The sequence below is a fragment of the Pundamilia nyererei genome, unplaced genomic scaffold (genome assembly GCF_000239375.1).
Source record: "Pundamilia nyererei isolate P.nyererei 1_Seehausen unplaced genomic scaffold, PunNye1.0 scaffold00023, whole genome shotgun sequence".
Lineage (NCBI taxonomy): Eukaryota > Metazoa > Chordata > Actinopteri > Cichliformes > Cichlidae > Pundamilia > Pundamilia nyererei.
The window spans coordinates 1825193-1895203 of record NW_005187424.1 but is presented as its reverse complement, the minus strand read 5'-3'; the positions used below and the strand labels follow the sequence as shown (position 1 = coordinate 1895203).

General features: G+C 40.9%; 5 protein-coding genes across 10 annotated transcripts in view; 2 read left to right on the top strand and 3 right to left on the bottom strand.

Annotated features, from left to right (window-relative positions):
- Positions 1-7379, bottom strand: part of LOC102200458 (basic immunoglobulin-like variable motif-containing protein) — a 10720-nt gene extending 3341 nt beyond the window's left edge. Inside the window, exons 1-6 of one of the 2 annotated variants that reach the window (XM_013909329.1) lie at positions 7309-7379; positions 2551-3093; positions 2340-2469; positions 428-523; positions 229-333; positions 50-144 (exon numbers count right to left, since the gene is read on the bottom strand). In XM_013909329.1, the coding sequence (XP_013764783.1) occupies positions 50-144; positions 229-333; positions 428-523; positions 2340-2469; positions 2551-3025 (901 nt within the window). In that variant the 5' untranslated portion in view covers positions 3026-3093; positions 7309-7379. Of the gene's footprint in view, positions 1-49; positions 145-228; positions 334-427; positions 524-2339; positions 2470-2550; positions 3094-5384; positions 5835-7308 lie in introns of those variants that run through there. The other variant, XM_005727151.1, reaches the window with a different exon arrangement.
- LOC102200731 (inosine-uridine preferring nucleoside hydrolase) lies at positions 5891-10903 on the top strand. Of its 4 annotated transcripts, none has more exons than XM_005727152.2 (7): positions 5891-6008; positions 6940-7132; positions 8967-9155; positions 9639-9821; positions 9966-10077; positions 10154-10290; positions 10368-10903. In XM_005727152.2, exons 2-7 carry the CDS (start codon positions 6995-6997, stop codon positions 10731-10733), a joined length of 1125 nt encoding a protein of 374 aa, XP_005727209.1. In that variant the 5' UTR covers positions 5891-6008; positions 6940-6994; the 3' UTR covers positions 10734-10903. The 4 variants fall into 4 exon arrangements, with proteins under 4 accessions (XP_005727209.1, XP_013764784.1, XP_013764785.1 ...); XM_013909330.1 differs by having other exon boundaries at positions 6918-7132; XM_013909331.1 differs by having other exon boundaries at positions 5908-5928; positions 6918-7132.
- A 1015-nt stretch (positions 10904-11918) lies between these two features.
- tmem131 (transmembrane protein 131) lies at positions 11919-45598 on the bottom strand. The gene is made up of 41 exons (XM_005727150.2): positions 45248-45598; positions 39899-39960; positions 39721-39761; positions 36927-36995; positions 34903-35023; positions 29463-29579; positions 29243-29365; positions 29074-29154; positions 28632-28782; positions 28494-28550; positions 28329-28390; positions 28133-28241; positions 27640-27748; positions 27387-27540; positions 26871-27041; positions 26507-26617; positions 26020-26154; positions 23964-24068; positions 23801-23887; positions 23497-23649; positions 23331-23406; positions 22319-22433; positions 22086-22224; positions 21888-21997; positions 21731-21803; positions 21435-21586; positions 21207-21349; positions 20559-20745; positions 18548-18733; positions 17843-17998; positions 16037-16455; positions 15772-15953; positions 15563-15693; positions 15195-15313; positions 14330-14464; positions 14087-14237; positions 13799-13917; positions 13626-13707; positions 13120-13223; positions 12880-13037; positions 11919-12796 (listed from the first exon to the last, which is right to left on the bottom strand). The coding sequence occupies exons 1-41, from the start codon at positions 45414-45416 to the stop codon at positions 12518-12520; spliced, it is 5403 nt and encodes a 1800-aa protein (XP_005727207.1). The 5' UTR covers positions 45417-45598; the 3' UTR covers positions 11919-12517.
- Positions 45599-56418: 10820 nt separating this feature from the next.
- cnga3a (cyclic nucleotide gated channel subunit alpha 3a) lies at positions 56419-63755 on the top strand. 2 transcript variants are annotated; one of them, XM_005727149.1, is made up of 9 exons: positions 56419-56625; positions 58049-58174; positions 58301-58390; positions 59767-59895; positions 60716-60775; positions 61223-61435; positions 61555-61656; positions 61730-61836; positions 61938-63755. In XM_005727149.1, exons 2-9 carry the CDS (start codon positions 58080-58082, stop codon positions 63332-63334), a joined length of 2193 nt encoding a protein of 730 aa, XP_005727206.1. In that variant the 5' UTR covers positions 56419-56625; positions 58049-58079; the 3' UTR covers positions 63335-63755. The 2 variants fall into 2 exon arrangements, with proteins under 2 accessions (XP_005727206.1, XP_013764778.1); XM_013909324.1 differs by having other exon boundaries at positions 59722-59895.
- Positions 63756-65615: 1860 nt separating this feature from the next.
- ube3a (ubiquitin protein ligase E3A) overlaps positions 65616-70011 on the bottom strand; it is a 10188-nt gene continuing 5792 nt past the window's right edge. The window contains exons 6-11 of the mRNA XM_005727148.1: positions 69973-70011; positions 69674-69838; positions 67619-67774; positions 67460-67533; positions 67220-67363; positions 65616-67106 (exon numbers count right to left, since the gene is read on the bottom strand). The exon at positions 69973-70011 is cut by the window's right edge and continues 167 nt beyond it. Of these exons, the coding sequence (XP_005727205.1) occupies positions 66986-67106; positions 67220-67363; positions 67460-67533; positions 67619-67774; positions 69674-69838; positions 69973-70011 (699 nt within the window). The 3' untranslated portion in view covers positions 65616-66985. The remainder of the gene's footprint in view (positions 67107-67219; positions 67364-67459; positions 67534-67618; positions 67775-69673; positions 69839-69972) is intronic.

Genomic DNA, 70011 nt, shown 5'->3' with positions numbered 1-70011 from the left:
AGCTGCACATCTGTAAGAATAACAGCGCTGAGTGGGTCAGCTGACTCGCCTGTTTCTCCTGCTGTCTTGTGCTTTCCGTGTGGTTTGTACAGAATATAGGAGCAACCTCGCACTCGGAAGTTGTCGTTGATTTGTCTGAACCACCTGTGAGGAAAACGCACTGACTGCAGACCTGCGCACTCTTTCGATTTTTTTTTTTTAAAAGTAAAAGACGGGAGGTTTGTGTACCGCATCAGTGTAGCGTTGCCGGTGAAGGGACCAAACTTGATTTCTTCAAACGGCGGCTGAAACCCCAGAATATGCAGAGCTTCCTCCTGAGAGATGGGTGGCAGACTGGCAATGCAAACAAACATTTACACCTTTTATTCATCGCCCACACTTCATAAGCTGATTTTTTTTTTTATGAGATAAGATGCAGGCTGCTCACTTTCCTGCGCCAAGCGTGCTGTACAGGAAGTTCCAGCAGGAAACCAGCGAGGAGATCCCACAAGACGTCTTATACTGTGGCCGGCTGATGCAGTACCTGCAGAAAAATGGATTATAACACAAAAGACAGACTTCTGTTAAGGTAACGGGTCCTCTCCGAAAGAAGACAAGAGCTTCTGGAGAATCACCGGGGTTGCAATGAAAATACTTTTTTATGTGGGGTTTAATTTCTTCAAGTATTCATATTGGTAACAAGATAACAAATATTCACTGCCTTAAATCAATGTGCAACCATTCAGCAGAATGGCAGAGTCTTACTCCAGAAAAAACCTGGAAGACAGAGGCAAACATTTGGCACTGCCCTCACAGCTTTCAGTCATCCGCCTGTGCAATTACAATTTCAGATAAATGAACACTTCTAGATGCAGCTTTCACAGCCACAGCGACAACAAAACGAGAGTTGTCTGTGCTGTGAAAGAAAAACTCATTCAAATAAACACAAATGCGCTGACCGTGTCCTCGCTCTTTGGTTTCTAAACTTTACTGCCCTTCTTTAGTAAATCCTGACCCCAGGGGACAAAAAAGGGCATTGAGCTGGCTCTAAAGCTCTGCAGTGAAAATGGAGAGTGCAGAGAGTCAAATCAATCTCTCCCCTTTTATCTCAGACAATCAAATGTTTCCATCCATCCTCTACATGACTGCCATCTTGTGGCCACAGTCAGCAGTTGTCGCTAAAGCTGCGCTTATTTCATGCACAATGGAGACCATAGCTCTCTCTGTTATATAGTCGTGTCCGTCTCCCAGTAACACTGACCGGAGCTGAGAGGCCAGCAGCTTTTTTCTGATGGTTTGCATATGCACATTTTGGACAAACCTCTTGTCTGGTCTGATGGGAAACAAGAATGCAAGGGAAGCAACCCCGGCTCTGCTTTCACTGCTCTGATATCAATTATGATTGACCCTTTGTGTGGAAACACAGCTTAATGGTGGAGTAGCAAGTAAAAGAGCTTCAGTGATTTACCGTCGGCGAATCACCTCAGCCGACATGTGTGATGTAGAGAAGATGAAGTTTGAAAAGGATGTTAATAACTCCTTTAGTACATTAGCAAGGTATAACCATAATGGACATAATGGACAGTGGCGCTGACCATGTCTGGTCTAATAAAACAGGCAAGCTGAGCAGGTGCAGGCTCAGCAGCACTTTCAGAATAGCATCTATAAAAATCTCTAAATGTAATAGGATTAACCAGCTGTTTTGCCAACACTCCACCAACATTTTCCATCCATATTTTAATCCCTTGATAGATATTGACCATTAACCACGTCACACAACACTCAACGCTTTTAATTCAGATTATTTTTTTGTGATTAATATTTTAATATACTTTTGTAGACCTGTATTTATCAGCTCATTAACTTTTTTAGAGATCGTCGCAAACATGTGATGTTGGACATTAAACATTAAACAGAATAACTATTTACAATGTGCTCAACCTTAAACATACACAGCAGTTATATGTTTAAGGTAATATAAATAATACACGATTTAACACAGAGAGAGAACATTATTCTGTAGAGTGATTATTTTTACTTTTGATATTTTAGGCACAACTTTCCAATAAAACAGTTTCATGTATACTGAGGTGTTTTCATAGTGTTTTATTGGTTCTTTTCCTAAACAGATAGTAGATACAAAAATGTGAAGATGTCCATGTAGAGTGAAAATAAACAGCATGAATGGTATGTTTTAATCTGATCCAGTTTATCTTGTTAAATAGTGAGTAAATAGTAAAGAGAGATGTTTTTTGTTTGTGTGTACAGGGAGATGGAGGGGGTGGTCTCTGCTTTCCTTTCTGTAAAAGTCACTGCACGAACATGGAGGAAATGAAAATGGAGGCTAAATATAACATTACCATCTTCTGAGGTCGAGCACTTTCCTCTGTTTGATCTCCTCCAGTGAGGCGTGAGGAGGGACATCTTGCAGGTTCCTGCTGGGTCTGTCGGATGACTTCATCTTCTTAGCGCCGCATTTCTTACCATTGCCTGAAAAAGTGTTTCAAAAAACATCAAAGTGTGACATCATGTAAACCAAACTGATTAAATTCACTTCCAGACCTTTCTTACTTGCTCTTATTTTCCTTGTATATGCAGTGTTGAAGTCTGCTGTGTCAATCTCCCAGGCCAAAATAGGCTTGGACACGTCCTCCATGTCACAGTCCTCGCCTGCCCCCCCATGGGAACCTCCAGTGTGTGCGGCACTGAGCTCTGTGGAGGGTTTGGGCTTTACACGTGGGGATCCGTCATCCTGCTTCTTCGAGAGCGCGTCCCTGCCTGCGTTTGGGGGGCAGTACACGGAGGCAGCCTGGTTTAAGAGGGCATAATCAGAGCAGACTGTGTAGAACTTCTCACGGGAGTGTGTGACCGGGCAGGTCCACGGCAGGTGGAGCTCAGCACTAGAAGCCCGCCTCACCCTCGCGGCATCCCGGGCCAGGGACCGAATCAGGCTGTGCTCCTCCTCCCTGTCTGCGGTCCGCTGCAGCCCTGATGGCTCCGCAGACCCAGACAGGTTTGTTCCCTGACCCTCTGAGGTGTTAGGCATCGAGCGGCCGCTGAGCTGACTGGCAACAGAACCGGACGAGACGGAACGCGATGATGGAGAAGTGACCTCTGCAGGGAAAAAAGGAGGTTATTCAAAATATATGAGAAGAAGATGAAAGTGCAGAGATAGAGACTTCACACTGTGCACTCAGATAGGAGAAATCAGTCAGCTAATAGTTTTATCTGACACAGAAACATCTGTATTACATCAGGATAGCTCAGCTCTGCTGCCACAGACACAGACACAGGGGAATCTTACATATGTTACATATCACAACAGATTTTTATTCACCAAGTTCTTTCTGTGTATTTGTTCTCCCCCTCCTTCTTCTTTGTAATTTTTACCACACTGAGCTTGTCTTCCATTACTGTATTTTATTTTACCAAACTATTCTACTTTATTTTTGCCTTTTTGTTGCACGTGATGTTTAATATTTTAATATTTTTGCTTCTGTGAAAGGAATTTGCATCCAATCACCTGCCTTCAAAAGTATTTGGATCATACATTGGAGAGAATGCAGAACCAAAAAGCTCCTGAAACACATGAACCAACTTTCTTAGTCTAACAGTTACCATAACTAGCAAAATCCATCATTATCAAAAATTGCCAGTGGACTTTTCAACAAGATTGCTTAATAATTAAATAATTAAGTCCTACAGAGTGAGGGGATGCCTGAGGAATGGAGAAGAAGTGCACTGGTACTGATTTTCAAGAACAAGGGTGATGTGCAGAGCTCCACACCATGAAGCTGTGGGAAAGAGTTGTTGAAGCTAGGTTAAGTAGCAGCAGTATGCCTTCATGCTGAGAAAGAGCTCTACAGATGTAATGTGTGCTTAGGGAGTGTTGATGGGGGAGTACAGAAAAGGTCAGAAGGAGATTGACGGTCTCTGCATGGATCAGAGAAAGGATATTATAAGGCGCCAAAAGAGGAACTGCATAAGGAAGTCAGGAGTGGCAGAAAAGTATGTTAAGGTCGTGCAGGACATGTATGAGGACAGCGAGACAGTGGGGAGATGTGTGTTAGGAGTGACAGATGGGTTCAAGTTGGGGGTGAGATTAAATTTTTTGCAGTGGTGATGGAGAGGCTGATGGATGAGGTCAGGCAGGAGTTTGCAGATGACACTGATCCGTAGTGATCAAGTGGAGTCTGCAGAGGTGGAAGTCTAACGAAAGACTTCTTTAAGTTGCTTGAAGACGTTTCATCTCTCATCCGAGAAGCTTCTTCAGTTCTAGGGTCAAATGGTGGAGAGTCCCAGATTTAAACCCTGTGGGAGTATCCCCCCAAGAGGGACAAAAGGACCCCCTAATGATCCTCTACCCAATCGCATGAGCCAAGGTGTGAAAATGGGTGTAGGTCATAATCAGCCAAGGTTTCGGGTGAGCTCATTGTGAAATCTAGCCCCACCCTATTATGTGATTTCCTGAGGTCATATGGCCCAGGATGTGAGTGGGCGTTAAGGCGTCTGGGAAGGGAACTCAAAACTGGATTATAGATGGCAGACAGTTGGTGTCGTAAGCCACCGCCTTTGTTCAAAGATGGTCGCTCACAGTGGACATAAATGGCTTCTTTTACTCCTCTTTCAAACCATCCATCTTCTCTGTCCAAAATGTGAACACTGGCATTTTCGAAAGAGTGACCTTTGTTCTTTAGATGCAGATGGACTGCTGAGTCTTGTCACGTGGAGGTGGCTCTTATATGTTGTGCCATGCGTTGGTGAAGTGGCAGCAGAGGTGGAAGTATATACTGGAGAGAGGATGAATGGAGATCCGTAAAAGCAAGCCTGAATACATGTTTGTGGATGAAAGAGAGACGGATGGAGCACAGGTAACGTAGATAGATCGGTTTAAATAACTGGGGTAACTAACTCTCTCGACCGCGGACGAGAGAGGTGAAGACAGGAGAGCAGCAAGAGTGAGAGGGAAGGTTTACAAGATGGTAATGAGACCTGCTTTCATGTATGGTTTGGAGACAGGAGGTAGAGCTGAAGATGCTCAGATCTTCATTGGAAGGGATGGTGGACAAACATGAAGCAGATATCAAAAAAGAAATTTTATAGACAAAGTAGAGTGTTAATAGGCAGAGGGTCTTATACAATTGTAAAGCAAGCTAGTTCCTTCATTTATATACAGTCTTTAAATCGTCCCCCTGGCAAACCCAGTGTTGGTCCACGTTAACGAAAACACCTGAAACTATGAACATAACAAATTCCAAAGACATAACCCCGAATGTCACTTGTCAGGCTCACGGAGAGACAAACAAGCACTGTTCCTCTTAGCCTTTAGCCTACAATGAGTCACCTATCATAGAAACAGACAGCATGGGTCTTGATATCCACCTAAACATTAACTAACGGTTCACCTGTAAAGCTGCTGCGATCACCCACAAACATCCAATTTGGTTAGCGGACGTAAACACGCCCAGCCGTCATTTTCAGCATCACAGATAGACTCATAAAATCTTCAGTAATGACCACCCTTGGCGGGGAGGCGGAAAAAGATAAAGCTGAGAGCAAACTACCAAATCGCCGCACACATTAGCACGAAAAATGTGGAAAATAGCCGAAAATAAGCAACAAACGTCGTCCTTCTGACCCGCAGCCTCTTCCTGAGCAGGTCCATCGGACTATACCATTCTGAGGAGCAACCGGGAGGAAGGGAAATATCAACGTTGTTAAATTCTTATAAGATTGTTAAAAAAACAAAAACAGAAAGTTTAAATGAGCAAAAACACTTTTCATCGCACACATGTGTATGTTATTGCACTCCATTAAATTTACTACATATTTGGACGTGTCCAGTTGGCGCCTCCTCTTCCCGTCTCAGTAAAATTATTTCTCAGTTTAAACCAATCACAGTAGAGCGCTTGAATGGACGAGTCTCGTCAGCGTCACGTGATACATTCAGTTAGTTCCTGAAAGTGCATACCGGGCAATTTAAATTTGTAGACTCAGAGACACGTCCGTCGATACGTTTATTATTTGTGGTAATTATTAATCTCTAAATGCATTAATTTAAAAAAAAGTTATCTTATATGTAGTTTCGTTAATATATATGTATGCGGTGAGTAAACGGTCACCGTTACCCACGGCGTTAACAGTTATTACTATGGCTTTAACGCCATTGTAACAAGTTAACATTGTTTTTCCATCCACCCATCCATTCTCCTCCGCTTATCCCTTTTCAGGGTGGGGGACTGGAGCCTATCCCAGTTGTCATAGGGCGAGAGGCAGGGTACACCCTGGACAGGTCGCCAGTTTGTCACAGGGCTAATTTAGAGTTATGTCTTTGGGCTGTGGGAGGAAGCCGGAGTACCCGGAGAGAACCCACGCAAACACGGAGAGAACATGCAAACTCCACACAGAAAGGCATATACTTAAAACATTTTCCAAAAACCCAGGAGTTGAGAATCTCAATACCTCCATTGGTTTTGCCGAGAGCAAGTTAAATGCAGACATGCAGTAGGCTTGAATGGGAAACTGCCTGCTGATATTTAGCAAAGAATCATCAGTTACTAATGTAACATAAACTTTTATAAACCTATAGACATGTAATGACATGTAGAGCTGCATATTCTGTAAATTAGTTTCTGTGTATATGGAAATAAATATAATGAAGTTAGTCTGTAGGCACATTTTGAGGCAGATCAGTTTGTACTAAAAAGGGAAAGTTGAGACTGAAGGCAGACGCTGTCCCAAGCATCTTTATACATCGCCCTGTGGTCCAGAGGACGACCCCTGTACCACAATGCACACAAACACAGAGTGCATAGCTGCTGATCATAGCTATACTGTTAAAAGTGTATGTCACTTTTAACAGTATAGCTACAAAAAATGTTAATAATGACAGCATGAATAATAACATAACGGTTAATATTTTTCTGCATTATTTCAAGGCATTATTTTAAACGTTTAAAGGTTACCAGTGCCACGCCCTGTACTCATACCAGTAAGAAAGACTGAGGAAAGAAAAATGGAAGAGATTGAGACAAGACAGTGTGACAGAGGGGAGACGGCTATAAGAGAGAGACCGGAAATGTGTCCCTCTGCGGCTCACGAATTGCTCGAGCGCCTGCGGAGGCTCTTTGAAGCTCACGCACGCAGACCTAAGGTGAGTCTGTTCATTGGAGATCCGACTTAAACCTTTAAAAGCGAAAATATAATTACATTACTTGCAGTTTAAACCGCACGATCACTCTATAAATACAGATTGGCCGTTTTTGTAGTGGACATACTGTGATTTCTTTCTTCTAACAGGTGACCTGACTCTAAAAACTATAAGCAAACCTGAACTTTGATCTTTGCGCGTCCTCTGGCGGTCGTGGCTTGCTATTGGATCACTTCCGGTTCCTGTTACTACTTACAGTGGTGTTTTTCAGCAGGTTAATCTGTGCATTACATGCTTACATGCTTTTGTTTAACGGCTCATTTCGCATTGTAACCTTCACGTTCTTTATCAGAAACACACTCTTTGCTGAATCATCTGCAAATTATACGCATAATATTCACTCATTGTTTGTTTAGGAAGCTAACCTAATTGCTAAGCTTAGTCGAATCACTAGCAGAATGACTTCTCCTGTCCCTGGTGGTGTGCTATATGATAGCAAGTAAAATACAGGGCCAATCTTACCGATACGGATACTTCAAAGTTATAAAAGCAGTTTATACAGAGCAGTGTGCTTGAACATGTTACAATTGCCACTAAATCACAGCGATAGTAACTTTCCATAATAATTAGTTAACACAACAAAACAACCCTTTCAGCTTGTCATGTATTTTGAAACGTTTTTTGGTTTTTAAAAGAATTTATTTCATTTAATTTTTTTTAGAAACCGAGTTTTAAAGAACTTTGGGTCAACTTCTGTTTTAAATATTTGTTCATGGTTAAGATATGTTTTTCAGTTCCAATACTAGAATTTATTTAACACATTTCAGATGATAATATTATTTGAATAACCAATAATACTTCTTTTTATTTACATAACGCCAAATCAGATCAACAGTTGCATCAAGATGCTTTTTATTGTAAGGCAAAGAGCTAACAATCAAGATGACCCCCTATGAGCAAACCTCACAAACTTACTTACTTAAATACTTTATTGAGTAATTGAGTTCATTATTATTAGGTTGTTTTAAAAACATTCTGAAAAGCCTTTAGTTTTCAGGGCTCTCTTTTGTGGAAACAGCTCCCAGTTTAGTCAGATTTGTGTGGGATATTTTGCTCTTCGTAACAAGTAACAAATATGATTGATGTGATATTGGTGTCAAAACTTTTTTTTTCCTGTAAAAAGATTTTAAATGCGCCTTTCGGTACCTTTCTGAACTAAAATGACACCACTGACTCTAGTATTATCTGTAGGATTTTCATTGCTAATAGAGCATTTCCCTGGCATTTCTTGTTTTAACAAACACAGAAAAGAAAAAGGGCTGAGGGGTAAATCAAACCTGATAACAGGATAACACTCCTCAGAGGTCATGGTGAGGAATATTACACTGCTGTTTAGTCTTTGATTGAAGACTTGAAGATTAAAATGTCAAAAAAAACAACAAAACAAAACCGTCTCTTGCCAGAAAGAGTAACCTCAGAGTCCAAAGGGTCACTGAGGAGAAGTTAATCTGTATGAGTGTCTCCACCTACCTGTACTGCCACAGCCAGGTGTGAGGCAACAAGAACCGAGGCAGGCTCCAAAGGTACAGAAGTCCACTAGAGGAGTTTCTCTCAGCAGATACAGGTAATGATGACAAAGGTCCTTCAGACAGCTCTGAATACTGAGCAGAATCTACTGTGTGAGCTGAGAATCAGGATCCTGGAGATATTTGATAGGCAGAGCAGTGAAAAACTCCTCTCTAATGAAAAACCAGGTGGTGCATATGTCCGCCTGTTAGGAGCTCATCATATTTTACTGTTTTACAGTTAATGTATTGTGTTGTTTGTAATCTTACAGGAGACCATGGAAAAGAAGCTAATGATCATCGACACCGATTGCGGCATAGACGATGCTCAGGCAATAATGATGGCGTTGGCGGCGCCTAACATCCACATCCTGGGCGTCACCTGCGTGTTTGGGAACACGACGGTCGACAACGTGTGTCAGAACGTTTTGAGGGTGCTCTCAGTCTGTGAGCGTAACGGGGTACGTTCACTGAAGCTGTCTGAACAATCACAATCTGAGGAAATGCAGATTTGTGTATTTTAATATAGATGTAATGTTCTTAAATGATTCATTTTCTATGAATTTTTTACTGAATGTTTCACCTGCTGTGCAGCACTTCGGTTCACGTGTGTTTAAATGTGCTGTAGAAACAGTCTAAGTTGTTACTTTTCAAAGTATTGATGTAGCACACAGACTCATTAGTCACAACAATTAGGGTATTGTCGAAATTAGAAGAGCACAGACCTCCAGCTATTCAAATATCAATTATTAAATAAAAACTGCATCACACACACACAGATGTTATGTTTAGAAACAATGATCTGTTTCTAAACTGCCCTCTCTGAGGTCCCTTTAAACAGATGGGATTTGTCTGCCTTTGAGAGTCAGTAACAGTGTTGTGTCGGCAGAACTCAGGTGTTAATCTGTAAGGAAAGCTGCACTAATCTAAACTTCCTCCTGTAGATTCCAGTGTTTCGAGGTTCTGCTGGCCCTCTGGTTGGAGCGGGAAACTCACCCACTGACCACTTTGGAAGTGATGGACTCGGAGATGTGATAAAGGAGAAAGATCCTTGTTGGGAGGAGAAAATCCAAAAGGAGCATGCAGTTAGCGCAATGATAAGACTGGTGTCCGAAAACCAGAACCAGGTTCAAAAACTCCTTCGTTTAGTCACAATTTGATCCTAAATTGTGATGCGTTTCCCAAAGAGCATGATTCTTTGCTCAGTTAGGCACAGATCTCAACAATTCCCTTTGAGAAAACACTAATGGAAGAAAACATGTCCTCCACAGGTCTCCTTGGTGGCTCTCGGCCCGCTCACTAATCTGGCGCTGGCGGTCAGACTTGACCCCCATTTTCCCCAAAAGCTCAGAGAGGTGTACATCATGGGCGGCAACATGGAAGGTAAAACGGCCTCATGGTGACCGGTGTTCGAGCGTGAGGCGTTCAGGAGTGAATAATGGTGCTTCTGCCTTTTTAGGAAAAGGAAACGTGACTCTGTGTGCAGAGTTTAACTTCGCCATGGATCCAGAGTCGGCCTATATTGTTCTTGAGGAGTTCCTCTGTCCTACCTACCTGGCATCGTGGGAATATGCGTGCAGAAACGCACTGACGTGGGTAAGATCTCCACGCTTAGAGAAGTGCATGGCCCTGCCGTGTGGGTCACTTTAAACTGAAATTCCTGATTTGTGCAGGAGTTCCTTGAGGAGCTCGTCAATCAGGACGCTCCAGCTGCACGCTTCATGAGGATGATAACGTCTAAATGCTGGGCTTATTCCAGAGAGGCCATGATGACTAAGAGAGACGTGCACTTTGGGCCGGGCTTTGTCTCCTATGATTCCTACGCGATGGCGGCCTGCATCGACCGCAGCGTGGTGACGGAGAGCATCGAGTGTCCCGTCCGCGTGGAGCTCCAGGGCTCCATTGCTCGAGGCATGTTGGCGCTGGATCGCACAAATCAGCTGAAGAAGAGCCACAGCGTGTTTGTGTTGACTAAATGTGACACAGCCAAGTTCAGCGAGCTTCTGAAGGAGTCCCTCAGACAGCCCTGCAAGAAGTAAAGTCTGGACTTCCTTCATTTAACTGCTGCATCACTAAGTGCCCTTTGACTGACATCATTTTATAGCCACAAATGATGTCAGGGAAGATGGTTACTAAATTTTCCCACCTGACCAATCACAATAAGCTGGATTTTTTGGAATGTTTTATTTAATAAAGCAATGCAACCTTTTACCGTTATAGGCGATCGTGATTGTTTAAAATTAAAATCCCTCAAGAGTACATCAGAGCTAAGGACATTTAAACTGCAACCAAATCAATTTTAGACCCACTCCAAGTGTCACAATCTAAAAAATAAAAGCTATATCAGAAAATTATTTGGACTCAGGAGGATTCACGGCGAAAAGATGAGTGAAATTTTACAAAGAATGCACTTTAAAGTTTTTCTACGATTAATAATCAGAAAACGGATCGAACATTGAGGGTAACAAAGCTTGAAACTTTGTCACATGAAAGTTGTTTGTACTCATCTCACAAACACACCAAATCATACTGAGTAAATTTTTATTCTTTTTCCAATAATAAACTTTTAGCATCAGTAACATGCAACGTTACTGATGCACTAACGTAAAATCTCTTACATTAAAAATTACAATCTGAGACATAAGATGAGGATGCTCCACTAAACACGTGCTACGTTAACTTTAAAAATAACCTTTGGAGGGTTTCATTGGCTGCATGTTACTGCGTGCCAGTAATATATATAATATTCTTAACTAAAAATGTTTCCTATCATAACTTTGTCAATCGACTTTTTACTTTGTTTTTTAGGATAATGGGATATCGTGTCATAAACACATATTTATGTATGAGGAACAGAACCAGCATTGTTACCGTGGATATTTGATCGGTTTTCTTCAAACAGTAGTTTTGGGTAAACTTTTAGGGCTCAGGCTTTCAGGTGAAGCGCACAACAACCTAAACCTCTCTGCTGTTCCATGTCCAGTCGTGGATGCTCTTTGTAATGAGGTCAGTGTACGTACCCGAAGCTTCAGACGGCTCTTCAATCATTCTGAGGTTTGTCTACGTCTTGGGTCATAAAGGCTGGCTTTAGACACAGAATGCACTGAAGGGCTGCAATGAGGCCCAGTGTCATATAAAGGAGGATCATTTTGAATCATGCAAAGCTGTTGTAAAATCCTAAAGCTTGAAATGTTTCAATGGAATAAAAAAACCTGAAACATCAGCGTTTCTGCTGAAATCCTTTATTTAATTTTGCTGACAAATCGAGGTGATGTACAATACAAACCTCAAACTTAAATATTTTTTTGATCACCTGACCAATTTATTCCCACAGAAGGCTTTGAAGAAGAAAAAAGTAGGGGGGACATGAATTTTCTTGAAGCTTTTTTGGGGGCTGTTTCATGAAGAACAACTCTGGATTTATTCAAGATCCCTGCAGCCAAATAAAAGCCTGGTGCAATGACAGACCTCAAAGCCACCAGTAGGAATCCAAGTGATGGTGAAAGTGGGACTTATGGCTTCAAATAGACATCTGTTCCAACATTAATACTGAACTTAAGAGATTTTGCTCCAAGTGTCACTTTTAAAGGACAAACGCAGCCTTCGCCGTGCTATCAGCCTCTTAACTTTGGGGAAACCTGTTAAAAGAAATTCAAATAAAAGTGAGCATCCCTCCCCACCCCCACCCCTCGGGAATAAAAAGCTGCAGAGACCTATACGCAGCGCCAGGCTGGCGATCGCTCCAGGCTGCTTCTTGTCGGGAATCTGATTACATGAGAATTTGCTTTATGAGTACAGAGAACTTAAGTGCTACGGCGTGGCCTTAGTTGGTGTTGTTGGAGGAGCTGGGCCACGGCTCAGAGCTGCGCCTGCTAACGGTGGGGCCCCACATGCTCCAGGGGTTGTAGGTCCGACTCATCTCGGTGGAAGCCACCACGGCTGGCGGTGGCGACGGAGCGGAGCTGCTGACGAGATCCGTCAGAGGTGTCGAGGTGGTGGTTGGAGGGAAAGGGTTTAAGGCTGGCTCTGCACTCGTTGACCAAATGGAGCTGCCGAAGGGTGTGGTTGTAGACCACGGGTTGCGGCCGTTTCCCAGGAGTGACTAAGGGGGAAAAAATTTAATAAAATCATGAACAGGAAGTCGGAGTATCTGCGAACTGCATCATATCACAGAAAATATCTCACTGTGGCTGAGGTGGGCGTAGAGCTGGGGGTGCTGGTCCAGGAGTGCAGGGGATCAGTGGGGCTCGGGATGTCCCAGATGGAGGAGGGGACGGTGGTAGTGAACTCTGGCCAGCTCTGCTGAGGCTCAGATGGTTTTTGGAGACTCATTCCACTGAACACTAAAAACAACAGACACCACACACGTTTTAGCTGGAAGGCTGTGAACAATCTGAACACGAGGCTCTGCGTCCGTCTGCTTACCTCCCGTCAGGTTGAAGTGGTTGTTGGAGCCAAAAGCGGAGAAAGAGTTGGCCGACTGGTAGTTTGGACTGCTGGTCGTGTCGATTGGACTCCACAGTCCAGAGCTTTAAGATAAAAAGGAACGCTCAGTTAATAGAGCTGGCCCTGGGTACTGCACATTACTGTCAGGCCACGATCGCAAGAGAGTGGAAATTTGTGCAGCAGTGTGCTGATCTACAAACAAGGACACAGCCACTTCCTTTCAATCCAATCCAAACATTTCTGGAGAGAACTGACGAGTTTCAGGACAGAACCGAAGCCTTGGCACCTGTTCGCAGCTTTGAGCCATTCGCCTGCGCCAATACCATCCTCATAATATCTGCTCTGTCATTCCAAATAAATGAACACTCCTTTGGCAGAGCAGAATATCACCTCGTGCTTATTTCAACACTAATTTCAGCTCAATTTGCAGTAAACTGCCTCTAAAATGAGATATTTGTGCTGGTGCACACTTTCCTTCCTGTTACCTGTCTGAGCTGTCGCTTTCAAAGGATCTCATGTGCTCCAGACTCTTGCCTTGGCTGTCAGTTTTACCTGCGCCAGAGCCACCTGAGGGAGGCAGAAAACATCCCGTAAACAAAGCACAGTGGGAAAAATGTTCCCACTAACATAAAGGACTGATTCAGCGCTCCATATTCACCTGGGCTTTTGTCATAACCTTTAGTTACAGCGTCAGCAAAGGTGAGGTTCCCGTTTTTGCCCGGCTGCGGGAGGGCTGCAGGCAGTTTATTTCCTGGGGCTTTCTTCTGGTTTATCTCACTGTGAATATACAGCACGTTACCAAAACAGCATGTGTTCAGTACTCTTGTTAGAATTGCAGCATGCTTTATTCTGACAAATCAAGATAAAACATGTCCTGTCTATGGCCTTGGCGTCTCTCACTGTTAACAAGAGTCCTAAACGACTGACTGTCCTGCATGTGAATCACCTGTTGCTGCTGACCACACTGCTGTAGGTTCCTCGAGACAGTAAGCTGGGGGAGGTGGGTGGAGGGGAGCAGGTCCCAGCTGTGGCCGATCGCTTCAGGAAAGGATCTGCATTTATCGTCTGCAGGGAGATCTGCTGAAGACTGTCAGCTGCTGCAAAAGGAGACGGGAGTAAAGCAGCTCGTTAGACTCGTCGAAGACCGGTCTGAACGCGAGCTGACGCCACCGATTGGGTCTGGACTTACGGATGCTGTTTTTGGAAAGAGGGACGTCCCACTCAGGTGAAGCGCACTCCTTCTCTCCTTCAGAGCTGCTGCTGTGTCCCAGCTCTGACGCTTTGGGGAAAAAGGAAGGCCGCCCGTCCTCCAGCTTTCCGTCTACTGTGAAAAACACGCCAAAACCACCAAGGTCATTCTGTGGAAAGTGCCTCTTAGTTGCCTGCTGGCCTTAGTGGATCTGACTCGAAGAATCGGCTGATTTTTATTCCGCATGTTACATGACGCCATGCAAAGTTTTACCTTTATAATATGACTGAACTTTGGCACTGCTTATTCGTGTTATTTTTACTTCCTCGTAATTTCGAAGACAGACACATGAAATCTATGTTTGTATAAAGGTATAAAGGAGACGTTTAATATCCTGTAAGTTGTTTTGAGCAGCCACCCAGCCCACATGAAAATATGACCCCGCAGTGAATTTTCAGAAACAGATGAGGGCACTAATGCTTTCTGATTCTGCTCCTCTACATCACAGACATTAAACTGCTGCTTTTTATTCAAAGTATGAGCCCATCATAGTGACGCTCAAAGGAAAAAAAACCCCATAAAGAACAAAAACATGATTATACCTTGGCTTTAGACCATCAGATAGATAGATAATCAGGTGCTACACCCACTAAAAGTTAAAGGACTGAGCGTCTTTAAATGTGTTTTTCAGCTCTGGAAATTTCATGTGAATATCTGCTGTATTTATGAAGCCTCAAAAATGGCAGTAAAAACAAGGAGAAACCCCTCATGTACTTCGAAGGCCTGTAATACTGAAAATATTCACAGTATGAAGTTCAAATTCTGGATGGCATAATTAAATAAAGTTATTGTATACAAAACTTACATCTAGGTTTCTGTAGAGGTCTCGTCTTTGTGATGCTGGTGAGAGGATGGAGAGATTTGGAGGGGAAGTTCTTCCGCTGCTTGGTCTCCAGCGGTGTTACGTAGGGCAGCTCGAGAGAACTGAGAACACGAACGATTTGTTCAGGAAGAGAACAAAGTGGAAGCAGTGGCTTGTAGTTTAACTTGTAGGTGACTGCGTGGAGTCGCACTGAGCATTTCTATGTGCCACTGATGTTTTTGGTCAGATATCAGACGCAAATAGAACATTAAGAAAAGCCTTCTGTGGAAAATGTGAGGTCATAAATGAGTCCACTGTGTTATTTTAGTCACTTTAGGATGAAAAGTAAAAAAAAAAAAAAAGACTCAAACCTGGATTTTTCTGCTTGGTTCTCCTTCTTTGTGATTACTTGTTTCTTCGTTTTAGGTTTTATAAGAAAATTTGATGTTTCTTCTTTTGCCATTTCCGGGGTTATTGTCCTTCCTTTCTTTTTTACTGGTTCCTGGAAAAAGTGATGCGTATTTTTAGCAAACAACAAACAGAGACCATTTGCTGGCACGTACTTTTTAACATTTTTTACCTCTTTAATGTTTGTCTCCACATCTGGATTGGAGGTCTCTGTAGTCGTGGAGGAGCTGTCGTCGTTGTCGGCGAGATCTTTGAGCTCGTCTCCCTGAGTCTTTACTGTTGACTTTTTCTCCTTCTCTTCCTTCTTTCTCTGGGCTTTTGCTTTAGCGCGCAGCTTCCCTTTGGATTCCAACCCTGCAAGTGATATCAGCACACACTGTAAAACGCTGTGAACGACCACAGAGAATTTCTCCTCTCATTAAAAGTTGTGTCTGTACCTTTGCTTGGTATGGACTGAGAACTCTGCTCCTGAAGAGTTTCGGGACTGAGCGGCTCTGGACGGTCGAGGTCGTTGTCCATGGCTCCAATGAGGTTGGCGAACTCGTCGTCGGGGCAGATGCCTCTGTGAGGCAGCGACGGGCCGCCTAAGCTTGGACTCTGGAGGTCAGGCTGTTTGGTGCTGCGACCTTTGCGGTTGGTTACCTGGCAGGGAGCTGGAGGGCCTTCGTTGCCAGAGGCTGAACTTCCTTTGGTGAGCTGGGAGGAAGGAGGTTGCATAGGTGGGCGGGTGAAGCTGATCCTGGACCTGTTACCCTGGCCGTCGGAGTCTGGCGAGGGACGGCTGCTGTTCTGTCGGCCTCCCCGAGCTGACCCGTTGGTGGATGCGTATAAACCTCTGGAGTTTTGTGGTGGGTCGCTATAGATGAGTGTTCACAAAGAAGTCTGTCAGTAACTCTGTATATGCACATTTATAGTTTTAACATTTAAACTGTCTCTGGGCGTTGATAAAGAGCGTCAAACACGGCGGTTCAAATCTGTGAAGCCCCTGCTCGCTGCAGGGAGAAGCACCTCATCCTCTGAGTGACACACTGAGCACTAAGTGAGCATCAACAGGAACGACGGTGACAGAAGCTTAACTTTCAGGGGAAAAAAGCTTTTCAAAATCTTATTTTGTGGCAAAATCATCAAACCTTCTCAGAGGTTTGACTGCTGAGTCTATAGATTATTTAAAATAATTTCATAATTTCTTGAAATAAATGCTCAAATAGGCTCCCAGAACACTTTAAAGATGGCTGCCGAGTGAGAAGATTTGCATGTAGAACTATTTGGTCTTGATTTGAATTCTCAGCTGTACTGAGAACAAGCATGAGATAAAAAAAAAAGTTTATCCGCAACCATAAAGTTTTGCTTTGTGCTCCATCTCAGGGCGCCTCCGATTAAAATTCAAATCGACTGAATGGCCGGCGATAACGGCCAATAAGCTGTTTCAGTGCCAGATATGGTAAAAACTGCAGGAAGCAGTTTATTTATTAATCACAGATTTATTAATCTGTGAATTCTATAAATTTCAATGATACCTATATGAGGAGAGCTCACATGGACGCATGAATGTGTAGAGCTAAGGATGTTAACAAATGGGAAATGCTGGGGTGCCCATCATGGTCGTGGTTCAAAAATGTATTTTAACTTCAGCTGCCAACTCTACAAGAAAGCAACACACACACACACACACACACACACACACACACACACACACACAAAAGCTTCACGCTCCCGGGGAAGAACAGCTAGAGGTGATGGACGGTCGGTTTCCAGGTTTGGTGAGATCTGAACTATGTGCGAACAGCATCCTAATAAATGACTTCAACATGCTGAAAAGGACTGAAAAGCTGGCTACGGACGCTTGGACGGGCTTAACGTGTCCAGGTGAGAGTCACGCAGGTAAGTGTGCACATGTTCTTTTTGTGGTTAGGAGGCTAGGAGCCAAAAAAAAAAAATTTAGTTTGGTGTGAAAACGACACTAATAATAATAATAATAATAATAATAATATTACGTTCACCCTCACATTCAGATGTTTAGAGGTTGGACACTGATCCTGTTTTATCTTTAAAAATTGTTCTAAGTTCTGCACACAAACATTTGAAAGGATAATTTTTAATGTGCGTTTGCTGCACCACTTTTACGTCCTCTTTCATCTCAAAAATCTGTTCTCTTTACCAATATGTGCTCGCACCTTTGAACACACCCGCTTGTGCCACGTGATCGGGCTTTGCCCCGGTTGTCACTGAGCATTTACACTTACTTTGAATCAGTGTGAATTTGCACAATGTCCCTGAGATTGAAGGGTCTCCCAGTCTCCAAGGTGGAGTTGGATTCCACGGACACGCGCCTCTTGAAGGGCTCCCATATGCTCTGAGCCTCCAGGTAGGCCGTGGTGATCACTATCAGAAACATGGAACTGTAACACAAACAAACAGCACACATGAACCGTTTGTCAGATTGAGATCAAGCTTTCTGCTAACTTAGTTTAATCTGTATTCCAAAGCCGTTGCTATACAAGCATAACTGAGGCTTATAAACAATCCCATGCAAACATGTGACCTATCTGCAGAACTAGATTAAGTATCCTACCATTAAACCTGAGTGCAGGGTTACAGCGTGAGCGTGGCAAGGCTGCTGCTATAACAACACTTTTTGTTTCAGTGTTTTAAACAAACATCGGGCTCATTAATAAAAGTGCAGCTCTGTCTTCAGGTAAGAGCACCTGTTAGCCTTGAACACCACCCTGTTCCCTTTGGGTGTGTGAAGGTGGAGCTGCATGAATAGCTGAGAGCAGAAATGCGTGCACACAGATCCTCTCTGCTGTTTCCTCATCCTCATCTGTCTTTAGTGAGCATATAGTCTTTGCTGAAGTCAACTCTACAGCTACTCAGTTTTTTGTAATGAATTGATTGTCACATAGAACCGTGTTCTGCATGTTTTGCTTGCGTTGTGCGGCGACACCCACCTCATAACGATAGACACAATGATGTAGAGCTGGAGCTCCCAGGTGGGCCTGGGCAGGGTCTCTGCACATGTGGCTAACATGTGATAGGGCAACGAGGCATTGAGGACAAACACAAATTCTGAGCCGCCGCACGACACCAGCTTCAGCTCCCGGATCACTCGAGAGGAAGTGAAATCGGGTGTAAACCTGACAATAAAGGAGAGAGAGAGAACACTGAGCAGCCTGTCCTGCGATCCACGTGAAACCTGCTCATGGGAGGAAACACCTGGGAGGTATCTTTATGATTTATGAGCTAATGAGTTATTTATATACACAAAGATATGTACAGTATAAAGATGAAGGGTATGTCTGGTTTCAATGTTTCTTTGCCTTTAATAAACATCTGAGAGGCTTTTGTCTGAACGTACAGGCCTCAGAGGATCCAGCCAAATTTCTCTCTGTGTCTAAATCTTTAAAAACATCCATTGTGTTTCACCTGACAGTCCCGATCAAAACAAATCATATTTACAGCCCAATATCACAGGTAAACTCTCACCGAGGCAGAAACAAACCAAGGACAGCAAGAAGGTTGCGTACATATAAAAACTACCAAAAATAAAGGCTTGTTATTCAAACTCATCAAATAGGTGGGCAAATCAGACAAATACACCAGTTAGAAAGATCTACAGTAATAAGTATTACTATTGGGACACGAGATGCATTATTAATGTTTGAATTGTATTCAGGTGTGTCAGCACCTGGGCGTTTCTGTGTCTGCAGAATAACAACAGCGCCCTGGAAAAGTACAGGAATTCAAACGAAACAAAGCCATGAAAACACATTTATGGAATTCACTCAGCTTATTCTTTTCATATCACACACACACACACACACACACACACACACACACACACACACACACTTTTTGTGTCCGAGTGCATTGTTCCTATTTGGAATATTCGAGTCATGACTTGCAGGAGTTTATTCTGGAACCCTTTTCATTTTGAATACATTTTCACTTCATTCAAATATATTCTTTTATATTCTGATATCCGTCCGTTTGTACATTTTCACGGGTGGTGCAACCATAAACAAAACTTATCACAAAGCAAAAAAGGAACAACAGTAAAAATGCTTCATCATTCAGAGGACCCCCTGAGGTTGAATATGGAAAGATTAATTGCACAATAAAATGCACACCGACGACCCTATAGAAGAGATTTCAAAGTGCTTCTGAAGCAAACTTTTAATGAAGCCTTAATCTTTGAAATTTACAAAAAACAAAAAACCCAACAGGGTTGACCAATCTAGCTTCAACTGTAAACATTATCAAAAACAAAAAGGTTGAAAGCTGATCTATAAAGCAGCTTTAAAGAGATGGCGACCACAAAGAGCTAGAAATGAGCAGAATAGATTAGCTTTAGCATAAAGCAAGCCTCAAATACGAGTGAAAAAGCTTTATAAACTGTCGTGCCCTAATAAGTTTGATAAGTCATTGTCATAGTGTCCTATATTCCCACTCTTCAGTCTCACTGCTATGTGGGTTTGAGCACTCTTTTCATACACCTGTCAGAGCAGAGTAAAGAAAGGCTACATTTCTGCCTCAGGGCTTTGCAGCTGTAAATCCTTCTCCAATCACAGCATGGCTCTCCTGGCCACACCGCTGGGCCAGATTCTGACACCTCTATGTTACGTTTTATTTTACAAATTTAGGGAAGCAACGTTTCAGTATCAGTGACTGTGTTTTTGTAGCATTACTGGAAAAAGTTGAATTAATGCAGGTGTTTCCATTATTGATTCCCCTGCCTGACAAAAGCACTTTTAACTACTCCCCATGAAGCTAACTTTCTTCAGACTGGCTAACACCAACAAAGAGAACATTTAAACAGCACTTAAATGAGCTTCTGCGCCTCAGATGGCCATATTAGGGATGGCTCGTGTGGCGAAGGGGGGAATGCACGCACACACGCACGCACACACACAAAGGAAAACCACTGATGATGGAGGTGTGTGTGTAGCAGTGAGTCCTTACAGTATGACGAGGTCTTTCGAAGCATTTGGCTTGAGTGCAAATTCTTGACAGTTGAGAACTTTGAATCCGAATCCTTCGCAGGCTTGTCCATTGATTTCTGCCGATTTGATGGTGATCGGGAGCAAACCCGTGTTCTCCACTCTGAACGTCCTTTTCAGAGTGAAGTTTGGCTCTTTCACTTTTGTTTCTGAAACAAAAAACAGGGACAATCAAAAGATTCAACTTAATGTTTCAAGAGAGGAAAAATTAGATAGAACATACTGAAACACACACACAGTAAATGTACTGGAATAAATCCTGTTAACAGCAGGGCTCACTGCGTGTTTGGATATTTTCATTTAGGAAGTTTAATTAATACATAATGTTGTCTTTTTCTCTGTGATATTTTACACGTCTAATCTGTTTTATTTCATTGCATTTATTGAGCTTTACTTTGCACATCTATGAGTTCTCGTGGATGGGGCTGCCTTTGAAATTGAACACTGGCAGATTTACTGATCTTTAGAAAAATAGACCAGCAGGCCAATTACTAACATAATGAGTACATGTTCCTGCCAACAGACAGTTGAACTTAAGATGAACTTCTACAACATGACTGGCTCACATTGATTGGGTGACACCGCTCTCTTGCATCGTTTATAAACTCACTCTCTGTGCAGTCTTTCAACAGAGCTTCAGTCATTTTAAACCTCAGCGAGCTGCCTTGTCCTGGAAGCTTCCCTCCGACCTTCAGGCTCTCTGTTGTGCCTCGTCCGTGAAGTATGATCGTGTCGATCACCGTCAGGTTGTTTCTAAACAGATGCCCCAGTAAAGTGATTCATTTCAACGGAGGAGTGCATTTTTGTTTTAGTTTCTAACATTAAAATGTGGTATTACCTGACTATGAGGAGGGAGGAGACGCTGTGGTTTCCAATGGGAGTAAATCTTATGTTGAAAGACTTGACTTCTCCAGGCAGCAGGAGGAGGTTGTACACAAAGGGCCTGGTTGAGCCTTCTACAAAGCCTGTACTGCTCCTCATTAGCGATGTCTGTCACACAAACAGAGAGACTGTTAGAGACAAACAGCTTCCACATGCTGTCAGATCCACGGACAACAGGACAGTGATTAGCAGCACAATAAGCAGCCGATTCTCCGATTTCCTGAAAAGCCACCAAATCAACAATGGACTTACTTGATTTCTATGAACCTGGAACTCGAAGGTGTTTGTGTTTATATTGATGTTGGATAAGTTTCCTAAAGGAAACCTGAAAAAGAAAAGTAGTAAAGAAGACTGTCAGCGTAAGCTGAGGGAAAAAAGAATAAGCGGGAGTTTAGTTGTGACTTCTTACCTGTCGGCCAGTTTTCCAGAAAACACAGAGGGGTTTGGTAAAAGCGCCAAGGGGAGTACTTGGACATAAACAGGGACATCTGCTGGGTTCTGCAAAATCACCTCCTCGTCCTGCGGAGAAACGATGTCATGCCTGAGTTTGAAACATGTTTAAAACACGCAAAACCTGTGTGCCGTGTCCTAATGGGCGAGTACTCACAGAGGAGCTGTTGGTGTTGGTCAGGGGGAACGTGATTCTCTGTGAAGAGTTGACCAGCGAAGGCCACGTCAGGTGTGCGGTTATTTTAGCCTGCACGTTTTTCTGGAGATCTGTGTTAACTTCAAAGACAGCTTCGATCCTTTGGTGAGGAAAAAAAAGTTACATTTTTACTTTATTTTATCCTGGAAAGAACTTTTATTTCATAGTGCGCTTTGAATGCACAACGTGCTTACTTGTGCACAGAGCGCTCCTTGAGCTCTTTCCATCGTCTGAGGAGCTTCTGGTGAAGATCGACATCGGCGTCCCAGATATCCTCCTGTAACGCCAGCCCATGAGGTTTAGCCTCAGCTGTGGAAGGAAAAAAATAAATAATAAATTAACCACTGAATTCTCAACCATGGGCTCAGACTAGATTTATATTTTAGGGATGGGACTCGACCATAAACCCACATCTCTCGAGGATTAGGGATGCCACGTACTGATGATACTGTGAGATTTAAAAATGACACATCGGTATTATCTGTCTGCTATGCATGTATAATAATATCAGAAATAACACTTCAGTTGTTCTTTTTATACATTTCTGAGTCACTTCAAAATGAGCAGATGTTGCTCCAGATGGAATTCACCCAAAAGGGCTGCAACGAGTTTGTAAAACTGTATTAAACAACAGTTCTATGGCTACTGGTACTGCTCCATCTCTCTTTAAGCAGATAGTTGTTCAAGCCCTGCTGAATACCTGGACCCCATCTTACCCAAAAAACTACCAGCCTGTCTTCGAGACTTCCATTTCTTTTAAAAGTCTGGGAAAAAGTCTTTCTTCATTAACAGAATCCACTGATAAAAGTTTGCAATGATCTGCTCGGGCTCTGGGGACTGTGCCATCCTCATCCTCCTTGGCTTCACTGCTGCATTTAACAGCACTGACCACAACGCGTGCACATCAGTGCTGGTATCTGCACTACGCTGGTTCATCTTATACCTGAATAATAGATCCTTCTCTATGTTTACTGTAAACTATTCTTCTTCACCAGCAGCACTGTGCTGGTGTAGGGTTCTATCTTAGGTCCCATCCTGTTCTCTCTATACATACTTCCTCTGGACCAAATCATCAGTAAACATCAAAATTTGAGACACTAAAAGGATCCCACCTCCTCACAGAGACATAAGTCCGGTCTAAAGGGTTTGTTGTTAAAAACACCGACGTGCACACAAACACAGAGTTTAATAACAACTAAAACTTACATTTAAGCACAAATGGCAGGCCCACATAACAGTGATCACCACACTGCAAGCCGGCGTCAAAATAAATGTTTGCCACCTGTAAAACAAGTAATAAAAATACGTTTGTGTCTCAAAAGAAAGCGTGACCCACTTTTTGTGTTGTTGAGGACTGGGAGGATTTTTGTACCTTAGACTTCCGTCTGGGCTCCAGCTCGTCTTTGCTGTTGCGGAGACGTTTGTAATAAAATCGGATGTCTTCTGTCAGGGAGCGGATCTGCTGCAGTCTCACTTTCTGTGTGAAGGAGCTCTGTATGCTAAAGCTTTGGTGAACTACCTTCCCCTAAAGAAGAAGACATGTAACTCAATCCAACACCTCAGACATTAAACAGGAAGCTGGCTTCTTCTTCTTTTCTTTTTTTTTTAACTTAAACACTCATCTTCTGCATGCTGCCAGCACATGACGGCTGTGAAATCAATTTTGTGTTACTTACTGGAAATGAAGGTGGCAAAATGATGTGTTTGGGAGAGCTGTTTAATGTGCCCACTGCGACGACAGCTTTCACCGGGATGGTTAGTATCTGAGGCCAAAAACAACACCAGGTTATGCTTTTATGTTGAAGAAAGTGCCTGAAAACTACACACCAGCCAGCCTACCTCATAATCTGTGGTGAGGTGTACAGCCCCGTCGTACGTGCCCTCCAGAGCTTTGGCCACTAGTGTCACTCTGAATGCTGCGTAATATCCAGATGCTAATATAACCTGTGAAAACAAAAAGGTTTTCTGTCTCTCAACACTTTAGAGAAACTGTAGCTTGTTCACAAAGTCCGTCCCCTCTTGTTTTGTTTTCTTTGCACACATCATCAAATTGCTTGGAATAACAATGTTTTATCTCCGATCTTGACACTGTGGTTGAAGAGCTTCCACATCCGAGACAGCAAAACACACAGGCAGTAAATTTCTTTCACAGGTTTCAAAGCCTTCCCTTTAAAAAGGAAATGAATACTGAAATGGTTCTCTAAAAGCCAAAAACAATCAAGAACATAGTTTCAATTTGGATTTAAGATGATTAAAATGTTTAAAACCAAACATCCAAATGACAGAAAAGATTATCTGAGTAAGAAGACCTCTTAGATTCAAAATGAGATGCTGCTTAGAAGGAAAAAGCTTGAAATCAAAGAACAAACAAAACTTAATTATTTGATTTTTTGTGACGTGCATACTACTTGAACAATATGATGCATGTCACAGTTTTTTATTATTTTATTTTCATACTTTCCAAACTCTTTTCCCCCTTGAGAGGTTTCTTTTTTTATCATTTTGTTTCATTTTCTGATTTGTTTAGCTGTACGACACTGCGGTTCACGGAGCTTTTAGATAAATTGACTTGAGGGAATCTCTGAGTGCTTCAAACGGTAGCTAGAATGGCTTTCAGGGCCTACTTTACAAGCTCAGCTGGTCTGACAGCCTCAGTAATATGAGAAGATGCTTCTTCATTAATCAGCAGGCCAAGTTGTGTATTAGCTACCAGCAACACTGAGGAAAATATGCTGCTACATGAAGTTTGTCTCAGCCGTTTCCTCCAATAATCAAGTCTCTTTTTTGTTTTTGTCCAGTGTTATTATCTTTATGCTTTTTAAGATAAGATAAATAGTTCATTACACCATTTATTCCTCGGCTAGTAATGTCTTATCTATTTAAGAACTACAGATTTCTAGACTTTATGATACTTTTGTGGTTCTGCCAACTTCTGCTCAGCGTCTCTCATTTCTACTTTTAAACAACTTCCTGTTTTGTTGTGATCTCTGAAGTACTCACAGTAGTGTGAATTACTAAAAACAACATTAACTCAGCCAGGCAGCAGCCTGATCTGTGTTACAAACCTCATTCCAGATAAAATCGGTACAAAGAGAGAAACCTCTCAACTTAAAGCGCAACTGCAGCAGTTTAATGCCTGTGACACAGGAACAGAAACAAGCGGCAGTGCGCTGTGTGTTTGATCTGTTTCCTGATAACTCTCTGGAGAAAACCTGAAATAGTGCATTTTGGGTAAACTTTCAAGTTTCACATCACCCTGTGGACGAGGTGGGACCTCAAATTACTTGCTAAAAATACAAAAATCTTTTGTACTTGAGGTTTTATAATGCAAAGAGGTAAAGTTCTGCATTTTGCATTCATTAAATATACTAAGGTTAATGTATGAATGTGAGTCAGCCGTTTGTGAGGATGGGGGGCACTGACTGGAGGACACCAGGCCCAGCTAAGCTGCATCATCTTTAAGCCTTCATAGTGCATTTATGGTCAGCATTGAAAAACAGAACTGGGAACTTCAGATTAATGAAATACTTTTGCTTATGTTAATTATTAGAGCCAAAAAAGTTCAAATTGTAAACTGCGCAAAACAGTTATTTGTTATTTATTAACCTTTTCATGTGAGATTCATGCTTTTTCTCAAAAAAAAACATGAACATAGATATTTATAAGCTGTCACAATTTTTAAGTTTAAATTTTCACAATTAAATACAGAAGTGGTGACCTTGTTCATGTGTCTCACGAGAAACTCCCGTCCTCACAAACTACAGCCACAAAAGTTGAAGTGAAACTCATGTCGTAGGATTTCACTGGACTGATTGCATCAGACTGAAGCTTGCTCTGCTCACTCTAGCTTCCTGTGGGGATTAGCGTGATGGCGTTCGGGCTGTGGAGGTCTCACCGTTTTATGATGGGAGGCTGAGGTGTTCTGCAGCTCTTCCAGGTGACCCTGGGCCAGCGTTGTGTTCCCTTTTTCGGTCTTCAGCAGCTCCATGGAGAGACTGTCTCCTGTGACCAACCAGGACTTAATCTCCAGCTGGAGGACAGAAAAGAACAAAGTGGCGCTTTTTCACTTTTGCCAAGCAGCATTAAACTTTACATGGTTTACACTGTGGAAACAACCTAACAGCCTAACCCTAACCAGCATCCGTTCATCTACAGTGGAGTTTTAAACCAACAAACCGCAACCAGGTTTATCTGAAGATAAGGACACGACAGCTAACTCAGTTTTACTCAGCACTTTGCGATCTTATGAAATTGAGCACGTCCATGGGGGAAAAGCTTTAGAAGCCTAACGACACATAAAGGCCTGAAACTTTCATCCCGAGATGCCGAGCTATGACAATTTACAATCGATCACTCCAATATCAACTTGTACGGCTTCTCACCTCTATGGGGTTACTGTTGACCACTACAAATATGATGCTGCTGGTGTCTGTTGCACTGCGGACACCAAAGTCCAGCAGGTTCTCCTTCAGACTGGGAGGCAGAACCAGAGGCTGTAAAAACAGGCAGTAAAAACAGCATGTTACACACTCTAAAGTAGATTTAAGTACCAGATTTAACAGCGATGTATTATGAAGCTATAATGCAGTCTGGTATTAGTGAACCAAACCACTGAGAGGCAAGAGCATCTATAACTAGTACAGGAGCTTTCAGTGGATATTATTTTATTGTTTAAGAGTAAACAATTGTATTTACAATGATAGACCGAGTTCGCCCGTCTGCACCCACTTCATGTTCACTGCGTACCTCCAAGAAGCCGGTGTAAGCCCGAACAGGCAGGTGAAACTTTGATGCGTTTGTGATGAGCAGGATGTTGCTGTCTATGTGGATTGATGGTCGAACCGGTCGGAAGAGGAGGGAGAAGATGTAACGCGACTCGTGTGGGGGGATGAGGATGGGCGTGCTGAAGTTCTGCACCTAAAACAGAAAGAAAAACATAAATAAATGAAAGCGATGTCAGCGCGATGCTGGAAGATCAGACTTCACAGTCGGGTTTGACCTTGGATGGGTCGTTCCAGAGAAATCAGTGAGTATCTCCAACCAGAGACCCGACAAGCAGGTGATTGTTTTACTACAATAAACAATGATAAATTCCATGAAGCATATGCACAATGCACTTAGAGGCTGTAACGTGGAAAATATTCATATTACGAGGGTAACATTTTGCATGTCTATTCAAATTATTTTACCCAAAAAGATTCAGTTGAACTTTTCTCAGCTTTGACTGTTTTATGTTTCTTTGTTTAATGCATTTCTGCTCACATTAAACATTGTTTTGGCCTCTTCGGGGAGGGACACGTTGTGAATCCGGATTGCAAAGCTGAAGGCATTAGTGAGGAAGATGGGTCTGTCCACCGGGTCCACGGGGCTGTCCCTGATGTGGAACAATGTGGCTGTGTGGTCAAAGCCCAGGTAGCTGCCACAAGAGGAAGCACACACACAGCAGTGAAGCTTCAAATTAACTCTTACAGCAACATTTTCATTTGTCTCCTTGTTCATCCTCAGAAAAACTTACCCGTCTAAAACCTCTGCTTGGTATGGGATTTCAAGCTTGGAATAACTCTTCTCTTTTGCTTTAACTGTTATTTTTCCAGATAACTGATATGGTCTTCTGGCTTTTGAGGCTACAGAAAAAAAAAAAAAAAAAAGATTCAGAGAGCAGATAAGACCCTGCAAAAACACATCCAAGGGCCTGCAGGAGGAAGCTGCGCAATAGAAAGGAAGGAAATGGAAGGAACTTCTAAAAACTAAGTCAAAGGAGAACAACTGAAGCTTTTGATTATTTATACAGATGTGTATCTTGAAGGTGACGTTATGTTACTTAACATAACTTTATAAAGAAAGCTGCCAAAGAAGCATCATGTTCATGAGTTTCCTCAGGAGGAAGAAACAGCTGATTCAGCTGAACTCTTATGAATGACCACGTCACAGGTCAGTGTTGGAGACGGCGACAAGTTCAGCTTCCTGTGACCTGCCAAGTAAGAGAACTGAAGTAAAACTCAACTTACCATCAAAACTAATACTTGCGACTTTGGTATATCTGTTCTCTCCAGCTTTGAGTGTAACTGCTTTGAAGTCTATTGTGACGGCTTCATTTGACGGTGTTGTACGTACACTCTGAAAAGCAGCATGAATACAGTCATGGATTCTTACAGCCTTGAGATAATTGTTGTGTTCATGCTTTATTTTGCTTTGGATACGCACCGTAATGGGAACATCTTTTGTCCCTGAATTTAAAAGGTGTAGATTCAGCAGCTTTGGACGATCTGCAACACGAGGAAGTAGGAGGCAGAGATCAGAGGGAGGAGTCGGGAGGTTGGTTTGAAAAAGAAAATACTGATAGATGTCGTTTCTTTAGGGAAAGCAAACCTTGTGATCTGAGTGTGCCAAAGTCGAGCATCTCTGTGGAGGAGTATATACCAGGGGCTGCAAACAATGAGTGAAACACGAGTGTTAGAAGGGAATAATGATTAAAAAGAACTGTCGCACAAAGGTTTAGCAGCACACCTGATGTGACCTCCACCTCTACGGGGAGGATGATGAACTGGTCCTCATTGGGAGCATTGGTTTTGATTCTGATGAAAGCCGTGTGGTTGTCCACATCTCTGGACGAGAAGCTGGCTCTCATCACCCCTTTTGTCTCAAATGGGGGAATCTCCTGGAGGAGGGGAGGGTTGGTCAGCGTCAGTGGGACCGCCTACTGTCCTTTAAAAACCTCACTTTGCTCTCATTCCCATTTTACTCTAATCTGTATGATTCATGGGTCAAAATAATCCTTTAGCTACTCTCGCTTTAAGACAACTTTTGCCTGATTGGCTTTAACAGCGTGTGGGTGGGGTTTCCCACATCACTAACAGCATACAATGACCTCATTGTTGGAAACACCGGCCATGTTTAATGTGAACAAGCACAACAGGTCCATAGCTTTAAAATCAAAAGGAGGACTCACCCATAATTTTATAGTGCCTCCTTGTTGGCCTGTGGGAAGCTCCAGATGCAAATCCCCACCACTGGAGTACATCTCAACCACCTGAAGCAAAGACAAGAAGCAGACCAAATCAACCATCAAAGAAAATGTGCAAATAAAATAAACAAAGGGTACAATGTGTCCGTATTACCTGCAGTGGTTCACTGTACGGGTTGTGGATGTTTATAAGAGGTGAGAAGCTGCTGTTTACTGGGACTCGGGCCCCAATGAAGGGTCGCAGTCTGTAGGGGTTTGGTATACCAACCCCGAATACCTTCAGTTTCAAAGACAGATACGCAACATTAATCACATGTTTCACACACAAAAAATGAGAGAGAGAGAAAAAAAAAGGTGTGCCACTTCATTTGTACCTGGTATGTAAACACTCCATGATGTGATGTATTAATAAATAAAGTATTTTCTACATTCCCAACTACTCGAGCAAGAAATACCACATCAAATGATGTGTTCCCTCCTGGTGGTATTATCTGTTGAAAAAAAAAGAGACATTAATAAAGAGACGCCAAAGAATACAAATCTGTAAAAGAATTAACCCCCCCCCTTGTTACATTTGGCTAATTGATGATGATTCTGTACGCTCAGTTTTTATGCTCTAGCACAGGAGTGTCGAATTCCAGGCCTCGAGGGCCGATGTCCCTGCAGGTTTTAGATCTCACCCTGGGTCAGCATGCCTGACTCAAATGATTAGTTCATTACCAGGCCTCTGGAGAACTTCAAGACATGTTGAGGAGGTCATTTAGCCATTTAAATCAGCTGTGTTGGATCAAGGAGACATCTAAAACCTGCAGGACATCAGCCCTCGAGGCCTGCAGTTCGACACCTGTGCCCTAAGCCTGCAGAGGTATGTAGGTGTAGGTGAATAAAGCCTGATAACTGGTTAGTGGACCATCCTTAAAGAAAAATCCCCCCCCCACCACACACAGGTCAGGACAGATGAGAAAATACTTCATATGAATATGGCCATGGATCTGTGTCTACTATTTTCTAAATTATCAGATGCAGGCATTTATTTCACTTATAAAAAAGAATATTTTTAAAGACTGAAAGTCGACTGAACACCAGCTTATTACAGATCTGTCACATCTACCAGAGTTCGTGGATTTGAACATATTTCAGCACTTTGTGTGTCATGTTTGTATTCATCTGTTCATCATGTGGCCCTTCACTTCAGTAGCTAAGCCACTCTGACCCTGAAGGATAACGTCACCAACTCCAGCTCTAAAAAGAGAACCCAAACAGATCCCAAAAGGTTATTCACATGCACTGACCAACAAACTTCTAACCTCACAGATATCAACGCCCACTTCCACACCACCTGATCGTAAAAAGGTCCAGTGCTATGAAAACATCACAGCTCCATGGTAACTTTAGCATTTTGGTGGTGACGGTTTTTCAGTGGGCGATTGCTCAGGGGGATTTCTGAGGTGGATTCCATCCTGCTGCATTTATAACAACATGAGTAATCCACAACATGAGCTGCCTTTAAAAAAAGAGGAATAAATTATCTATGTTTGTATACTAAAACCATTCTCAAATATACTCGTATAGACTTCAGCCAAAGCAGAATCTCCTGCTGTTGGAGGTTAAATGTTAATAAAGGGGTGTTAGATGATATGTAATAGGTTAAATAATAAAAGCCCAATCAGAGATTAATCCAAAACGTGCACTTTAAAATGTGCATTATTCGTTTATTATGTGATCTAATTTTTAACTCTGAACCTTCATCAAACAGGAATTAAGCAGACTTAACAATTTAAAGCTTTTTGTGCAGAACAATCTCTGAACATTGTGCAAAAGGGAAGAAGCTGACTGTGTAGTGGCATATGGCCATGGAGGGATACCAGATGAACAGGTATTCAGATTAGGACATTACCCAGATCGTCTTTTCAGTCTACAAACCTTTTTCTGGTTTCAGTGTGTGTAAAAAAATAAGCTAATATACCACTAACGTAATGTTAGTAGGATGTGAGGAGGAAAAACAAAATTTGAGTCCAAAATCTAAAGGCATCCATTCACGTGCAACGAAAAACAGTAACAAATGGTTGGTGTTGATCGCCTGACTAACAATTCAACTCTTCCTCAAAACAAATAAATAATAATATGATGTTCTGTTCTTTTTTTTTTTTTAACTGTAACTTCCTCTGTGCCGCGTTCAAAGAGACAATACTAAGAAAACAAAAGTGAGGGTGATGAAATATAGGATTTTGAAAAAATGTACTCTACAATATATTCAAGTGATAAAGGCACAGGTAGAAAGTATTACCGCATACCTTAAAGCAGAGACTCATGAGGTTAGGACCTGCTGGCAATCTCTTGTTAGTAACTAAGATTCAAAGCACATGTTGAACTACAGCATGTGATCAGAGGAGGGATCCCCAAACATATCTGCTACAGCAGCACATACAGGCTAACCGCATACAAGCTCGTGTGAAGTTTGTAATGGTGCAGTTGTCCTCCTAAGCTGTCAGATTTCACGTTTAATAGCACAGTTCCCAGCAAGTTCTAACAGAAGAGTTTGCCTTTATCTCAAAAACGTAAAGAAACTCGCTGATCTCAGTTCACATGTCGTTTCTTGAGGGAAACATAAAGCATGAAGTTTACGCTGCACTATTCTGGTTTGTACATTTGTCGCCCTCTCATCAGACCTGCTCGTCTCCGACCTGCTGATGTGCGCTGCGTTATTAAAAGAAAGTGAGCTGCGTCTTCGGTTTTTGCATAATCTTTCACTCCCATCGGCACATTTCTGCGGTTGCAAGCTCACACCAACTTGCCCCGTTAATAAATATGTTCAAAATGCGACACTTTTCCTGCAGAAAAAAACAAAACAAAAAACCCAAACTTGTTCCTGATTAATGGACACCACAAGAAAGCTACAAATATGAATGAGCTAGAACCTCTCACTTCTGATTTTTTTTTTAAAATGAGTGGCATCAATGAGTTCAAATCCATTTTAGACACAACTTTAACCGATCAGAGCAATGACATGTGTGACGTAGAGCTGAACGGGAAACGGCAAAGAAGGCAGTGATTGTTGAAGAACTGCCACGTTGCATAAACAGTTATGACTGGCCTGCATGAATAAGGGTGAGTGGAAAAGTCTGGCTGAATGGGAGGGGATGGAATGCACTGAAATGTGAGCTCTCATATTTGTGTGGTTACCTAATTCTGCCTAATTCTCTGATGGTTAATAAAAAATAAAAAAAATCTCCCTGAGTGAACCTGTCTGGCCTAGAATCAGTAAGCCTATTCAAACAAGCCTTAACATCGCCTTAAAATCTGCCCTGGCTTCAGTCCCACAGAGCGACTTGGTGTTTCTCAGTTGTACTTCCATTTAAATGCAGCTATTAAAAGGACTTTGATCTTCCTGCTGACTGCTCAAACATACTTTTGTACTCTATGGAAATATTTCCTCAGGTTATGATGCAAGATGATAACAAAAAAAAAAAGCAAGCACATTTATCTCAGCAAGGCCTCACTCCATGACAGATAGGATTCTTAAGAATGTGTGCATTCACCAATTCAAAGAATTGCGAACAAAAAGACCTGACTCAGATCCCCCTGCTGCACACCTGTATAGGCTGTTGTCACCACAAACACCTTGTTCTAGAAGATGATTCACTGGCAACACCTTAACAGCGTCTCAGCCTCTAAGACACAAACTGCCTATTGTGAAGCCACAGAACAGGTTTCTCATATAAAAGGGAGGACTCTAATGCAGCACAGAAAAGCATTCAAAAAGCACGTACACATGATGCACACACCTTCTTATTCATGGGCTATTCTTTCTTTTTACCATTTTCTAAACACCTAAATACAGCAAAACTACCAAATGCCAAAAGCAGATTAAAAAAAAAAGTGTAAACAAGTCAAAAGTGTCCCGTTTGCCTCAATGACATCTCTGAAAGGTTAAAGCTCCAGCAGCACGTGCCCAACACATCTAGACTTGTAGTCATCATAAAACATTACACACACATTTTAAACAGGACAGGTATGGAGCAGGAAAAACATAAAACAACCAAAAATATGTAAATACACATAGAAATTTTTTTTTTATTTGTAGCATTATTTTTATTTATTAAAATTAAATGTAATTGTTTTTTTTAATCAATTAAAACAAATTATTTACATTTCGGTTGAATTTTTTTTTTTTTTTTTTTCCCTTTGTTTTTCCCCAACTCTATACCAATCTTATTTTAAATGTCTGGAAAATGTTTGATGACGAGTCAGACGAAGTCACCAGCCAACCCACTCAAATAACAACTTATGCACTTTGAAGCCAGTAAAGGCATGGAAGACACAGTCACAAAGCTAGGCAGTCACATGTAGATCCACCTGGACCCTCACCCTCACTAATGACAAATAACGTCACTTATACCCAAGCAGACCTGAGCATAGTCGAAGATGTGTGAAGTATAATAAGACATGTTGGGCAGACGGTCCCAGACCTTTAGATTCAGATACTGGGATGAAACTAGCTCATAGGCCGCCTGGTAAAGGAACACCGAAAATTCCCACTGCTGGAGAGATTAAATAAATTCATTAGACTTCCCTCCCCGAGAAATAACCAAATCACAGCCCCTCATATTAAAGGCCACATCCACATTTCTTCAAGCAGCATCAACTGTTGGGACGAGACTCTATGACCAGATCCTGCATACAAACAATCTGTGAGGAAAAAGCTTTCTGCTGCTGGAAGTTTTCAGATTTCTGATCATGTTGGAGCAGGCATTGGTGTGCATACAGGAAAACACAGTCCATGCAGAGTTGTTTGTGTCTACTATCATAAAGGGGAAATCACAAAAACATGTATAAAAGCCTGCCTTCAGCTTAAGCCCTGCAGTGAAGAAAAAGTCATGAGGTACAAAGAACCTAATAGAGGAGTTTAAAACAACAAAAACAACTTTGCCACTGCAGACACTGTTTGTGCTTTTCTTTAATTTCTTGATCTTTGGCATTTTCTTTTTTTGTGTGACTCTTGTTATTTGCAGCAACCCCAGGGCTTCCCTTCTCGTGGGTAGCCTCTGCATTGATCAAAATCCCATAATCGTTCTCTCTGTGCAGATGAAAACTCCCAAAAACAACTTTTTGTTTTCCCAGCAGGCTCTGTGAGGGCACAGTGATCATTTTTCCACACTTTACTAAACTATGTCTGAGCGCATGATCAAATCCAAGACCAACTTTACGAATAGCTCATAAATATCATCATCATGATCTTCAGCCTCATCTTGCTCTTCTCCCATATTTTCCCTGCAGGATGATTTCCCTCCCCCTTTTTTCCTAGTTGCAATAGCTTGTCTTTTGTATGAAATACATTTTACTGATGATTGAATTTCAACTGGATTTTTCCACTCGGTGTGGGAACAAAGTCACTGCATCTGGTTTGGTATGAGTCAGAACGGCGTGAACGCAACTCTAAAGGACTGAGCTCATAACACATAACAGATATTTTGCTTTGCTTACATAATTTGATGTGTCAATAAATAAGTTTGATGGCTTTAATTTTGATTCTACAATTTAAAAAAAAAAAAAAAGAGACAAAAATAAACACATTAAAAACTCCTCACTGCTTCCGTGTGTTGCAGAGCATCACATTACCAGTGACAACCAATCAGTAAAGACACTTCATGAGAGTCACAGGTCTATCCTCGCTCCTGTGTGTTTACTGTGCACTACCATTCATCCATGCAGTCTGACTCGTGTGTATGAAGACACACAAAATGATAATACTGATAAACACAAAGTCAGTACACTGAATTCATTTTCAAGATTAAAAGCGATCAACTTGCTTACCCTATTCTGGAAAAAGGATGCGTGAAAATGTGCTGTTGTTGCTGATATTGATATCAAACTAATTTCTTCAGAGCTAGGGTTATGTAAATAAACTTTTTCCATTTTTGGCATTCCAACGGGCCTGGAAGGAAGAAGAGAAGGCTTGGTTAGAGTATATAACAATATATGTAAAATGGATCCATAACTCACATCTCCAGCTTTCCATTTTTATATTCTTGGACTGTATTACAATAGCTTTGCATGATTCACAGCTCAAATTAATAGTTTTTGCATTATCCTGGGCTTCGTGCCTCTGTGTAAACATATTAGCATATTAGGGATATCCCCTCTCACTGAGATAATACAGATCAAAGAGATCCAAGACAGGAAAATTTGGACTACATATGCTGACCCCAATGTTTGCAACCCTGGCCATGTTTAATATGAGCTTCCACCATGACGCATTCAAAGAAGAAACCGAGCAGCACCTATAAACATGCCATGAAAATTAAAGGTTTATGAGCTTGGGGAACTGACTGGTTTAGACTGTCTTACGTTAACAGATACTTCAGAGATTTTTGGACATTAACCTACAGGTGTAACTTTCCTGTGGGGACAGGATTTGACATTCAAAAGAGTGACTATCTCTACATTGTTAACCCAACACCCCAAGCTCATCATAAACTCTTTGATTTCCAGCCTCAGAGTGAACCTGTGGTTTCTGTTATATCAGTATGCTATGAAAATCAACTCGCAGATACACGGAACTCGGCGTGTTTATGATTCTCGTTACTGAGTGAAATAAAATTGAGGGAAGTTAGTTTTCAAATTCTGCTAAAAATATTTTGTCTGCTGGTTAAATCTGAAATAATCCCCTGAATGCTCTTTGACACAAAAAATGTATTAAATACATTTTAAAAAGTCATCATTCTAAAGTCGAGCCACCATCATCACAAGCTCGGTGACACAATTTTTATGCCCTTAAAACAATCACAGCTGATAAGCGAATTGTTTACTAAGAAAGTGGGACAGGCGAAGATGGGCCGCGACAGCCGGGTGTCTGAGTGCGAGTGACCCCCGCTCCTCCGAGCGCTCCTGAACCTGCACCCTGGTTATGTAAAACTTAGCCACGCTGGGTGGGTGTGCCTGACTGGAATGTGACATATTAAGTCCAGCGTAGGTGAAGCTTGGGTCTGTAAGAGCTAAAGCATATGTGGTTTGTAAAATGAATTCCACAGATTGCTCAAATATTTTCTTAGAATTTATTGTAGACATGCAGGTGCACTCTGAGTGGAGGTGCACTGCAGAACGACTAATACCTAAGAGCTGTACGAGTACGGCTAATACTGGTTAATATTATGATCAGTTATTTAACATGTTTACTCTCAGACCCACAGAAACAAACAGTAAATTTATTAAACTTTTTAAAAAAGAGGAGAAGAAGAAACTGGTCTTTTTATCTTTCGAACGATTGAATGAGGTCAGCTCTATATTTCCATGTACGGTTATAGCTTCTTTTTTTTGGGGGGGGGGGTTGTTTACCATGAATTTGTCAACAACCTTTGATATGTATGTTTAATTATACTTGAGCTTTTTTGATTGTATGTTTCTTTATAGACTACACTGGGATGTTTTGCAGTGAATCGTGACATTTCCTGTGGCAGATGTCTTGATTTCAGGAGTTGAAAAAGTACGTTTCTGTATAAAATATGGCTGAACAATGAAACAGTTTGGTTATCTGAGTGAGAATTAAGTTAATTTCCTTGAACTATGATCATATTTCAACTCCGTAAACTCCATAAATATGTAAACGTGGCGTTAATCAAAACTTCCACAGCCTGGTGGGGACTAACGTTTTAGTGAAGGATGTGGTAAAAAGCAAAAAAAAGACTTTGGCACGATACTGGTTTTATCTTTTAAAAATTGCCGTAAGGCAAATTGAAGTCTGATCCAATATTCACTGAAGTGCAAGTTCAAACAGGACCAAACAAACAATGTGAGAATCAAAGCGTAAATCACACCACTCCAAAGAGAAAGAGACTCACTGTTCATGAAAATCCAACATTGGAGGTTCAAATCGTATAGGTCGACAGTTCCCACGGTGTGTGGACGTGCTGCGAGAGACAGGAAGGTGTGACAGCAGCAGAAAAATCAAAATAGGAAAAACAGCCTCCATGTTGGTGTGCATTTCAAACAACTGAGAGGTCAAAAACATGAGCGCAGGGTCAGTCTTCAGACTTTTTTTGTGAGTGCGTTAACCAGCAGTGTGACCACTCCCATTGGCAGAGCATGATTTCCATATGTAAAGTCTCCATGAAAATCTAAAGATTCACAGGAAAGGCAAGAAAAAAACAAAACAAAAAAAACCCCCAACAAAAAAAAAAAAAAAAAAAAAACCACCTCTCTCTTTGTGTCACCCTTGGTGTGTATCACTCCCCTTACAATAACAACTAGTTTTGAGAATCGGGTAAAACTGGCCCCGTCTCACAGCTCGCCAAACCTGTTTGACAGCAGGTGTATCTTAACAAGAGAGAAGCCCGTCCCTAAATACAGGCAACTCGTCTTTTTGGCCTTTATGCAAATCGCATGAAAAGAAAAATTCATCAGCAATGCAGACGTGGCACTCAGCGGAGCCTCGGGTAAAATATGTAATGTCACCGCCTTTACAAACACCACAACAAACAAGTGAAAATGTTTCATTGTGATTTTTCAAGAATCTCTCACAGGTAACTGCTCTAACACTACCTGGCAACTTACAGGAGATCAGTTTCACCTTTTTACTACCCAGACAAAGGAATCAGCAGTGAGGAGACACGATGAGCTTCCCGCAGCACACAGCAACGTGGCGGCCCTGCCATCGCTTCTGCCATCGATGAAACAACTACTGACAAATTTCGTGACATTAAGGAATCAAATGGGTCCTGGCTGTGAATCCTGTCACTGGGCTCAGCGCTAATGTGCTGAATGCCAGCATGTAACTGGAGCAGCCTGAGGAGGTCACAGTTAGGACTGGGGCTGCTGGCCACAGATCTCCATATGTGCAGTGACAAGTTAACATCAGCATGGCCAAAGACGTCACTGCCAGTCTTTTAAAGATTCTGTTGGTTTCGTGGTACATCACATTATCATTAAAATCATTTGTGCATTTGTGGGTGTTTTTCCTCTCAGGAGAGCGTGTATTTTATTTATTTTTTTTAAAGTAAGGTCATCATAATAAAACAAACTAAACACAACTAAAATACTAAATATTATCCTCTCTGGCTCTTAAATACAGACCTTAAGAAGCTGCCAGGGGCTTGGCTGTGATCTAGAAATCCATCATCTTTCCGTCACCAGGCTTCGCTTACTCTAACAGTGGCTAATCTTAATCTCGTTAAGTGGTCACAAAGGTGGTTATCAACTGCATAAGTCAACACCAGGTTTCCTAATGTGGCGATAAGCACGTTCGCATGAAAGACGTGGTGTTCTGACTGATCAGTGGGTATCTGTTGATCTCTTCTCTCAAACACAAGCTGCTCCAGAGCAGAACAGGGGTCCAGCACAAGTTACAGTGGTTATTTACACCAGTAAGAAGTGAACCACATTCACAACAGTGAAAGCACCTACTCCTGCTTACTACACCAGACCTCTGGCGTTCTGTAGTTCTGTAGTACCACTTTCTGTTTTCAGTTGGCGTTCATTTACTGTGACTTCTGTGCTCCCTGGTTACTGTTAGTTGGTGTTTTAGTATTAGTTGTTTATCTTTTGGTTACTTCCTGTTTTACTTTGTAAGCTCAGTCTCACCGGTGTCTCATTCCCGTTTTACTTCCTTTTTTTTCTTGCTGGATTCCCTCCCTTATGTTTCCTTGTGTTCTATTGCTGGGTTTCCCCCTTTTTTTTTTTTCTTTCTCTGACTAAGTCAGTTTTTTTGCCTTCACTGAATAAAGACTCCTTTTGTTTCTTACCTGCCTGCCTCTGCATTGCCACACCAAATATACAACACCACTGTAGCTGTTTGTTCACCAGTACAGAGGTTTATCTGGCAAATACATATCGCAAACAGACAGGTTTGAAACCACACACACACACACACAGAAAAAAAAAAAAGGGGGAAGTTTAACATCTAAAAAGGACTGGAACACACACACTGACCTCAAACATAACTGTCTAGGGAGTGGTCACGCCATGCCCCTAAAGATAACCTTTTTATGGTTTACATGCTGTCTGAGCTGTATGCTGGACCCTGATAAAACATCCATCTGAAAGGTATGCGAGCCCTCTGTGACGCTTCAGAACCGCTATACAGGAACATGATGCAACCAACTGACTTTTTGCACACTTCCTGTAATGAAAATAGTCCTTACTTGTTTGAGCACTTCTGCCTGTTGTTGTGCCAAAGCTGGGATAAAAAGAGCCTGAAGCAAATAATAACTTCCTCAAAAAAAACAAAAAACACTTCAGTCACATTCGACTGCATGAAAGAATCCTGCCTGCTTCTAACAGCTGCTGCAGGCTATAAAACCAATGTCACTGTGGACTCGACTCATCCTAGAACATGTGGCCAGAAAAGCGCTCAGGGTGACACAGACAGAGAGGTTTCTCTGATGATCAGTGGCACAGATATTTGCCCTTTTTCCCCACAATCTAATTTTTTTGTATAATTTTACCCCCTAAATGATCTTAACATGTTGTCACAGCAGCCGCATTGAAGCAGTAAAACTTGTTTTGCTTTAACACAATACACTTTGCGTTTGCTTGTTGTCCAGGCAAGTTAATGTAGAAGCACACGGTTTAAAAATACAAATACAACATTTTATTGAATTCATGCTAGTATAAAAAAAAAGGGAGGATTTCTCATACCTTTGTTGATGATATAAACTAAAATCGATGTCAGACTCTCCCTGCAAGCACAACGCAAACATACAGTAAGAATTAATCACAATATCAAAAACCAGGGGATTAATTTGGTAGTTGAGCAGGGCTTTAGCCTCTTCTTGCTCTGTGAAGGTCCGTTACAATACCATTTTAATGGCCTTACCTGTAAAAGGCTGCCCTCGCCAAAATGTAGAACTTCTAGTATTGTGTCTGACTGAATGAATGCTGCAAAGAGAAAAATAGGAAGATCAGAGAGAAACACATTTTTACACTACATAAAAGAAAGCTAAAAGGGGTAAATGTTCAATAAACAAAATCATAGCATACTGATGTGTGTGAGCTGCTGATTGGGTTACCAAAACCAACTAACGCTTCATTTGCATGGCAAAGCACCTTTTTGAAATCCCAGAAAAGGTACAGACTGATTTATGGACTGGAGATGGCAGCAGCTGCTGATTGCTGTCGAATTGAACAAAATAAAAACCAAGTTCACAATATCATTAAATAAACCTTTCTGATAGTGGCTCCCCATAAACAAGTCAGTCAGTCCTTCCCTGCTGTAGATAATATTACCACTAGATAATAAGATAAACTTCCTGTATGAACTTCAATCTTGTGTACTGAACTAGAGACAAGAGAAAGTTCAGCCTTCAGATCTGTGCTCCTTTTCTGCTCCACGTGCGGTGAAAGAAGGATCTAATCCAAAGCTACTTTCACCAGAAGGAATCCCGGCTAGGTGATGAGCCTGATCTCAAATATACCGTAGTAGAAAAGCAGCTCATTCATTAGCTAAGAGATTAGATCAAAACCGGATTTTTGAGTTGGTGTGAAAGTGATCTGGTTGCAGTTTTTAACTGATTTTAAATGTGCTTTTCAGCTCTGAAATTTGAAAACCTTCATTAAGCATATAAAAAAAATGTAGAAAAAGGAAACAAAACAAATCAAAAAATACAAAACATCTGAATTAAGAGTGTAGAGAGGGAACAGCCTCACCCCAGTCTCCAGCTAAAATGTGCTTCAATACTGCATTTAACTGACCAACCCAATAAACCCAGCTATCTTATTTTACTTTCTTAGTTTGATTCTCAACTCCAATTTTCATTCAGATTTCATTAAACTAAAACATTCTTTCACACTTTTTTTGTGTTTAAGTTTAGTTTGAGTTAGGTGTACAGGTTTTGCCACCAATAGTCTCGGGAAGAGGGGTGTACCGGGGGACAGTGCCAAAGTATGTGGTACAACCAATGTGTTCCAGTTGTGTTAGCCAGCCACGGAGAGAGCGAAGCTCTAACATTCAAAGAGCTAAAGAGCTGAGCGTTAAAAATAATGCCATGTCCACTGCAGCCACCAGTTTTGTTTTTGTTTTCTTTAACGTTTTTTTCTGTGCTTCTCCCACTCTGGTGAACTTCACTGTTAGTCTCGTCTCTGATCTGGCACATTCATCAACCAATCAGCATATGAACGATGCGCAGCGCCACACACATTGAGCAATATGTAGTTGGGATTTTGGAGGACTACACCAGAGCATTTTTCTCCAAAGGCTCTCTGTAAAGCATTAAAAAAAAACAAAAAAACATACGCAAACAGACACAACTGCGGGAGCAAAACCTGAGCATAACCCAGGTCTCAATCACTGCTGTGAACACAGAGCAACTCTGCACGTCTGTTTCAGGGTGTTATATAAATGCCAGGGTGGGGTTAAGTGAAGTGAATCCTCAGCAACCACCATTATCGACATGATTTTAAAAGGCCGGATGTCCCTTCCATCATCTGCAGAGCTTTAAATTTTGCCTTAAACTTAACAGATCTCACAAGTTGTGCTACTAGATCGACCTTTTTCTGTGTTCACAGCTCACTGTCGGCAAGCGTAATTGTTACGTTAAACTAACTGCTACGTTTAATAACACCCTGCAAGCTACAATGTAGGTTTTAAATTCAAATATCTGAGCAGCATCAGGGGATCTAAGCAGTTAAGAAACATTTCACAACTTCATTGAGCCGATGAGACACAGCCAACATCAGGCTGAGCAGAGGTGTGAAAAAGCTACACTTCCTGCTGTACATCACGAAAAAAAGCTAACAAATAATGAAAGTCTCAAGCTCTGAATACACGTCTGCACAAAATTAAACCGAATCACTCAGATGTCCTGCATCCTTTAAGTCCTAAATAAAAAATGTTAAGCTCAATCCCATCTCTACAGCAGAGTAAAACCAACCTCAGCTCAGTATGCCGTGCTCACTGTCTGTTAAAATTATATGTCTTTACAGTGGCTTGAAAAAGGGGTGGATTTCGCCATTTGACTGGCAGGAATAGCACCGGCAACACCTCTGTGGGTGTTTCATTATACAGTGTCACCAGTCTGTGGTCCACAAGGATGATGTGGCATTGGTAGAGATGCAAGACTCCATGGCATCAGATTTTTACATGAAACTCCACCGCTTTAGTTCTCGGCGTCCTAAGCTTACGAGTTTGTCAGGAGCTCTTGAAATCGTCTCAGAATGGACACCCGGAGAAACAAGCAGTGAAACTGGTACGAGAGTGAAAAGTACTTTGCAGGCAGACATGCTGATGTTTCCACGTAGAGCACGCCAGTCTTTAACAAAAAAACAAAACAAAAACACAACACTTCTAAGCCATTTATGTAAATCTACATGCAAATTCTGTCTTATTTGCTGCACAGTGACATTGACGTGTCTGTCATAGCCACTGCCTCACCACCTCCAGATTACAGACAGATCAATGTCTGAATCGAGTAGATCGGTTAGATAAGAGAACATGAAAGCGAGCAGCTGTCGAGTATTTCTTTTTTTCCCTCTCTCAACTTTCTTACCTAAAACAGTCACGATAGAAAGATAACTTCTTAGCGTTTAACTTTAGCTACAAAGCTCTCGTTGTTTTTCTTGTGTTGTTATTCAATCGTGTCCGTTTCTCTCGCCCTAGGAGCTCAAACTCGCCGCTGTTTAGTTCAGCTCCAGCTAAGGTGAACAAAGGGTCAGGATTAGATCCATCCACACCAAAACAGCCTATTCAGCCTCATGGATGGTGTACAAAGTATGAAAAAAACTGCAGTAAAGACAGCAATTACTCAAACCTTTCAACAAAATGCATTTCTATCTTTGGTTTGGAGATGCCAGCTTTATTCCAGAGGAAAGAAAATCATTCCTCAAGGTCATATTGTAGCTCACCTGATTGAGCAGGTGACTCATTTTCCAGAAGCTATTGCAAGGGCTGGGGTTCAAGTCCCTGCATGGCGTTACCCACTACTCCCTGCTTTCCTGTCTCTACTGATCTGTCATGCAAAAAATTATCCTTAAAAATCATAATTCCTAGATCTACACCGGGCGTTTGAATCAGAAAGGTCAAATTTCACGGCCACTTTGTCTGTGGAACAAACAAAAATGATCTAAAGGTAGTAAAACTCAAAGGTTTCTGTGGATGACCCTGGGGAAGGACCATTTAAACCTATCCAGAGCTTAACCGTCTAAAAGATTATGCTATATAATCACGAATACTAAACAAAGGGTAAAATTATTACATCGTGAAGTTTGTTTTTGATGCAACGCTCTCACTTTTGCTCCTGTTATAAATCAAATCACACCCTTTTCCCCTCCTAAAAATGCAAACTCACTGTTGAGTACAGCTGAATAAAAGAGAGCGTTCAGTCAACAAGGTCGATGCAGAGGAAGTAAAACTCAACATTTCCTCTGTGAGGATTAATGAAATGGTCGCCTTTGTCTCTGGATCACTCGTAGTCTTCAAATCCCGTACAGGCTCTAACTCCCAGCTGGACGACCCCGAACCCATCGCCACCCTCCGTTTTTCCTCTTCTTCTTCTTCTGTTGAATTATGTTTAAAGTTTGAGGAAATACTCGGTAAAAACTTGCATGATACTTATCAAATTAATGAATAATCATAATGGAAAAAAAATTCGATTACAATATCTACCGAAATTGAGATTCTAATATTGTCACAATCGAGCAGGCTTACTCCAATTTTAAAAAATGTGATTTTGAGTCAGTTTGACCACAATAATGTTGTAGTGAACCTCTGATATGCGAACAGCCTAAATTTAATCAGCTGACTCAGTTTGCACTGTTGGTAAAAAGCATGACAAGATGAAGTCAGACTCTAAGAGTTGCTAAATAACTCGTGAATTCATTCAAGTGCATTACTGGAGTGTGAGGCATTATCACAGATCTATAGGAACATTTCAGGCAGCAAAAAAATAATTAAATGTTAGTTAGAAATTCATTTTAGTTGAACTACAACTTGTTGGTGAACAAATCCATTATTCCCCAGAGTTTGTAGTCACAAATCAAAATCACAACATCAACTAAAAAAAAATAATGGTGGATTATATTTGTTAATGTGATTGTAACTGTGATTCTGAATCATTTTAACCAAAATAATGTTGTTAAAGGGCGAGCCTAAATCCAGTGCCGAGTGTGAAAACTGCAGTGAAGTCATTGAATAAGCAAAACAGCAACACAAATTATCTGTAAAATGTTTCACACGGGAAAACTTTTAGTATTTCTAGATTTCTCGACCTAGACGAGCTGATTGAATTACAAAGACGTTAAGTACTTGTATTATTTATTTATAAAGAGTGCAATATACTGTAATATACAGAGGATGACTCGTGAATTTGGACAGATACACAAAGCTCAAACTGTCCCCGTGTGCCTTTTACACCCGTTTTCTCAATACATCATCCATGAACTACAAAAATAATAATATAACAAGTATCTACCAGTTTTTAAAATAAGTGGTGTCTTTCGTTTGTGCTGTTTTTCATAAAGCCTGAATATTAACATTACGCAATGTTTTTTTCTTGCTTGGTCCATGAACCACTGTGAGTCTGACACCTCTGCTCTGAGAGTTGCTCAACAAGTAACACAATCACCTGAGTGCACTTCTTGTGAGGTCCAGGTTCATGTGGACTAATTCACGGGCGCGTTTCAGGGCTGGCTCGGACCACCTTGGCCCTGGATGACAGCTGTGTGCCAGTCATAGTGACCTGACACGATCAGAAGATCGATAACAAGCGGCTGGAGCCCAATCAAACAAACAGTCGAGGCTTTTCCTCACTGAGCCCGGTATGAGGAAGTACTGCTGGGCAGCTTGTCCCCTACAACTCCCCTCTGTCTGTGCTTCAAGCTCACCCAGAGGCTCCTCTGAGCCAGCTCTAGGGCTAGCCGAGGCTGTAAACCCTGTCATATCTCACAGGTAAATTATTAGCCCAACTAAGCCATATAAGGAAAGAATGACAACATGCTACAGACGAAGCTAACGTCCAGAGTAAGGCCAAATACATTTGGCTAACTAACGGCAGTTCTTTGTCAGTTTAAACACAGCCTGCTCTCTGTTAGCGTTTAATAATAATTCAACACTGCTGGGTCGCTGTTAGCACCGAGCTGGTGTAAACTCGGCCCGCAAAGGTAGCGCTAACCACAGCACACACTTGGTGAGATGTCTGCGGAAGTTAGCTCCTGCTAAAGCTAAGTTCCAAACCTTGTTTATTCGCCCGCGTCGTGTGAATAAAAGCAATAAATAAGATCCTCAGGAGCCCCACGCAGGCAGCTCTCCGTCTCCTCCTCTGGCGACAGCTCTGGGCTCCGGCTTCAGTCGCCATGCTGCACGTCTTTCTGTTACGATAACAAACGAGCAAGTGTGCGGACATGCCCGTGTAAACCTCTGCTGCCTCTGTCAATCATAGCCGTGAAGAAAAAAAAAACTCCCGAGAGCAGCGGCGGCGGCTAACTACCAACAGGACGTCGGCCTCTCTCTGCTCCCGCTTCCTCTTCCGCTCCATGCGACGCGTCACCGGCTGCCACGGACAGCAAGCGGTCATTAAACAACCTTATCACCGGGATCAAAGCCCAGCGGAGACCCTTCAGACAACACAAATTAAACGCTAGAACAGAATGACACCGTAAACTTATAAAACTAACTACACTTAAATTGAAAAACGAGGAATATTTGGTAACAGAATCTGTCATTTTTAGAATATATACTTTAAAGCTTCATTCATTCATTCATTCATTCATTCATTCATACTAGACAGGTTAGTCACTTTAACTGCCTCAATCAGAACATAACATGCAAACTCCACAAAGAAAGGACCAATGGTGACCTGAGCACCACCACAGCTCTCATTCTTCTCACTTTGGTCATATTTTACATCTTGTTTGTGCAGAATATATATTTCTAATATAAAACTGTCTCGAATTTTGGTCTTTATATATAGGGTGAGACAGAAGTGCTCAAAGCAAAGAGAATGCTCCTCCAGAACATGCTGTCAGCTGCAGAATCCCTCAGTGTCCGCTTAGACCCAGACCCAGATAAGTGGAAAAGGATGGATGGACTATAGTTGAAAACGAGATTGCTGCATATAGTCCTTCAACTTTTTTTTGTAAATGTAAATAAAAATCCAATTATTCTTGTGTTTACAAAGGAAATGAAAATAGTAATAATAGTAAACGCTGTCAGTCCTGTGTGTGTTTAAGTCGACTTTCTGTCATTCTCCTGCATTTTTGTCCTCTTTGTTAAAAAACGTATGATTCTGAGGTTTTCCTTTGATCTTTCTTAACCACTTGAAATAAAGTTTATTGGAAAAAAAGAGACTTTTAATTGCCGTTTATGTGCTGTAATCATTTAAATTATAAAAAGAAAAACTGGGTGCTGAAGTTTTTCAGCTCTTGCTTGTAGACATGGACTGTGGACACGGATTGTCCTTAGCAGGAGTCCCTCAACATGCACAGCATACGATCTCTCTGCAAGAGGAACAAGAATATAATGTGATGTATAAAGGTGAAAATAATTCCTTAGTTACTCTGGCTTCTGGGGTTTCTCTATTAAATGGTTCCAGTTTGCATCTATGACTTGGGTGCAGTAATAAAATGTGTTCCTAAGCTGTAATGTTTTCATTACAGAATTATTATTTTTATTTCAGTGCTACAAAAGACCAAAGTCACTTGTGTCAGACAAGTGTTTTAGACAAATGACATCTCCCCTAATTCTTTGCCATTTACATCAAGGAATTATTTCTAAGGCAAGTAATTTCTGAGCTTTACTATTTTTTGCTTAAAGCGAAACACCTCAACCGATGTCACAAACAACGCCAGTGTGTACACACTGAACTATGCTCGTACATGTGCTGTGATCTTCCTTTGGTCCAAATATTTTCACTAAAGCAGAAAAGCAGCAGTGAACACCCTCCAAATACCGGCTCCACCGAATTTACTTATATAGAAAAAACATTGCCTATAGATAAATGTAACTATGGAGTACAGAGGTTACTGATTGACAGAGATAAATCCAGACGAGTGCTGACAGGTACTCAGTGAATCTTTTAGAGGTAAAAATGGAGATAACACGAGGTCGTGGAGCCTGAAGACTGCTGCTGCTGACACAAACCTGCTCTGCTTGGTGCTCTTTAACCCTCTGATGTCCGTGGATCAGTGTTTATTTTCACTTCACGCCTTGTCTAAGGGTGTAAACAAATGTTTCCTTGAACTGTAAAGTGTGACTTTCATCACTGATGTTGTTCTAACGAAACATAAGAGAGTCTCTTGTACTGAAAAAAGCAGAGCAAGAGCTTTTACAGGACAGTGACTATCTGCAAAACTTATAGTAAGATAACACAAAGATTGGACTTGTTTCATAACAAGGACAAAGGTTGGTGATTTACTGCTGGCTGCAAAGCTTCTTGTTATCGTCAGTAATTTTACCCAGGGGATAAACTGTATTACTCATTTACACTATATGTACATCAAGTATTGATATGATGCAAGCACAAATCTGTGAAACACAGATTTTTTTTAAGTTAGTTAGTGTTTGTATAGGTTTATTTGATTTATTATCAAGCAGTCTTTGTATATTTTTAAACCCGGTAAAAAAATTCAATAAAGTAATCAACAGTGTGTCTACAATTTGTTAATTTTTTAGTATAAATGTGAGGTTCTAGAAGCCTGTCTCAATGATGAATAAAGAAGTTATGATGCAATTAGATGTTTTACTTGCTTGTGAAACATAAAAGAGGAATTTCTCCATGTTTTCCAGGCATTTCTGTAATATCTGAACTAGAACTACAAGTCACTAAATGAGATCAGTTCCATTGTTAGTGAAACAGAGCAGCTGACATCTATATTGAGGTAATAGTGCTGTGTCACTGACAAATAACCATCTACATGTGTCACCATGTGATGTGTGCCGATCCAAATGTCAGATGCCTGAAACAGAATATTCCTGGGAACGATGCAATTTAGTATCTGATAATCAAATCCAAAGACAGCAAAGTCGAAGAGATAAAACACAATCCAAAACAATAAGAAGCCACAAAAAAATAAAAAAATAAAAATTCCAAAGTGGAACACGGGACTATATATACACAGTGGACTGATTACCCAAGAGAGGAAAAAAGTAAAACTAAAAAAGGACACAACAGAAGTCTGACCTTCAAATTAAAACAACCAAAGGATAGAGAGCAACACTAACAGATACCTCCTCTCTCATTTCCTAGATTGCACACCGTGGACTTCTTGCCAACTCATCTTAAGCTTGATTTAGCCTTCTGCAGGAAATTCCTTTTATCCCTACACCGCAATCCTTTAATGTGATGTCAGTAAAGAGTCATTTGGCACATTTGTGATCTCTGATTTCAGATCTAACAGTGCTGATGACATTTTTTCTATTTAGGGTCACTTTGAATTAAATTCACAGCAGAGTGCAATGTGACAATATGTCACCTATTTTAATCACACTGAAACAGAGAAGCGCAGAAAGTTGGTTCATCTTACAGAACTGAAACAACATTTGAATAACAAAAGACTGCTGCTTAGTTGAGTCCTCCTTCTGCCTTGGCATGTATATTCCAGCTTTCATACACTGTAGATAGAGAGAGGACAGAGAAATATCACCCTGAGAGAGATAACACAACTGAAAAACCAAAAACTGAAGGTCAGCATTATAGGGAAGATAATGAAATCGCAACAAAAACATCAACCGAGTTAAAAAACAAACAAACAAAAGCAAACCTCCAACCAGTGAATGATGCAACAGTCTGCCACGTTTACAATATATAGAAATATTTGTTTATGAGTGCATGATGTTTCAAACTGTTATCCTTGATCTTCAGGGGCTTTAAAGCAACTTTGCCCATGTCATGTCTTTAGCACATCCAGAGGTAAAATTGTATGGAGTCATGGAATCACTCAGGTTTTAGATACATCATCCTGTTTAAAGCATGAACGTCTGTCCCAGGCAGCTCAGTCTCTGGGCAATGTTTACTTTTAAGGTAACTGTATTGCATTTTGTATATTAATTTCATTTTCTTCTGCCTTTTTAAACATACTTTCACAAGTTTGTAGTTCAGTAAACGTCAGATAAGGGTAGCAACACTCACATTAACTTTGACTATGCAAACATTATGTAGGAGTAGGTAATGGATAGTAGGTGCTGATTTATAAATAACTAGACATGAAAAGCTTGAGCTTATAATATAAGTTATACTACAGTATGTTTCTAACTGACTAGGCAGCTCATTCGCTCTCTCGTCACAATACTTTCTTTAAAAATGTAACATGTTTCGGAATCAACTTGTTAAATGTGGTCAGTACAAACATGGCAGTAAGAAACAGTTTTAAGTAGTTCTATATAGCTTTAAATATCACTTTGACCTTAATACCAGTCTCCTGAACTTAAAAGACAGGTCAGAGGTCAAATGTGACATGATACTCTAAATGTTGACAATATTCATCACACAAGTAAGAATCGTCAAAGTTATAAGGCTTTTTGTCAGACCCTAAAGACCTGGGTGGATGTAAGCCGAATGTTAATGAATTTTTAACATGACCCGACTCTGCACTTCTACAAAGTCAGAATTCATTTAAAATGTTTCGAGCTATCGTGTTTAAAGACAGACTGGGGACACACATTCATGCATGCATGCAAAAGCTACCTAAACATAACCCCTTTGGCAGAGTAACAACTGTCACTTTGGAAGTCAGTGCCAAATATAGTGATGATGATCTTGTTACTGTTTTCCAGGCATAAAGAACCATCTGTTTTTAGTAAAAAAACAACAACAACAACAAAAAAACAACAACAACAAACTACAACAAACATACAAGACACACAGGCCCAGTTTTTGGAAATGCAAAACATCGCGGCTCAGCGTCCTTTTTTTCAGGCACAGAAGCTGGTATTAGTGATTTTTCGAGGATTATTTATCATAAAAGTATGAACTATTAGGTAATTTATTATTTAATCAGCTTCTGGGTGGTTTAATTTCATAGAGTTAGAGCATTAATTTTGGCTGTGCTGATTCAGTTACGTTCTTGTTAGTGGCCATGATTTGACGGATGAAACTCTTCTGGAGGTATTCTTTGCAGCAGGGCTGACACATGGGGGAAAACACTGTCACAACTTCCTTCTATAGAGCTCCGATATTGAAATGCTGTGTTTCATAAGGAAACGCCTTTTCATATATGCAGGAATGTGTACCTTCAGGTTTCTGTGAAGCATATCCTAAAGAAAAATCTGTTCATTTTAGATCTGATTGGTCACATCTGCCTTGTTGGAGCGCCTTAGATATTTAGCGTGACACAAAAATGGCGTGACTTTGTTTGGGTCTGTGGTATTTTGATGCTTTGAATGTTTTAGCTCAGAGAAACCTGCAGGACCTGCTATCGGAAAATCGGAAGCAACACTGTAAATATTTGGAAGTTTTATTGGCAATCTTCTGACTGTAACAATACCTCACAACTCACAGCGTAAGTCATGCATGCATGGCTGCAATTACTTATGCATGTATTAATGTTTTGGGCTATTTGCAGTCCAAGTGTTAGATTTCTGATGTATCAAAACATTCTTATGCAAAGTTTACGTGGCATTATGTGAAATACAGCTGGGCTGGAAATGACTAGTGCAGTTACCATTAAGTAAACCTGCTAATTTTTTAGATCCTCTCCCAGTGTCTCACGTGCACAACTAGAATTTTTAGAAAGCAACAGAAAAGGGAAACTATCCAAATTATGTGAACTGCATACGTGCAGTAACTGCAGGCATTTCTATAAATACACCTGGCAAGCTTAATGTGGAAGAGAGAGACACGCCTACCTGAAACTATGTATATATGCTACATTTATGCTTATATTCGCACTCTTTCATTCCCCTTTATTTGGTATTCCAACTCTGTAACATGCAAGTTCCAATTGTGTTGTGCTACTGGAAACTGAATTTCCCCACCTGGAACCCACCTGACCGATTAATAAAGTTTTATATAATCTAATGTAATGTAATCATCAAATGAGTGTGTTTAATCTCACAAGCCTCCAACAGAGGGCAGACGTGTAATACCCACAGCTCCTTGAGCTGCTCACACTATGAGAGTAAACAGGGTCCTGAAATCATGTCATCACCCTTATTTTCCCTACAGAAAAACTGTAAACAAAAATTTAAGATGAGCAGGGAAGAGCAAAAGCTTTTAGGCTAAATCTGCATAAATCTGATTAAAATAAGATGTGAAAAAGACTAGCACTGCATTTTAAAGGCAAATGACATTCTGAGCCACTGCATTTCCACTGCATACATAAACCTAAACCACTATGTGTAAAATTGCAAACACTAGATAAAGTTTTCATTGTAAAACCTTACTAGCCTAGCTTAGGCTAGGCTGGATATCTGATGCGTGTGGAGGAGATTTGAGCACAGTGAACTTATTGTCAAGAAACTAGCTTAAGATATCAGTTTTATAATACTTGAGTTTTGTGACACGGTCTGTTATCTTGCTGGAAGCAGCCATCGGAACATGGCACACTGTTGCAATTAAGGCACGTACACTCATGCAGCAAAAGCCACATCATGAAGTGCCTTCCCTTTCCCTCAAACACCCTCCAGTCTTCCTGTTCAGGATGCATTCATTCCTGTGACTTTCTAGTTCATGTTGACATGATTGCAAAACATTCTTTAGATTTTTTAGACCGAAGTCTTCATTCTCTGTTTGTGAAATCAGTGTTGTCAAGGAGCTCAATGAATGAAATTCTCTTGTGATTTTGATGTGAATCACGTACACAACCACTTGTGTGGTCCACTGATTGTGAGTGCAAATTGAATAAACAGCAGCTGATTGGGGCACAGGTAAAATAACTGATTATGAGTGGATTATAAAACAGCATCTTTAACCTCCTTGAGCCTGGTTCTGCTAGAGGCTTCTTCCTGTTAAAAGAGAGTTTTTCCTTCCCACTGTCGCCAAGTGGTTTCTCTTCTGGGCTTCTCTGAGGGTCTTTCCTTTACAATATAAAGCCACTCGAGTTGACTGTTGGTGTGATTTGGTGATCAGAGAGCTTCAAAGAGGATCATGATGCCCTCTCCATACTATTTTTCTTTTGTATTACCTCTTAGAATTACTATTTACAACTGAAAGTCTCCTGAGAGAAGGTCAGAGGGTCAGGAAGGTCTCTGTGCTGCCTCTGAATTCTGTTAATCTGCATTTCCACAGCAATGTGCAGCTGTACTTATTAATGCAGCCCTAAAGGCCCACACAAGTTTCCTTCAGGTTGTCATAGAAACTCTGTGTAGGCTAAGTGCTTGGAGGAGGATAAATCATCTCCTCTGTTTGGTATAAAATACAGACGAGTGAAAGTACTTATCTCCAGCAACTGATAAACAGGCTGCAGCTAATCAGAACAAGAGGACCCACGGCAGCGCCACGGACACTTGAGCTGATATTGGCTGCCGTGACACATCTGAGGCCCTGCTTACTGTATGCAGATGGGCGACGAATCAAAGGAAGGCGGACTTCATTTAGTCTAAATCTTAGTAGAACCTTGTAATCCCACAAAATGTTGCTCTTTTTTTGTTTTTCCTTTCTGAAGTTTATGCTTGTGCCATAATAAGTAAATATACCCAGTAGTTTGATAAGATTTGTATATATGTGTACATGCAGAGCATTGCAAAAAACTCTCTCTATTTTATGAGTCTTAATTTGTGCATTTGTGTTTAATTTAACACCCGAGTAGGTGGACATTGCAGATGCTAGCAGTTATACTTGTGCTGCTGTTTTGGCGGTGACATCTCTGCACCATTTTACCACCAAAACACCAAATCATCCATTCTCTTCCAGTAGGTTAAAAACAAACAAACAGGGGAATTAGAAGTAGCTGGAGAAGCACTGGTGGAAACAGTGGGACTCAGCAAACCATACAGCGGCAGTGGTGGATGTCTGGTTTTGGTGTGGGGATCTATTGCGTAGACTGAAGACAAAAATATCAATCTGATCCACAGTTTTTAACTTGCTGCCATCTTTTGGTCAAATTTGTTCAACATTTAACCTAATAGATAAAAACACTCTCATAATCTTCAGCTATATTGTGATTTGCTCAGTATATATGATGGTTTTATATGGCAATAAACCCAAACACATCAGCATGTTTAACATGAAAAGCACCATTTAGCTCAAGAATAGCCTCAGGGGGCTGCTGTCCTTCGGTTTCTTTATATTAGCTTAATCTTGTTATCCTGTTGCAGGCCCCGAGCTCAGGCTAACGGTCCTCAGCTTCATTCTTCAGTGATACTGTTCATTCAAACTCACGTATTTTCAATTAGTATGTGCTGAGATTTATTCATAGTCTATTTAATGTGGACAGCAGATAAGAAAACCTTGAGAAAAAGGTCTGGGCTGTGCTGGGCTGGGCTGCCGAATGGCAGCTGGTAAATGGAAAGAATGGAGAGTAACTTAACAAGTACAAGGTACATGTGAATTAAAAACAAATGCATCCATGGAGCTGTTTCAGGAGAACAAATGAACCTTGATATGGAGTTAGATATTGGCTCAGGCTTTACTGTATCTTTTCATAAAGAAAAGCAGGAAGCTCCCATCTGTAGCAGCCTGAGGATGCTGCACGCACCCTCTCAGGCCTGGAGCGTATGCAACTGTATTCGTTAAAATAACTAAAGTAATGGGACGATAATGCAAAACATAGTAAAATAACTAATGGCAGTGGAGGCCATAAAAATGGCTTCATGTGGTTTAAAATGGATAAGGACACAAAACGAGCCACAAGAAATGGAAACAAATGTGTGTTGTGTTTTTGTGACATGCTGCTAGTAACAAAGTGCCAGAAGATACCATTTAAAATGGGTTCGTTGCTAAATTAGATGTTATGCGTAAAAACAACATTTGTTTATTCCTTGAGTTTGGTCCCTTTTCATGTTTGCTTAGGTCATTGTTTAAATGAGTTTGCAAATAAAATACATTCCATTCCAATGGTCAGAGGACCGACCAGTTTCTTTGCTGAGTTTCATGTTTTTATAATGAGAAGCACTTAAAATCAGGTGAAATGAACCAATCTGGGACATGAAGATGTTGATGGAAGCTGATGGTCCTGGTCAGGCTTTAGGTCAGCCTAACAAAAGCTGCTGTATACCAGCAGTTTGGCTGCACCACTCTCCATGGGTCATCTGATCCTCTTTATTTGGGACTGTTCCCCTCTTCTTGTTTAGCTCAGAGCGAGCGTGCTGCCAGCTGGTAATCAGGTCTGATTAGAGACTGTTCACCTCAGTTTATATTCAGCTCGTCGATGACTGGCTGAGGGCTGTAAATGAATTTGATGCCTGTCTGATTGACTTGGAAATGCACAGTCAAGCCAACATGCAAGAGACAATTGCACTCTGACAGGGTTTAGCATGCAGTAATTACCATGTGCCTCCTGGCAGAGAACTAAAGACGCTTTTCACAGATCCCGGTGCACCTGGACAGTAAACCTAATGAGGCGTGCGGACCGAGAGAGTCACTGCTCGACCGGTTCACCACGACACTGAACTGGAATCAAACAAAAAACTAAGTTTATGTTTGGTCATCTATGAGACTTAGTGAAAGTAATGATCCCACTTGGCCAACCCCTCTTTGTACACCATAATCACCTGTTCTGTGTATCTGGATTGCCCTAAAGCCACTCTAAGGACAATCCCAAAGTCTATTACATAGCTAAATCCCTGTGTTTCTTCTGGCAGACGAAACACAGCAAAATCCACAAGTTTTTCATCTCTGCTGTCCAAATGAAAATATTATTTAACAGTTAAATTATATTTAAGTTAACTAACAGTTAAAAATAAAACAGCTTTAAAATCTAAAAGATCTCAAGTTCAATCAAGCTAAATGTGATGACTTTAAAATAATTATAATAACATGAATTATAATTTAAAAATAATAATTTTAGAGGCTGAAAATGTGTTGGCAGTTCACAAATGCTTTTGATGAGACACAAATAGCACATAATACACCGATAGTTCTCTCAGCTGAAATACAATTTCGCTGCATATGTCACATATGCATATGTCACGTGTTGGTTAAAATACACAAACATATGTCAGTTTTTTAAAAAAGTAATATTACATTTTTATCTCTAAATTATTCCCATAGAAGATAAAATGTTCCCCTGCCCCAAGGGAGCATTAGCTGGCTGAAATAGGTGCTCAAGTCTAATCTGGGATTAGAACTGAAGCTCCGTATATTGCCAAGGGATTTTTCTTTTAACCTTATGTGTGCAGGTGATGTATGAGTGGAGGCAGGGCTATGTGGCAGAGTGACCATAATGATGCCTCTCTCTTTGTTCACCCACATTATTGTTCATCAGGTGACAGACTCCCTGTTCATTTCTGTATACATATGAAAGTCATATCTGCTCCTCTCATTGGGGATACCTCAAGGCTCTGACCTTGGACCACTTCTGTTTTTCTGTAGGCATTCACAGCTGTAATATTTGGCTAAACCTTCAGTAGCACCTCCTCCCTCAGCAATTGCTTCACTGATATTACTTTAAATTTCTTCCTTCCCCTAGGACCCTGTGATAATGTCACCATGGAGTCATCACATGAAGCCCATCGCCAATAACATCTACCTGTATGCTACCTGAGCACATGAGTCCATTTTTGTCTGTGGTTCACACCACTGGTTGCATGTATACCACACATAGTTTAAAAGATAATTGTAGCTACTGTGATGTCACCTATTGATGAGTGAAGTTTACCAAGGCTCGATCTGAATGTTTTCACCTTCGCCATGTTCGTTCTTTGAAATTTGAAATGTGATACTGAATGCAAATAACCTTACTTTCCGACTCTTACAATGACGAAGAAGTTACAAAACAGAAATAAGCTTTTCCCCCTGAGATGCATGCCTCCACATACAATGATTCCTGTTTTATCGCAAAAGTAACGTGATGGAATTTGTGAAGCACAAAAATGCCATAAGGAGGAGGTCTGTGTGGATGGGCTAAAAACAAAAGCGACTTTAAAGCAGGAGACCTCCCAGTTTCAGTCTGTCAGTGTTTTGTTTTTTTCTTATCATGACCATCATGATCATTTGTTCATCAGTTTGTGCGGCCCTTTGCCATATGTTTGAGCTCAGTAAACTGCAAAGGCAAAACTTCAGCAGCACTGATGACATATATGTCACACCAGTAACAGAGAATTTTCTACTGTGAATTCGAACTTTTAATTCTGACGATTTTGCAGCAAGCTTTTAATAGAAACAATAAAACGTTGGCAGCTATTTTTACGAGCACTGCCTGGCCCATGAGCACTGTGTTTGCCGTGAGCAGTGATGGCAGCTGGAGGATGCACGGGACTCCTCCCCTCTCCTCTCATCTCAGACCTGCCCGCTCAGTGTGCGCCGACTTCGGACAGCAGAATCTCAGGGGTCAATTATGGACGGCCGGTATCGGTATTTTTAGCGACTTTTTCACGGGTCAGAGCGTTTGGAAATATTTCTGTGGATTAAAAGAAGAAAGAAAGAAGTCTTCTTTCTGTGTGGGAAGATGGGATTATATCGGAGGAATCGTATGAGAATTGCTGCCTCGCAAAAATCTGCGTGAAAAGGCGTCAGACAGGTGACTTTTTCCTTCTTCTATCTCCAATAATTTGACCTTTAGATCCAGTTTATATATTTCAAAAATGCATTAAATATTTCAATTGTGCATAGCATTTCAGGGCGTTATAATAGATATAGTGAGTTCAAAGTGAATTTTTCCGTTAAATCTTGTCTTGTGTGTAACTTGTAACCCTCAAATAATCAACTTCAAAGGTTTATGTTTGGTTCTAATAAAGGTTTTGGTAAAAGATAAAGACATGTGCATCTTAAGGAATGGGATATTTTAATGAAAACAAACACGTGAGATTGTTTTGACCCTTGCAGAGCAATCCATTTTGCAGGGATAAAAAAAATCAACACATCAGTATGCGTTGTATGATTTCAATGAGTTCGTTCACCTCAGTCAGACTGTGTACATTTATGAGGGTACAGGCAGGCTAGTGTGGATTTTAGTGTGGAAGTTTCAAGCTATAAGTGATGTTTATATCCTTTATAGCCTTCCAGAACTTTGCAAGCATTTGTATTTCTGTGTATTTTTTATGTTTCTATTTTTGTTTAGTTTATTTGCATTTGGTGTATTTTTATTAGTTAATTTATATTTAATTTCCTGATATATAAAACTTCTCTGTGTGGTGACTCCCAGTAGAAACCATGGAAGCAAGACAATGCAGATTAAAACTCATCCCCTAAAACACATTACGTGATTTCTGACCCTCAGTGTTCACCACAGTGTCAGAATATGATGTAACTCACACTCACAGACGGCCTGCCGCTTTTACCTTTCGTCACCCTTGGAGCTCTCGGCTTCTTGGTGAATGTCAGTGTCATTTAATTTAAGTGGGGACTGCTTAACCCCCTGGTATTAGCACTAATCTACATGAGTGCACGTGTTACAAACATTGCTGTTCCCCAGAGATCAGTGAGTCAGTATTGACCATCATCACCACTAAAAAATAAAAATAAACACAGAGAAACATACATAACAACAAAGTAATTTAAACCAAAAAAGGATTTAATCTCACACCTGTTACCCTCATTTTGTTTTTGGTTATAACTTTTTAAAGAGGTCATAAAAACATAAAAATAAGCGTTTTTTTCTCTAATTCATTCCAAAACATCCTGGAGAGCTTCTACACACTCCTGCAGTTGTAGTCTACTTCTTGTTCAAATCTTTAACGTGCTGCACACCAAAGAACATTTGCAGCGTCCCTGTAAGCCTTTTAAGTTATTTTAAAAGCAAGCTGATGGTTCACAGAGAGAGCGCACTGATCCTGTTTAGTGTTTAAGGTCATTATCGGGATGTATTTTTAGGTGCCACTCTCAGACAGACAGTGAAGAGTGGCGTTCGGTAAACACATTAACACACGAGTCACTGTTTTGCTGATCTTTGATTTCAGGCCCGTATGACCCCATCACATTTCACTGATTCTTCTGTGTCCCAGTGTCCAGGCCCGCAGAGCCAGGCAGGAGAAGATGGCGAAAGTCTGCAGTGAAAACTCCTTTTCAGCGAGAAGGCGGCTGTCCGCCAATGACGATGAGCTCAGTGTTATTGAAAATGGGGAGAGCAGGTCTGATGTTAGCTTTGCTGGTGATTTTTGGGAGACTTTTGGATCCTTATCTGACTGAAATGAGACATCTTGACTTGTTTTATGAGGTCTTGTCAATATAATCATTCCCCTCCTGCTGTCTTCCAGAGTTCACTCTCTTTGTGGGGACAACTGTGACAGAGCACTGCGCTCAGAGTCCCACAGAGACTCATTTACAGGTGCCGGGGCAATGGCCAGGTAAATGCCAGCTGCAGTGCTTAAATTAGCCCGTATTTACCAAAGGTGGAAAGAAACGATTCTGAAGTTTCTCCTAAGCTATTCTGAAATGCAATATGCTGCTGATGAGCAAACCAATGGTTATCAGGTGGTGATAAGTTAGAAGTACTGCCTCAAACATACACATGCACCAGCCAGTCTGTCTTTTCGTTTATAGGCACATCTGCTCACACAAATGAATAGCTTCATGTTTGGGCACCAATTATTGCCGTCTCCAATTCGGTATTTGACCAAATGTCAACATTTTCTCTTCTGTTCCTGAGTTATGACTTTGAAATTAGCCAGAAATTAAAAAACACAAATAACTAAAAAAATAAATAAAAATTTAATGTTAATGCAAAGTTGATATATTTTGGATATAATGACTTCACCAAGTTAAAGACACTACTGTAAAGGGTTATTCCAAGAAAGACTTCTCAAATGATGCTCCTCAGAAACAGCTGATTTTGGTTTGTACAATAAGTTATATTTACTGACGAGATTATATGAGAATAATTGAAAACAAAACTGGCACTGAAACATATGAAAACGAAACATTTTCATCCAAAAGAAATATGACAAGACCAAACTTAGATTTGAAAACTAAATGAAACTAAACATAAAAGTTCACTTAATTACAGAAATTCATCATCTGACACTGAAAGAGCATGAACCACAGTTTGAAAAGTCTGAAGTGCTTGAGGCGAAGGAAACCGAGTTCTTTCCAATTCACCTCTCAGTCTGAGGGGCTTCTTCAGACGTTGCTCCACTCTACCATCATGTGAGTTGTTAGAGTCGCACAGGTGTGAATGGTGGTTTGATCACCTGGAAGGGGACCTCAGGACTAAGTTTGAAGTAGCTGATAGTTGGTGTTATAGACCACCACCTCTGGCCAGCTATGGCAGTTGGATGTAGGTGGCCTCCTTTACTCCTCTCTCAAGCCAGCTGTCTTCTCTGTGACATGTCTGATGTGTTGGCTTCCCCTCTAAGGTGAAGACCCAGCAGGAGGTTAAATACCCAGGACTCCCAGTCAGTTTTGAGTCCTGGAGAGGATGAAAGGTCTTCAGGAACTAAAAAGAACTCTGGCTGCCTTTTACTCAAGCACTTTAGACAACCATGGCCTGGATGAGTGAGAACCACTGACAGACAAACCAAGTGTCTAATGGTAGATGCTTTATTTTACGGATAGCCTCCAAGTAAAGGATCTGAATGTTTCTTCCACTGTGGGTATTTACCTTTGACATGACTGTTGATGGTTTCTAGCCTAGACTGGTGTCACTTTGTGCTGTTTTTACCTCCCGCTGACTCTCTAGACTGTCTTACTTCTTCTTCATGCTACGGAATTGGGCGTCTCACAGAGTGAAGCCTGAACAAGAGAGACACGACTCGTTCCTCGACCGCTTCAGAGGCCCGGAGCTCAAAGACACGTCCAGTCTACGCAGCAGTGCTCAGTCTGCGGGGCATCACGACGCAGTCCGTAAGAGAAAGTAAGCGTGGTGTGGTGAGAGCTGCTGTGGTCAGTTTAAGAGTTTTGTCGAGTCATAGCAGTTATGGTTTCTAATGTTTGAATGATTTAACACAAAACTGGACAAACAGGACACTTTACTCAGGGCCCTGTTTCCAAAAAAAGTTTCATATTGTGGCTAATGTTTAGTCGTTTAGCACACAGACTCTTTGCTTGGAGAGCCATGTTGCTGTAATAATGTCCACATTGTGGTTCAAGATTCCTGTGGAAATGTGCACAACTTTACCTGAAAACTGAAAGCATGTTGCTCGACCCGATACCTGTCGAGGTTGAGCCCGTGGTCTTGGAACGTCCAAAAAAGAATTTAAAATTTGTATTGATTAGATCACTGAACAGTTTTATAGGCCCAAAGAAGGCCAGAGTTTCTAAATGGATGTTTTTTCTTTATAGAAAAGACAGCAATTTGTTTATTGAAAGATGTGTTTCTGAGCCCAAGCACGCATCTCATTTCAAACTATTTACAGTATAATTTAGCTTTTATTTTTTTTATGAACGGTTAAAACAATGCTTTAATATCTTAAACAAGAAAGTTAATGTCACAGCTAACAGTGGCGAAGCTAATAGCCAAAAGCTAGCTCCCCATTCCCTTTTACCCCATTCAAAGATCAGGGTGAAGATAGATCATAAACAATTTTTTTGAACACCCTCCCAACCAATAGGAATGTGTGTAACCTAAAAGAAAAGAGGGGTTTTGCCATAAAAATATCACATTTATATGATGAATGAGAAGCCTCGTGCAAAAAGAAAGTAAAAAGAAAAAAAATTGTCTTTCTTTCCAAAAGCCTTGCCAGTAAGTGGCCGCTGGCTACTTACAACATGAATAACTGCAACAACACAGACGAGTAAGTGTGTGTCAGAAAATAGAAAAGAGTTTCCTTTAGAAGTGGACATTATCGATATTTGTTGTAGCTACAATGGCACGTAGCATAGCTATGTTAGCACCAAACTCCTTGAACCATGTCTTCACATCCTCCGCTTCTCTATGCTGTGCCTCCCACCCCTTTACCCACCTCAGGGGTTTTGTTGGAAGTCATGATGTGGATTATTTTGATCCAACTTTGGGGAAGTTCACATAAGGAACTGTAAGGTCATAAAGTGTGCTTAAAATAACAGGGACTACCTGTAGTATGATGCCATCTGCTGGACAAACGTATGACCTGCACCATGAATCCAAATGAATTGTCGCTGTAGACTCCTTTCAAGGTAGCTTTCTAGTCTTCTAGCAGTCCTTCATAGACCACCTCCGTCCTTTTTCACCACTATAAAAACACTAAACTTGTAATCCGTAGCAAAAAAGAGGACAAAAAAGAGGAGATTAAAAAAGATGAGAAAAAGGAGGAGAAAAAAGATGAAGAGAAGAAGGATGGAGACAAGAAGGAAGAGGAAAAGAAAGATGAGAAAAAAGACGAGAAGAAGGATGAGAAAAAAGACGAGAAGAAGGATGAGAAAAAAGACGAGAAGAAAGATGATAAGAAAGATGATAAAAAGAAAGAAGAGCCACCGTAAGTACCCATTAAATTCAGAGTCTGCGGCAGCTGGTAAATTTAACTACAGAAACCACATCTGTCACTTTTCATCTCTGTGCAACATTAAACACCTTCTGATGCTTTGCTGGTTTCAGGAAAGAAATCTGGATTATGGATCCCGCTACAGATCAGTACTACAGGTGGCTCTCCGTCATTGCAGGCCCCGTGTTTTATAACCTAATGATGGTCATAACGAGGTAGGCATCCTTCACATATTAATAATTATTCACTTAAAGGAGCATTGATTTATTTGTTCTCCTTGTATTTTAGGGCCTGCTTTAATGAACTCCAGGAGTCGTATATACATTTATGGCTAATCCTGGACTACACCACAGACCTCATCTACTACGCAGACACATTTGTCAGAGCAAGAACAGGTCAGATTCCTGACGGCATTTACAGAAAGGATGTTTTTGTACACCAATTAGGCTGTACTGTAGCACAAGATCTGGCTTCTAATTTGGTGTTTGTCCCTCAGGTTACCTGGAACAAGGCCTGCTGGTAAAAGATTCCAAAAAACTGAGAGATAAATACAGAACAACTTCTCAATTCAAATACGACATGATTGCAATGATACCCACTGATCTGCTGTTTCTGAAATATGGAATCCACAACCCGGAATTCAGATTAAACCGCCTTTGCAAACTGCCAAGGCTTTTTGAGTTTTTCGAGAGGACTGAAACCAGAACCAGCTTTCCAAACATGTTCCGTATCAGCAATCTTGTGCTTTACATTCTTACTATCATTCATTGGAACGCTTGTTTATTCTTTGCCATTTCAAAAACCATCGGATTTGGGTCGGACACTTGGGTTTACCCCAATATCAGCCACCCAGAGCATGGCCGCTTGGCAAGAAAGTACATCTACTCCCTATACTGGTCCACGCTGACCCTCACCACTATTGGAGAGACCCCCGCACCTGTCAGGGATGTTGAATACCTCTTTGTTATTGCCGACTTCCTCACTGGTGTGCTGATTTTTGCCAGTATTGTCGGTAACGTTGGCGCTATGATCTCCAACATGAACGCCTCTCGCGCTGAGTTCCAGGCGAAGATTGACTCCATAAAGCAGTACATGCAGTTTCGAAAGGTCACCAAAGACCTGGAGGCCAGGGTCATCAAGTGGTTTGACTACCTGTGGACTGAGAAGAAAACCTGCGATGAAAAGGAAGTTTTAAAAACTCTCCCGGACAAGCTAAAGGCTGAGATTGCCATCAATGTCCATTTGGATACGCTGAAGAAAGTGCGGATTTTTCAGGACTGCGAAGCCGGTTTGTTGATTGAACTGGTGCTCAAGCTGCAGCCACAAGTGTTTAGCCCTGGAGATTACATCTGTAAGAAAGGGGATATTGGCAGGGAGATGTACATCATCAAGGAAGGGAAGCTAGCGGTGGTGGCTGACGATGGAGTGACTCAGTTTGTAGTGCTGAGCGATGGCGCGTACTTTGGTGAAATCAGCATCTTGGGTATCAAGGGCAGTAAAGCGGGCAACAGAAGAACGGCCAACATCAGAAGCGTGGGTTACTCTGACCTCTTTGCCCTTTCCAAGGACGACTTGATGGAAGCCCTCACCGAGTATCCAGATGCCAAGAAGGCTCTAGAAGAGAAGGGGAAAGCCATCCTGATGAAGGACAACCTGATCGACGAGGCAGTCGCCAATGCCGGCGCCGACCCCAAGGACATAGAGGAGAAGATTGTTAAAGTGCAGAGCAATCTGGACACCATGCAGACCAAGTTCGCCCAGCTGATGGCGGAGTTCACGTTCAACTCGACAAGAATGAAGCAAAGAGTGTCAGCGATGGAGGACAAAGTGAAATCCATAAAACCAGAGGATCTGTCTGAGGTGGTGGCCGACAAAGACAAAAAGGTCCAGTAACGCAAGAGACACTCGAGAACTTTACAGCACACGAGGGAGTGTCACTTTTTAAAGGCCCACATTCATATCCATTTATACAGCATGTTTATTATCAGTATAATGTGTCAAACTGTGTACAGCAAATGTATATTTCTGTGTGTATGCTACGACTGACAGCCAATTTCTTATTTTTCATATATAAAACTACTAAGCGTGTTGGAAAAAAAAAAAGGATTTTCATAATAGTAGAACCATTTTTGTCCCAGAAAATCTTTTTCTTCCATATTGATCTATTTGTGAAGTAAAAATGCAGCTGACAAATCCATTTTACACTGCTTAAAAATGTACAAAGTGAAATGTCAGTGCTGTTGATAAGTTACTGTCGGCTATTGGCTGTAAATCTAATATGTGAATAAATATTAAAGTGTTCATATAACATTCACTTTATACTGGTACATTGTCATGTTGTGGGTGAATGAACACGGGGAACTCACAGTTTTTTTGTTTTTTTTTTCAGCCAAGCTATGTGATTAAAGGCACATAAATGTCATGCTTTTCCTGTTCTAAAGTTTTGTCAGTAGCACAAATTTTGTGTTTTGAAAACTTTCTTTTTTACCATGTTTCTATGACATAATGAAGAAACAAGCATTTCACAAGTTTCAAGTTTAAATTGGAAATAAATCAGCCTTGATCTCCGTAATTTCCTCAGTTCTATAAGACATCCTGAATATCTGCTTCCAAATCATGGCTGATAATGATCCTTTCCTGGATGGACCACACTAAAAATATTCTCAAAGATCAGCTTCATCACTGATCAACCCTTAAAAAGTGGGTGGATGATGGATGCAGAAGCTGATAACCAGCATGTCACAGAGAACTGCATGAGTTATGAATCTTTCCATGAATGTGGTTGCCAATAAAATCTCTGAAATTTTGATCACTCTTTACAGAAACATGAAAAAAAGAGAAGTTTGACAAAGAATATTTGTTTAACGTTTCCCCTCAGAGCTGAATTGCCCTTTAAAAGTCTTACATCTACTTTGACTACTCAAGTGCAGCAGAAAAGCAACTCAAAGGTCAAGTGATGACACATCATCTCTTATTTAACTGCTCAGTTCTTCTATTTCTCATAGATACACATAAATGTGATCTTGCATCACTCTCGACTGAACCATTATCACCATGTTTTGTGAAAAGTCTGATTTTAGCTTCATCAGCAATGAAGGAAAACCAGCTCTTCTTTAAGCGAGTACCCCGTTGTGTTCATCAGCTATGTGCTAACTTATTCTGCTGCGTGTTGTCGAGCTGCTAAAATCTGATGGCAGTTATTGAAAGGAGAGGTGATATGCTGTGGCGACCTCTAGAGAGGTTTGAAACCAAATTTTCCAAAAGTAAGAACAAAGAAATGAATCTGTGACTGTGAGACAAGCCGCAGTCATGATCAGGTATTTATTTGAAAAACAGAGTTTCAGCTTAAAGTCTTCCAGTGAGTGTTAATGTTGTTGTTTTTTAATTCACCTTTATTTAATTTGCATAACAGAAGCTTTACAAAAGAGTTTCACGTTATCTGCACGTTCTGTGTTTTTACCTGAGACATTTGGCAAAATAAAACATGGTGTGACTCTTTTTCTTGTGTAGGCCTTGCACATTTGGCACCTCATGACTGTGCAATCAGTAAGATTAGCAAACAAACCAAAAGAAAGAGGAAGTGAAAGTCTGAACCGACCAGTCAGGAAGCATACTCTGAAACCAAACTGTCAGGTCACAACACAAAACTGTTAGATCGTAACCAGATATAATCACATCTGGATATAGCATTTTTTTTTTTTTTAATTTCTGGGTAAAGAAAATGTTTAAATATAAGCTTCTCTATGAGGTTGTTTTGACTTCAATAGCAGGAATTAAAAAAGGCTTCAGTTCAGCATATAGTAAATGACAATCATACCCAAAGAGCACCGTTATGCCCAGAGTGTGTGCACCGAATGCTGCTACATTACGACAACTGCAGAAAACACACACAAAACAAGTCAAACTAAATGCAAAATATCCTGAATGTGCTCTGTGTAAGTGCACTTTCACAATACAGTTTGATGTTGGCTCAGAAACGAAACACGCGTGAAAAAATTTAAATATTTAAGCACCTTTCAACTCTGGGAAATCTACAGACTGTAAGTAAAAGATGGACACAACTGCAGCTAAACTAAAGTAAAAGTAGGTGTGACAAAAACATTTCAGTTACTGTGGTAAACATTGAAACTAGAATTAAAAAAATACAATATTTTGTTCTTAAAAAAACAAAAATAAAATCTTTTTTAGTTTTAGTCTTGAGGAGCGTGAGGAGATACTGCTGCATGTGCTTGGTGAGGCTGGGACGTCCATGTGTTTTAATGCCTAATGTGAACTTCTTAAATCTGCACCTGAAAAACAGTCCTACAGACTAAAACTGATAAACGGATAAAAAATGAAACTAAAAACATGCAATAAAAACTAAACTGAGACGAGCAAACCCAGTCTGGAAACCACACTGATTAAAAAACAAAACATCAAAGTGAAATACAAATAAAAATCCATTAAAAATACAAATTGGTAGTAATGCTGAACCACGCTAATGACATCGACTGGTTCATGAGCTCCCGCTGTGAAGCCTCAAACTGAGTGTCACACCATAACTGTTACATCTCCTGACATTTAGGTTTCAAAATCCAGTTTCTTTCTTTAGTTAGCTAGCTAGTTTTATGTCTAAAGATGTTCTAGTACTGATTTGTACAGATTTATATTTTTTAGGTTTTAAGGAGCACTGGTTTAAACTCTTAAACTGGTGAGGGAGCCCTGTTTTCTTTAGAGTAAAAAGAGCTCAAGCAACAATGACAGATGAGCACAGCTGTGCACGCACTATATTACTCTGGCTGAAGTGTTGAAATGATGTGTACTGAATTTATAATTATTCATAGTAAAGGTTGTGCAAAGGATGGGAAACAGGAAAATGGGAGGCCTCGGAGGCCAATATCTCGTCAGTCACAGTAAAGCACAGCCTCCTTCTTAGCTTTAACAGGGGTTACTTGAAAATACTGACTCAGACCGTTAACTCATCGCGTGCACAGACGTCACCGGTGACGGGAGGTTTACAGATGTTTCCTGTGGACGTTCAGCCACCCTATTCCTTGTTCACTACACTCTGACGACCTCTGACAGCTGTTGTGCTTGTTCTTTTCATCACACTTGATTAAAAAAAGCTTACATTGTATTTCATTTAGCCTTATTAAATTATATTTAGCTCTTAATTACAACAATTGACTTTTTACTTATTTCATATTCGCTGCGTTTCGGTTATATTTTCTTTCTCTGCACTGATCTGTGAACTTTTTACATATATTTTTCCATTGTTCCACCTTTTGAGATAATGACATCTCATTTCACCAGTGGAGTCTCCCCCTGCTGGTCATCAGAAAGAATGCAAGTTTAAGGCACTTGAGCTTCACTTCACCAGGAAATGGCGTCCATCTTTTAAATACAGTCTGTTGGGAAATCTAATGCATATGAAGTGTGAAAGGCCAGCAGTGGACTGCAGTAGTTTGGTTAGGCACAGGGTTATTACAGTATTTTTCTCCACTGCATTTCCCTATCCACTTTCTTAATACTCCCTTTTTTGGCTCTGTTAACTTTGCGGCTTCGTCACAGCATCCCAAACCCTTTGGCATAAGTGATGGCCTTGAGAAGTCTCTCTCTCAGCTTTTCCTTGGAGGAGTACTCAGGGAGCAGCAGTGCATTAAAGCAGGTGTGGGAGGTTGGTAGCCTGCAAGAAAAATGGCAGAAGTGGGGAAATCTGAAATCAGCATCCACAGAGAGCTTTGAGTTACGTTTTTTTAAGATATGCTGAGTGTTTCTTAAATCTGGCCAGAGCAGCACCTGTCTGTGTCAGAGCCGTTCTTCGCAATGATCATTTTTAATTTGCCGAGCCCGCCAACAGGCGCCCTGTCTGAGCCCGTCGTGAACTGAAGAAAAAATTTTTTTTGGTCTTCCCCAAATGAGTGGACGACTTCCCAGAAATCTCTGCACGTGGATAATTGAATAAAAACATTAAACTGATGAGAAAATGTGCATAAAGTTCAAGTACTTCCAAACATGTTTAGACTTTATCAGACTCACTTGATAACCTGACTGTCTTTGCTGTAGCCGCCGTCATATTCCGTCGTCTTTTCGAGCGCTTCAAAGTCCAGTTTCTGTGTAATGATCGGAGACTGTCATCAATGCAGCACCGAACACAATTAAGATATAAAAAATATAAATGGGGATGCGCTCTCTCACCCTGCTTCCACAGATAAGCAGCTCTACTTCTTCTGGTCTAAACAAATATTTCAGCGGGGACTCATTTGTGACCATTAGGAAGCCTTTTTTGAAGGCTTTGAATTGTCTCTCCACACTCTTGTTCAGGATGTAATCAGCATACACATCCACAAACTCCTAAAAAAGGAAGGAAGTTAAATATATCTGAAGCAGTTTTTCATCATTAACTTTTTATAATCTGTATTTTTAGAGAGCAGACTCTACAGATTGCTCTGTCAAAGAATGGCGGCCGTATTGCATAACACACTGCTTCGTCTTCATCGTGTGTTCCTGTTTCTGTACTTGTGAAATATACATTTCAGTCAAAAGAGGAACAGCAGAAGTGTCAGTTAGGGCTCCCTTATTTGTGTAGCGACACATTTGGTCTAGAATCAGACTTCCATCTTAACATATTATATAGCCACAGAAATGTCTACTTTTTAGGTAAGCTTAAATAAAAATGATGCATGGTTTTAAAGGAACCGGAGATAAATTAAAAGAAGAGACCAAAAATCAGAACAAGATAATAAACCAGTGCCTCCCCTCTGACTGCCTCAGAATTAGGGCTGTGCGATATGACCAAAATCTCATATCCTGATATAAGACATCTATCGTCCGATAACGATATAAATCACAAAAATGTGTCATTTTCTGTAAATTCTGTGAATCTCGTGCAGCTCGACTTGCGTGAAGTGTTTCCAGCTGCGCGTCATGTAGCTGGAGTCGAGTGTTTTAACCGATGCATGAAACGATACATTTTTAGACATAAGTTGTAACAGCCGCCGTTTTCTTTGTGAGTATTTATTACACGGCGTGCTGCGGGGAAAAGCCTGTTCTAACGTTTGAGTCTAAGGTTTATTTTTTAGCACCTGGCAGCTCTTTTTTATTTCTCATCCGTAAATAATCTGCTCTTTCACGTGATTCAGTTTTTTTGAAAAGTCTGAACAGGATCTTGAGCTTTATTGTGAAAGGTTTATGTGGAACATAAACAAGCGGACACGCGATGCTGTTACCGTCTTGTTGCTAACCACAACGCATAAAAACAGGCGCTTGTCCATCTGTAGTGTGGTTATATAAAATATAAGAGAAAGAGAGAACTTTAAAAAATTAATATAGCCACTACAAAAAATATTGCCGTAAACGGTTTATTTTGCGACACCACGAAACAAACGATAGCGAAAAATGAAACAATGTTTTCATATCGTCGTCCGATATATATCGTTATATCGAACAGCCCTACTCAGAATCAGCTGATTTTCTTCTATAATAATAATAATTTCTTCTATAATAATAATAACTTTACTTATTACATAAATGTTAATAGAATATCTAATGAAGCAATGCACAATGGCTGTGAGGCTGGTCACTGACCTCCTGCTAACCCTGGTCACCAGGGAAAAGTGTGTATTCCTTGACTGGCTGGCAAGTGGTTACTGGAGTTGCTGAAATCCTTGTGATTGCTTTGATCGCAGGCAGGTTTGTCCATAAAATACTGGTTTGTCTGAAAATTCACCTACTCGCCAAGCGGTAGTGAAAAGTTCGACACAGACGTTCATAACTTTTTGGGGTGTAAGGTGCAATATTTTCCATTTTAAATGAACTCAGAAGTCATATATTTTTAATCCAGTGGATTACGGTATACCACTCAAAACACAAAATCTATTTGTTTGCACTAAAAGTTCTCCTACACGATCCAGAGTTTAACACCCATATTTGGGACACAGATACATCTTAGGCCATATATTATGACTATCGTATATTATGATGTCATCATATTGCCTAGCAATCACCTACCAATGGACCAAATGACTCATCCGTGGCCAATAATACACCAATGAAATCAAAATTATATACACAAAACTCTCATTATTCATGATAGAGGACATCCCCACCACGTTGACTAGCAACCCCCTAACAACAGACTAAAATCACAGACCAAACAACACAGTAGCATGGGGATTTATTAGTAAACCAAAAAAGGACATATAAGGTGAATTAAGGAGCTGTAGCTGTAACACGGTCCAGCTCACACCTCACCTGTCGGTTCTCCTTAGTAACGGGAATCTGGTCTCCTTGCTCCTTTAAGTCGTGTATTACTGGGTTTCCAAAGAGGTCAGTGTGTGATATCTGGAAGGTCATCATCATGTCTTCTTCCACATTTCCCATATATTCAAGTACTCCCTTCAGACTTTGATAGAGAACCTGGAGCACAAAAAAAAGACAAGACTTTCTTTGCACAGGTGCCTCTGATTTGATTACAGGGATGTATAACATTTTAAAACTACTGTGAATTGTAGTGATTCACTGTGAATGAGCTTTAGAGGAAGTTACTATACTGGATGTGAGTCTGACAGGTCCAAGTAGGTCCCTTTCTT

Excerpts from the sequence above, each read along its gene's own strand:
- LOC102200731 (XM_005727152.2), top strand. The coding sequence starts at position 6,995 with ATGGAAGAGATTGAGACAAGACAGTGTGACAGAGGGGAGACGGCTATA. Across the intron at positions 7,133-8,966 it reads CTCACGCACGCAGACCTAAG|GAGACCATGGAAAAGAAGCT; the intron begins GTGAGTCTGTTC and ends GTAATCTTACAG. Across the intron at positions 9,156-9,638 it reads CAGTCTGTGAGCGTAACGGG|ATTCCAGTGTTTCGAGGTTC; the intron begins GTACGTTCACTG and ends TTCCTCCTGTAG.
- tmem131 (XM_005727150.2), bottom strand. The coding sequence starts at position 45,416 with ATGTCCGCACACTTGCTCGTTTGTTATCGTAACAGAAAGACGTGCAGC. Across the intron at positions 36,996-39,720 it reads AGTTTATATCATCAACAAAG|CACGTCCACACACCGTGGGA; the intron begins GTATGAGAAATC and ends TGTCTCTCGCAG. Across the intron at positions 13,918-14,086 it reads AGTGTGGTCAGCAGCAACAG|TGAGATAAACCAGAAGAAAG; the intron begins GTGATTCACATG and ends GTATATTCACAG.
- cnga3a (XM_013909324.1), top strand. The coding sequence starts at position 58,080 with ATGGCGAAAGTCTGCAGTGAAAACTCCTTTTCAGCGAGAAGGCGGCTG. Across the intron at positions 58,175-58,300 it reads ATTGAAAATGGGGAGAGCAG|AGTTCACTCTCTTTGTGGGG; the intron begins GTCTGATGTTAG and ends GCTGTCTTCCAG. Across the intron at positions 61,436-61,554 it reads AAAAAGAAAGAAGAGCCACC|GAAAGAAATCTGGATTATGG; the intron begins GTAAGTACCCAT and ends TGCTGGTTTCAG.